The following is a 64,803-nucleotide window of genomic DNA, read 5'->3' on the forward strand; positions in this document are numbered from 1 at the left end:
TATATAAAAATAATAATAATGGAAGAAGACTGCAGAATGACAGAATGGTGTTACAGGAACAAAGCTAGTTCTTACTCAAGCCTTTCCCCATTAAGCAGAGGTAGTTGGGTTCACTTGTGGTCTCTCCAAGACCCTTCTTCACTTCTGTTTCTTCATGTGCAGGCAGAGGTCTAGCTGAAACTTTTTCTCTCCAGTGATAAATACTGGTAGAGATTTGCGCCTGTTTAGCTTGTTGTTGTTGCTATTTCTTAATTATTTAGCCAGGCCTGGGCACTGGAAGAATAAAGTATTTGCCAAAGGAAATAGCGCAGTGAGTGTTTCGGCTTTGACGTTTCTCGTGAGGCAGGGCCGTGGGCCGAGTGCCAGGGCAGCGTCTGCAGCGCAAGGCCGTGTGGCCGCGCGGAGCTGCAGGGCACAGGGCAGGGAGTCAGGGCTGTGGCGACGCTGCCGTGGGAGCATCCGCATGGCTGCGGCCCCCGTGACCACCGGGGCACTGTCAGAATGCTGCAGTGATCGCAGGGTGGTGTGTCCATGGGAATTCCAAACGGGACGATTTCCGCTAGCGAGTGCCTCCGCGCAGTGCGGGGCACGTGGCCTTCTTCAGTAAGCACCTGGTTGGGTGTTTATTGAGCACCTGGGGGAGAGAGCGAGGCGGGTGGTGCGGCGGGGCGCGGGGCTGGCGCGGGCAGCCGCGGGGCCGGCATCGCCTTGCTCTCCCACAGGCCGCTCCGGAGACTTGGGCAGCCCCGGCACCACGGGCAGCCCTCGCCCCAGCCGTTCCCCCCACACACCCTGTTGGCACAAACAGCTGCAGCAGCTCTTCTGTGTCCATCTCTGCAGGTGCTGGCCACGCTGGGGCTCGTTATTGGAAATACAGTTCTTGGTGCTTATGGCAGGGACTTTTTGGAAGACTTTGGATGTATTTTTGTTGACTGAAATCTGCTTTCATCACATATGGGTTCATTTTGGGCTGTCATACCTGGGGCTATCTGGTCCCATGGTGCTGCTTCCAGGACCAGTGTTCAACTGCAGTGCGTTTTGCTTTTGCCACGTGTGTAGTACTGTGCAGGTGCGTATCTGTGTGCAGTTATCCGTGTGTCCTTCCTCTTATTCACCACCCCAGTTAGATGCTAAATGTAGGGGAAAAAATGATCAAGTTGAGTGGAAATTTGGGCTGCCTTTAGTACAAGGTTGGAAGAGAGCTCGTGTAATGGTACGTATGAAAGGGTGAGCAGCTGCGAAGGGCAGAATAACTTCAACGTTGACAGAAGCAATGACTAACAGGAGACTCAAATAGCTCTTACTGTGAATGTTTTGGTAGGTGGTCTTCATAGGCTGGGTCTCTGAAACTCTCTGTTAATGGATGGAAAAGTTGTAGATCAGCCCTCAGTTGTCCAGGTGTGCTTCTGGCTCCGGGTGCTTGTTGGTGACTGAAAATTTCCCAAGAGGATAGAAATTGTAGATGCAGAATGGCCAGCTACAGTTACGTGAAGTTAGGAGCTGTTTTCTATCCGAACGGAGGAATTTTGGATGGGAAATCTGTGCCAGAAAAAGTCAAGTAACTAGATAGGCATTTAATAATCTCCTTTAAGTCTCGGTAGCAGCTGCCCTTGTGCCTATGCGCGCTGCCTGGTTGCCGCGCTGCAGGGGCACCAGCTGCTGCAGACAAGGGACACGTGCGAGGAGTGCAGGGCCTTCGGCCCCTTAGAGGGAGGAGGAGGAGGGAGCCTTCCTCCCCTGAGTGGAGCTTGTCGCTCTGCAGCTCCCAGGGCCGGGAGGAGGTTCCCTTTGTTCTCACCATGGTGGCAGGACCTCCACGCGCTCAGGATCGCTTTTCTGCACACAAGGGTTACTTGGCCATTGAGCCCACCTTGGAGGAAAGGCCCTCAGCCTGGCTCTTGCCTTTGCAGGGTGGTGTGACACTCGTGAGTATGCGTTGGCCCTTGTCCTGTCCTCCCTGCTCCCATCCTCGTAGTCCTTCCTAGAGTGATTTATCTCCAGCAGGTCTGCGGAGGGCAGAGCCAAGTCCACAGAGAGGCTGAGGCTCTCACGGACATGGAGAGCAGGGGTCTGGCCGCGGCGGGGCTGTGCACGGCACGCAGGCAGCACTCCCGCCACGTTGAGTATTCAGGGCGCTGGGAAGGGCTGTGTGTGTTCCGGTAGGGAACCCGCCGTGCAGCGTTACCGCAGGGTCCTCCCGAGGTGCCTGCCGCCGGGCTCGCCACGCTTGGCCGTGCCTGGGTCCCGTGGGCGCACGCCGGGAGCCGGCTCTGCTCGGCGCGCGGGAGCTGGAGCGTGGCAGAGGCACCACCGTCCCCCGCGGGCCGCGCCACCACTGCGGCACGCGGGAACGCTCCCCTCGTCCGGGCTGGTGCCGACGTCAGCGCGGGAAGGATCAAAGCCAGCACTTGTCTCGTCTCGGAATCGAGATTAGGGAATCGGTTACTCTGCCAAGAAATGTGCTAATTGAAACAGCGGTGGTTGAAACAACTGCCTTTCTGGAATGCTGTAGCTCTGATTACACCTTTTAACACTCGCATAGATGTACAGTTAACATCCTCATTAATAATTAATTTGGTGAGTTTTGTCTGAGCGTTATTGTTAGAGACTCAGTTTTGGAGGTGTTTCCTGCTCGCAGAAATTGCTTTGCCTTTCAGTGCTTTCACATGTAAATTCTCTTGACTAGGTGCCTGTAGATGGGCTATAGATGGGCTGTATTACTCTAGATGGGCTGAGAGCTTCTTTATTTCTCTTCTCATCCCAACACAGTGAATAGTGAATTCATAAAATTATGGAAAAGACTTTTTTCTCATATCTGTTCATTATATTAGATTTTACTTTATAATGGCTGGTTGTAAGAAATTGACATTTCATTGTACATCATAGATAAAGATAAAGGTATATGGTTTTGCATATTTAAATTTAACTATATCTGCTCTATTTTCCATAGATACATAAAATACCAACTGTAACAGGACATTTCCCATGTTGGTATATGTGTGCTCCTTGAAGATGCTGAAGTTGCACTTTTTTACATCTCTATCTATCTTCTCACGTATATGTATCTCCTTACCAACCTGGCACAAAATAGGAGCTTTTTTTTTTTTTTTTTTTTTTTTTTTTTGACTAGATATAATGGTGATTTTAAAGGGGTCAGGTATATAGTGTCTTTGCTCTGCAAAAGGCAGTTCAAGTTGGAGAGCTTACAGATAAGAGGATGGTGGCCTCTCACTTTTGAACTGGATTAACATCGCAGGCACGCATAGCTGTGCAGAATCCCGGGCTCGCTCTTGTCGTGTATAACGTTGTCCTTCTCTTTGTCCACTGGTGCTCTGTGTACCTGCAAGCTCCAAAGCGCAGCAGCCGTGCGGCTGGGGATGGTGTCACCGCGGTGGCATCGGGGCGTGCAGACATCACCGGGCGCTTCCCAAAGAGGTCGGTTGCAACCTCCGGAGGTGCTGGGGCTTGGTTAATTTGGCTCTTGATTGCTCACCGGGCTTTCCCCGGGGATGTGAAGGGCTGCTTGCTGGGAGGGAAGCCCTGGCTCAGTAGTTCGATTGTTTCATGTCAGGCTTGCCCATCTGCAGGACAAGCAGGGCTGCAGCGCACTGTGGAGGAGGCCACTTGCCATGGGCTTCGGCGTGTTGTGCTGTGGAGGATGTAGTGTGGGCTTGTGTATTTTGTCCTGTTGCACCCAGGAACGAGCAGCACAGGAGGAAAGGCGAAGGGAAACGGTGCTGAGGTGGTACCCGTCTGCCGCGGGGCTCGGTGGCCCCGTCTGCCGCGGGGCTCGGTGGCTCCGTCCCGCAGGGCACGCTGGCAGCTCACATCCCCAAAAGCTCTCGGCTCCTTCCCGCAGGACATGCTTGCAACTTGCCCTCCCTTTGTGGTGCTGGGGCCTGTGAGCGCAGCCGGGTGGCTGCTGTCTACACAGGCTCCTGGCTCCTGGGGATGAGCGTACGATGGAAACGACTGGAAAAGTACTGTTTCTTCCACTCGTGTTTTCATCTTTCTTCTGGTTCCCATTCAACCTTTCTGATTGAAACTGCCTGCAATAGCGTAGAAGTCCCCCGACAAAACAGCTCTGCACTGGTGCCCGGCCCCTGTGTGCAGATGCAAATAGAGGATGCAGAAGTTGCCCTGCAGCGAGTGATGCTGCAGAGTGATTTCAGAAGCGATTGTGTGTCGGTGCTGTGAGCTGCTCCCCTGCACCAGGTGGGACCTCACAGTTTTTCAGCGCGGTGGGAAATGGCCCTGCCTGTCTGCAGGCGCGGAGCAGCCGGTGCCAGCTCCGGCGCCGCGCGGACCGCGCCCCACGTCGCCTGCAGTGCCCAGGACCTGTCCCGCTCTGGAGCCGGCTGCAGCACGCGCGGCCGCTTGGGCTCCCGGCATTCCTGGCTGTGCCGGGGTGTGTCGGTACAATCCGGAGTGGAGTTCCTATTGCTGAGGCACAGAACTAGGCATTATGAGCATTATTTCCTTCCTAAGGAAGTTGAAGCATGCTGTGTGTCCAGAAGAGAGTTGAGTACCTTGTACTTAGTATTTTATAACTATTGAATGCTTACTGGTCAGAGTGGTGCTTGAACTGGGGGGTCAGGAGCAGCTTCCCTATCCTGGAGCACTGATCGGTCATGTTTGCAAGGGCTGGAGCAGCGGCTGCCGCGGCCTCCTGATCATGGCCCGTGGACGCGGCCCTCTCTGCTGCTCCAGCTTCCTCTTCCCCAGGACCTGCAGAAGCAGCTTTGTTTGGACTGAACTTTTATTGCCAAAATAGTCTCTTTTGTGGCTTGTGCTCGACAGCAAAGCAGTGCTTGGGTGTTCTATTTGTCGTTCTTCTGCGCTGCAAAGTGCCCACAATAATAATCCTATACCTTTTGATGCTTAGAAGTGTAACATTAAGATGTGTAGTATTTTACATACTTCTTGGATTTTGCTGCCTTTAATGTCTACTGCAAAATGGCTCTTTTACAGTAATTTTAAAATGTTATTCTGCCTGGTTGCTTTGCCTAGCCTTCAAGTTCTGCGCGTGATCCTAATTTAAATTTGTGAGGGTCAACCACAAGAAGAGCAACATATGTTGATATTGATGGTAACAAATTTCTCTGCAATTTTGGTTAAGTTTCAAAAATTTGCACAGCAAAGGCAGGAGCAATAATGTGGAATCTTGCAGTGTTGGGTTTATTTAACGTAAACATAAACGTGTGAAATGTTGTGTGTTGCAGGGAGGATGCCAGCCCCGGAGCAGCAGCCCCCCGCGCTGGACGAGGGGCTGTCGCCGCCCGCGCAGGAAGCGGCCGCCGGCCCCGGCAGCGAGGCGGAGGCGACGGCCACCACCATCCTGGCGTCCGTGAAGGAGCAGGTATGCCCGGGCGGCCGCCAGCCAGCGCCGCGCTCCGCAGGACCGCTCCCCTCGCCGCGGCCCTGCCCTGACTGCCCACAGGGAAATAACGTTCCCTCTAAGCGTGTTTCCTAGCCCTAGGATGCTACATTTGGCAGTTATTCAAGTACTGGCGTAGACGAGAAGCAGGTCAGAATCCGAACATAAAGGGTACATTTAGTTGCAATAGGCAGAAGCATCATTATGATAATCTGTATCCGCTGTACCATGTGCATTGAGCTGTTGCTCTAAATCAGACTGCAAATGCAGGTTAAGGGTGTAAAGTCCGGTGTAAAACTTGGGCAGCTCTGAGAAAAAGTAGTTTTTGTCCAGTCTGTATGTTCCATATGGTGTTACAGAAGTACACAGGTAAAGATGTGGTATGAGATGTTTTCTATATTTTTTTAAAGAATGGTGTGAGCTTTGAGTTCAGTTTTAGCTGTAGAAAATACATTGAAAATAATACTGTATTTTAAGTCAATAACATATTTATGCATGTATATTTGTGAACCTATATCTTAGCTATAGTTTCTGTGGAAGGAAAAAATCTGAAATGCGGTTCAGCCTGATTTGGGGTGTTATTTTAAGGAAAAACATTAGTTTTACAAAGAAAATTCCTAACCAGGGTGGTTTTTTTGTTACTGTTTTGTTTGTTTCTTTTAATATAAAAAAGGAAGAGATAAAAGTTGGCTTTCCACTGCCATATCTATAAATAATGATCTGCTGTCTTTTTTTAATATATAGATTGCAACATCTGAATAGGGATTCTTAAGATGGCAATAGCAACCCTAAATGTGTCTCAGGGTTATTAAAGCAGATCTTCCAGTATGAAGGATGTTAATGCTGGAGGCTACTGAGAAGTAGTCTCAGTTAATTGGGTGCCTGTAATTGGAGCCTGGGACAGCAATTGGCCTTGTGCAATCGTAACCTATTACAAATGTTGAAAAGGACTCGTTTGCTTAAAATACACTTGTGTGATTTTAAGTTGGTCTGTTTTATTTTGCAATTAACAGGGAACGTGCTTGTAATCATAGCTCAGATTATGAGCAGTGTTGCAATGAATTGTGCTAGTGTAACTCATAGCAATCACCTGCCAACAATCTTACAGCTGCAGTTGCCTTCCAGAAGTGAGTCTGTGCAGTTCTAGTGCAACACTGAATGCTTAACCAAAAAGACAGTTATGACCACAGTATCTGTACTAGACTGAGGCATGGTACATGTAATAGGAAAAGCATTTGTTAATATTCTCTTTTCTACAAAAGAAATATTTTTCTTCTTTTTCAAAGAAAGACTGCTAAATATATGGACTATTCTGATCAAAGAGGAAAAACAGGTGGTGAAATGGACTAGACTAGAGCTTAGGTGTAATATGCATGGGTGCTTTAGAATGAATGGGAGGGAGAGGGAAGTTCTTGCTTCTGTCTTGCAGATGGTAAAGCAACGTGTTGAGGACCAAGCTGTACCTTTTGAGATCTTTTTTTGCTGCTGATATTGATTGTGGACACTGACACATTCACCACCCTTCCTGTATGGCAAAAAGCCCAGAACAGAATATTTTCCAGTGTGGTTATTTACTTTATTATGCTTGAACAGAGACTAAAATGCTGTTTGCTGTGGCCTAACTTCCTCTTACTCAGGAATCTTTTATCTGCAGCAGGTCTGTGTTTGTGCAATAGAGCTGCCCCACCTTAGCTGGAACTTGAGCACTTTAGCAGCACATACTGCAGCGGAGCCAGGGTGCAGGAGGATCGGCACTGAGCTGGCTGCTCTGCACAAAGCTGTAACTGCCCCAAAAGCACTTGAATTACCACAGCACTTCCGAAACGGGGGATTTAATGCACTGCATGAGTTCAAGCAGCGCCTCCCCCATGGCGCGAGTGAGGGTTGTGCAGGAGCTGCGGCGGGCAGGGCGCTCGGGGACACCCGCCTGGCACCCTGGCCCTTGGCTCGCGAATCGCCCTAAGGCAGCGCCGCGGCCCGGGGCCCTGCTCCGGGAGGGCCCTCCCGGACAACGGATCGGGCAAAAACATCTGCCTGTCCATTTCTGATGTTACAGAACGTCAATGTCTGTCCATTTCTGATGTTACAAAATCATAGCTGCAGAACAAAGCACAACCTGTGGTGAAACCGAGGTTTCTACAACTACATCTGTGCTCTTCTGACAAAGCTTAAGTTTTGTTTCAGCATGAAATTGCATCCCTAATGAGTATTAGTGTAAGCTAGGGCACGCACACACACGTTGGCTCTGCTAAGGCACTTCCATTAGGAATGCATGCAATCCTAAGACAGTTCAACAGTAGTGAAAGTAGCAAAGCCGAAACATATTTGGTCCTTTTTATTTTTTCTTTCTTTTTAATTTTTTTTTCCAGTGGCTATATGGATTATTTTTTTCCTAATCTACCTGTTTCACTTCTAAATACTATGAAGTTTGCATGCTTTTATGGATAGAGGCATCTTAAAAACGCTGAAATTGGTTTTATGTAGAACTAAAGTACTAAAATATGTAACTTTATTTCTCAAAACTGAATCCTGGGAAATAGTTGGGTAAAAGTTTAGCTCTACAGAAAGTCTCTCATTCGCATTTAAAGTAAGCTGAGCATTTGCACACCGTAATAGCATGCTATTACAAATTGGAAAGGCAACATCATAGCCGTAATTTCTTTTGAAATGTTAAAGGCAGCTACTTGCCAAGTGCTTCTCCAGATGAAGGTATAGATTTGTTACTTTACACATGCAAGTCTCATGCCATTGAATTTAAAATGAATTGCTGCTGACTTGGCAGGACCAGATGTGTGACTGGATCACTCGGAATAAACTTCCTGTTTTGCATTTTAGCTTTCCTTTTGGTGATTGGGCTTGGAGAGAGGAAGGTCGTGCTGGGAAAAGCTGGCTCCGGCTTTAAAAGCCAGCTCTAGTGGGTCGTTTTGTCCTCTGTAGCGGTACCGCTTTCCATTGCCTTGCCTTGGTGCACTGAGGAGCATTGGGGGGTTTTCCTGTGGATAGGAAACCTCCAGAGACCTGGGATTGAATGTCTTGCTTGAAGGGTTCACTGTTGTTTAACATTAGAGCAAAGCCTCTTCTTGTTCAGTAATTATAGTGAACCATATATAAGAAGCTCTGAGCTTCACTTTTTTCTCTTGTTTATTGCATGAGTACAAATTTATTTCTCAAGATTTTTTCATAGTTTTCTTTCTACACAAAATTAAGCAAAAATCTTGTGGGTTTTTTTGAAATATGACGTGAGAGAATGTATCTTCTGTATAGCAAAAGATTTGCGTTTGAATTTTTCAAACTTGTAATTACTAAGAATACTAGGGTAGTTTGGGCAGAGTTCTTTAGCAACTCAGATACAGAGGAATTCGATAGGAAGTACTGCGTAATCCGTGTAGATATGTAACTTGAAGAGGGAATCTGAAGGAAGACTCGCCAGGTTGCCGAACTCCTAGTAACTGCGCCAAAGAAAAAGGGACGTGTGGGCTTTGCTTGCAGCCCGTGATCAGTTAGATGGACAGACCTGTGTCTGCTTTCCACAAAGGGTATTCATTCTCTCTCTCTTTTAATTGCTCAGCAAGCAGGGCATGAGTAGGGGGGGGAAAAAAGCCATTGCAAAAATTTTGGTGACTGGAAGGGGCTTTTTATTTAAATTCGCTTGCTGGTGTTATTCCCTAACTTTGCAGTTTACTGTTTCTGTTATTTGCAATCATTTCTGTATTCAGTAAAATCAAGTCTCAGAAGCTCTTGTCTTATTCTAGGACCCCTGTCTCAGATGAAACTGCCAACTCATTTCCTGCATCAAAATTCAGTGTTCTGCTTTATTAATATGAAAGTGTAGAATTTGATTTTTCTTTTCAAAATTTATTGCTAGAGTTCTGTGGAGAAGTCTTGAGAAAGACCCTACCTGGAGCAGTTGGGTATCCTTGAAAAATACCGAAATACTTTTGTACTGCGTGAGTGTTCAGATTGGCTGCCTGCCCGCCGTAGGGCAGCTCAGCTCTGGTTAGCAGCTGGCACCGCCAGGTATGTCCCTTGAGCACCGGTTTAAAACAACCTTAGTTATTGCGGCAGCTTCCAGGGAGCACTGCCCGAGAGAGGTCAGTGCAGGCCTCGAGTGGCTCCTTCCTCGGTGTCTTCCCTATGGGCTGCTACCCACTTTCCTCAGATTTTGATCCCTCGTCTGCTAGAGCAGCACTAAGCTGTTTTACTGGCCTAGTGAGCAATGTAGGCAGAGGCGCATTGAGGGCTTTAGTGGTCTGCCGCTGTTGAATACAGAGGGAGTGAGATCAGCTGCTAATTGTAGTTGGATCATTTCACATCCTGCAATCTGCAGTTCTTTCTACCCTTTCTGATTTTTGCATCTTTTTTATTTTGGGAGATAGTGAGGAACTGAACACACGTAAATGCAGTTGTGGGTGTGAGTAAACTTTGTTTTTCCAAAAAAGAAAAAAAAGATCTTATGGTCAATGAAAAGTTTAGTTTTGTCTTATCAGAGTCTCGTGGAGGATTGTATCATAGGGTATTCAGGTTGGAAAAAGTACAGTATTCAATGTGCGTTTTTAGTAGTCTGCGTCTGAATGCACCCCAGAATTGCAGCCGGCCGGGGGGGATCTGCGCCGCCCAGCGCACGTGTGGAGCCGGCAGCGTGTGGGGAGCAGAGGGCCGGAGTCCTTGCCGTGTGTGGGAGTCGCGAAGCGCCCGGCACGCGGCCGCCGCCTCTGCTGAGCACCGCTGGGCAGCGCGGGCAGCGGCGAGGCGCGCGGCCCTGCGCCGCACGTGAAGGAGGAATAGCCAACTCCAGGGACAATACTCAGCCACCCAAGTGTTCCTGTTGGGCGCGTCACGCGGGTGCTACGGGTACTCGTGCGCGTGGCGCGGAGCCGGTGCCGTTCGGCAGCTGGAGCGGCGTTGTGCAGCCTGCGGCGGTGCAGCCGGAAGCCCCATCCCGTCGCTGCTGGGCCTGACCCAACAAGCACCAGTGCTGGGTCTCCGCGATACTGCGTGGTGCCAGAGCGCGCACGGAGGCGGCAGCTCTGAGCCCTGCTCTGGGATCCAAAGGCCACTCATCCCTGGATGCCGATGCCTGAGCTCTTACTGCATAGACCAAACTGCTGTATTCAAGAAATACCATGTCAAGTTATAAATCAAGGACACAGAAAGAAAAGACTCTTCTTCCGTGATGCTTTCAGTTAAATCTCAATGATCTTTTTCTTCTTTACCTGCCTGAGATCCTCAGATCTAAACTCTGAGGTGGTTTTTGGAACTGGTGGAGCTTTGTTTTCTGGCTACAAAACTTGAATTTGCTCTATGGAGTTCTCGTGGAATGTGGGGAGAGAGACCCTCTCATACTGCTTGCAGTAAGTTTGCTGTGAAATAAGAAAAATACAGCAAATCTTCCACTTTTTTGCTTTTTGTCATGTTACTGCTCTACAAAAAATAGTATTTTCTGCAACTTTTAAACCTCTGTAATATTTTAGGAAAGACTTGCTGACGAGAACAGACTAGATGCTGACAAGCCTGTATTTTATTTTTCGTTCTCCTGTGCTGATTCCCTATTCCTACTGCTATCAATATTTCTTTCATTTTGCTTCCTCTTTCCTCTGGTGCGTATTCCCTTTATTGTTATTCTTAGTTGATTGGCCTTAAGTAGAAGGTTTTCTAGAACGTTTCCACGTGCTCGGAGGGTTTGGTAGCCCCCTTCTTCCAAAGCACACATCAGCAGAGCGTGTCCCAATGAAAACAGTGTCCCCTGGGCAGAATCACCCGGGCGCTGGTGCAGAGGCCTGGCTCGGGCTGCGGGAGGTGGCGCGGGGTGGACGCGCGCTGGTCACGTGCAATAACATTATTCTGCAAAACAGCCTTGTTTTTGTTAATGCCTCTGTCCGTAAGGGAAGGCAAATTAGTAGAGGCTCATGGCTGACATCTCCTTAATTTTGCTTATCTAGTGAAAAAACACCAGTAATAGTTGGAATAACAAATATGCAATTTGAGTCTTGTGTTCGTAGTTTGTAGAAATGACATTGCTATGAGTGATGTCGCTATTTAAATATTGATTTAGAAGCAAGGAATAGGAAAGAGCCTTAACCAGAGGGTAAATCTTATATATCACTACAAGCAAGGAGCATAATACTGTTTATTTTAAAAATGATCACATATATTACATGCTCTCTAATATATTTTACTTGGAGAAAGCCTTGTCATGCCATCACTTGCTTCAAAACTTAAGGAGATTTAGTACATAAACATTTCTTTGAAAATCATGGCACACTTACCACTGGCATATTAATGGCTTGCTGGTGAACCAGCTTTTAGGTGAATATTTCATCTATATTCAGATTTGCAAATGAAAAATAAACTATATATGTTTAATTATTTTGCTAAAGATGCATTTTTAATCCTTTATTTCCAAAGCATAGACAGTCTTAAAGAAGTAGTGACAGGATGCATATGCACCTCTCGATGTAACATGAAGCTATGTCCTGTTATGACTTGCCATCAAATTCCGAAGATTGGATCTTTGCTGTTGTATGCAGTTACGTGCTGTACAAACCCTCTCACACTATCCATGCTTTCTAGTCCATATTTAGGCCCCTAAACTTCATGGTCCAAAGGTTATGGTTCATAAGGCTTTTTGTATCGAGTCTCAGGGCTGAAAGGATTTAGCCCTAGAATCCCATTGAAAAGAGGCTCATTTGGGATGTGTGTCCCAAAACACCTTTTCCATGTGTGACTTGGAGAGCTTCTCCTGCTCTGAAGCTTGTCGGGATGTGCCAGCCTGACAAACAGGGTTGTTTTCTCTCCTGTGGACAGCGGCCGAGTGGCTCCATCAGCCGAGGATCGGGACGGCCGGGCCCATGTTGCTCTGCTGCCCTCCCTGTGGTTTGCGGGGAGAGGAAGGGGCTTTCGCTGTAAGCATGCAGACATTTCAACATAAAAATTCTTTGTGCCTGGAGGACAAGTGTCACGCTTGGGCTTGCAGAATCCAGGTGGCTCTCTGTTTTTTAGGTTCTTTTGATTACCTGAGCCCAAAACAAGCAGTAAGCTATCTTAGGGTTCTAAGATATTACCATGGCAATCTTAAAGTATTGCTTGATATAGAAGCCCAAGATTGGTTTTAGTTCTAAATTAAGAAGAACTCAACATCTATGCTATCATCAAAGAAATATATTATGCTTAATGACCACTTTTTCTACTTGATCCCTGAAGTTGGTGTCCGTGTTTTCTTGTCTTCTGGTCTAAAAAATTATTATAAACTTTTGGACTCCCAGCTATAACTCTGTTGATATCCAGATATTTGACTTGCTGAAGATGAAATGCAGCGACTTCCAAAAAGAGGAGGAGGAGGGAGGGTCGGGAGCGGTGAGGCCTGGGAAGCAGCTCTCCGGCCGGCAGGGCGGGCTCGGCTCCCCAGCCGCACCTGCTGGTGGGTCCGGCCGGCTCCGGGGCAGCCGCTCAGCCGTCCCGCTGGAGAGGCCGGGGGAAACGGCCCCATTGGTGCGGGGCAGCCCCTGTCCGTGGAGCGTCGGTCAAAACCAGCCCCCTTGGTGCGGGGCAGCCCCTGTCCATGGAGCGTCGGTCAAAACCAGCCCCGTTGGTGCAGGGCAGCCCCTGTCCGTGGAGCGTCGGTCAAATCCGGCCCCGTTGGTGCAGGGCAGCCCCTGTCCGTGGAGCGTCGGTCAAATCCGGCCCTGTTGGTGCTGGGTAGCCCCTGTCCGTGGAGCGTCAGTCGAAACCGGTCCCGTTGGTGCGGGACAGCCCCTGTCGTGGAGCGTCGCTCCGGCAGCGCTATGGGGTCCCCAGAGCAGGAGTGGGGGAGAGGGGCCGCAGGCCCCGCAGAGCCGGTGTTGGAGCTGCCGCAAGCAGGGACTGCTTTCAGGGTCCCTAATGAGGATAAAGGGTTGAAGTTTCCTTTCTGTTGAGACTGTAAAAAATAGCATCTGTGAGCTGTGATACATGACTGAGGCATCGTGTCACGGCAAGGCAACTAACTACTGGCTGATACAATTGCACAGTGTATATTCAGGAAATAAAGCTTGTTAGTAGTTTAATTTACTCCTTAAAGCTAAATAGATATTTCTGTGCAACTTTGCGGCAAGTCGTGATCCAGTATTTATCCAATTCTTAAATTGTGTAGTTTATCTAATTTTATATATTATTAAAGAGTTTACTTGTAATGTTCAATGAATATGGAACGCCAATTTGAGAAAAAAATACTATTGCTCTCATAGTTTTTGTTAATGATAGAAAAAGAACCGTAAAGCAGGAGGTCTCTTTTATCCCATGGTGACATAATATGGATTTTAGATTATTCTGTTTATAGAAGATCTTTCTAGAGTTTAATTGCGATCCTTCTTTGTCATTTATTTTTGTGTTTTGCTTTGAGCATTATTTTCTGAAAGCCAACATTTGTAAAATGGGGAAGGGTTGATAACTTTGACCAAGAAATTTAACAAGATTTGAAACCAGAAATGTTGAAGAAGCATATCAGTACCTTCAACCATTTGAAACAATAAATTATAAAATTTTAAATACAGAAGTCACCACATAGTGTAGTTTAGGATTCAGAGTTTTGCAACTGGAAAGGATAGGACACAGTTTTTTCCAGGATACCTCTGATATAGGTGAAAATGAAGACTGACCTTATAGGCTCTTAATTTATCAGGCCATGGCAACAGAAAGAGATACCAAAATCTAAATTGCAGGACAAATAAAAACTGCAGATGCTCGAACACTGGTTTCCTTTTTTTAACAGGTGATAAGGTAGTATTTTCATGAAGCATTGATCTAAAGAACCATTAAATCTTCGCTTTAATCTTCTAATAATTTATTCCAGTGAAGAGGAGTCAAAACAGATACTGATTGCTGCAGAATTAATCCGCACGCATTTTTAACATCAAGAATGCTTTTCTTTTTATTTTGAAATTTCAGGAGCTCCAATTTCAAAGACTTACCAGAGAACTGGAAGTGGAAAGGCAAATTGTGGCTAATCAGCTAGAAAGATGTAGGCTTGGAGCAGAATCACCAAGTATCGCCAGCACAAGGTACAAGTCCTAATGACTCTACTTTCATATATCCCATAAATTAAAGGGCTTTTTAGTGGTGCATATGTTATATATATATATATATATATATATGTATACATATACATATATATACATACACGTTCACATACCTTCACATATGCATGCACATATATATGCATATATATATACACATACATATCAATAGCTGTTCACTTCTCATTAGTATCATAAGTATAAAAAATGTAGATTTGCCATGAAGAGTTATGAATGTGTTAAAAAGGCATCTTAATTATTGATTGCATTTTCAGTATAGTGTTTGTAAAGCTTCACTTTTGCTTTAAGTTTGCTGAAGTTCGTTTTTAAAGATTCATCCAATAAAAATGTGGTAAGGCTTATAAATATTTGTATTAAGTAACATTTCTAATTAAATCAAGTAATCTTGACAGTACTGTTTTTTTCCATATTCATTTTCTAGTTTTATTCAGTTCTTTTGAAGTACTTTATATTGTTAAATTTGTTTCAGGGATTATCTTGTTATATGCTTGTTGTTAGTGTATTTTAAAAATTGTAAAACATACCTAATATATTTAACATACAGCGACAATAACTGTAGTGAATTATTACTTTTTAACTGCAAATAGTACATTGATTATTATAATTATTGATATTTCCTTTGCAAACTTTCAAATACTATATTTGTTTGGGTAGTCATTTGTCTCGGAGGTCTTAAATGCTTTCTTGAATCTGAAAATCTTCATAGTAATATCTTCTCTGATGAAACAGTTGTACCTGCATTTCAGGTTGCAACGAACTCCATGTTGGTGTGTACATATAGGGATACATTTTCACATATAACTTTCACGTACAGAGAAGACTGGAGTTATCCTATAAATAATCTAAAAGTCAGTGCATTTTTTGAAATATGCAATAACAGTTGTATCAAATACTCTTATTTAGCAAGATGTAAAACATAGTTTACAGCATTTGTAAATATGGAGTAATTTCTGGGTTTGGTTGCTTTCTTATGGCTCAATGCCATGTGTATAGAGGAGATGATGAAAGTGTAGAGGAAGAAACCATTCACACTCGAATTAAGTTATTGTGTTACGTATATTAGTATGCGTAAGTTTGGGAGTCTAATTATACTCTTCAAGTACCTGTTTTCGGGGACCATAAGTCTTCTGCACTTCATTAATGAAGTACTTCACAGACTTGAAGTCCGGTTGTATTTGAGATTCTTGCAGCCGCAGCTTCGTGCTGCGCCCTGCGGTTGTTTCTCCAAACGTCCCCGTTGCAGGCAGCGCTCGCGGTGCACGAGCCCCGTGGCGGCACACCGGGCAGCCTGGACCTGCACGCCGTGCTTGGCTAGCGCTCCAACCCGTGTCATTCAACGTGCACGCGCTTCTGCGGGGTGGGCGAGAGGCTGCAAAAGCCGTGTTGGAGCACGAGGCACCTCCGCTTCCTTGCGGTGCTGCTGTGAGAGCCGAGCAAGGCAGAACAGCAGCTGAGGTGCAGAGCGTCAGAGCAGCCACAAAGACTGTGGCTGTCAGCAGAACTTGCAGCCATAGAAATGGGTACTGTCCCAAAGCAGCTGATGGAAGCATTCTGGTGGGACTGACAGGAACCCGGTGCGATGGCACCGAGGCGCAGGGCGGGCTGGGAACTCGGTGCTGGGCAAGGCTGGCAGCCTGGGTGAGGAATCGCAGAGACACTGGGTGCTCGGGAAGCAGGAAGGTGGGTGTTTCCTAGCCAGGTACAGTATCTGTCTGTCCTGAGAGGATCTAGAGTAAAAAAGGAAAAAAAAAAAAAAAGTGTCATAGAAGTATGAGATGTAAAAACCTTTAAAACCTTTTTATTTTTCCCCTTTGCCCAGGTTTTCTCTTCCCTAGGAGATAAGCATTGCTTTGTATCAAAGCCAGTGCTTTGATCTCCCCATGCTTGCAGGTTAAACAGCAGGGCTTCAAGTGCGCCGATAAAATATGTGGGAGCTCAGACGCTGTTTAGAGGTCCAGCTCAAGCTGTTGTTGCCCTCAGGGTTGTGGTATTGCTTCTAATTTACCTGCTCACAAAACAGATCTGCAAATCAGCGTCAGGTCAGGGTAGTGCTGCTCGTAATGATGGGTAGCGAGCCAGAGCACAGGTACCGCCGGAGCCAGGTACCACAGGTATCTCCTGTGCACAGGTACCACTGGAGCATGGGCACAACCTGTGCACGAGTACCACTGGAGCATGGGCACAGCCTGTGCATGGGTACCGTCTGTGCTTGGGTGCCTGTGTGGCAACAGCAGCCATCTCAGTTGTGAGAGCTTTGGCTTCGGGCTGGCTTAGAGAGCTGTTTGAGCTGGAGTATAAAACCAACAACAGACAGAGCTTTAACCTCACTCTGTGCTCCATGCCGGCAAGGCCGCGCGTCGGCAAGTGGCTGCGCTGGGGGTGGTGGCACCGCTGCCGAGAGGATGAGGATCCGCAGCATCAGCCCGCGGCACAGCTTAACCCATAGCACAGCTCAGCCCGCGGCACTGCCTGTGGCACTGCCTGTGGCACCAGTCAGCCCAGTCCTGCCCCTGCAGCAACCGCAGCTGCTGCAGCGCTGCTCGTGGTTGTGCTGGCCGCGTAAGAGAGGACACCTTGGTCTGCTGCCCATCATTGTTGGGAAAGTAACACTCCTTGCGTTGTTTTGTTCTTCTAAGTCTGGAAAAATTAATTAGCACAGTGCCTGGTTTGACCACGGGGTCTTTAGCATTTTTGTTGCATGAAATGAACTCCTCCAAAGCATTCTTTTGTAGTTAACTATCCTGTAAACCCTTCTTGCCGTTTTCCTTATGGTTAGCAGATACAAGATGATTTATTTCAAAGAAGAACCATTTAGAATTAACCACTTTACTTACTAACAGATATTTCTGCATTGTCCTCCATATAGTGACAGAGGAGGAAAAAATCCTCCTGATGCAGCAGGACAAGAACTGGCCATTAGGGATTGTACTTTTGGTTTAGGTTTGCTCTTCTGTCGCTTATCTGTTTTACAGCCAAACTGTAAAAGCAGAATGCCAGAGTAGGTGATAGTTCTGCTCCCCTACGAGGAGCAACGAAGGATGAGGACAGCAGCGAATCTGAGGCATGGAGTACAGTGGGTGAGAGAAGAAAGCAGTAGGTGAGAGGTAGCTCAGGGTTCCTGTATGTCTTTAGTTTATCTGGAGATTACTTTCCTGTTGAAATTATTTCCTCTTATATTTTTTTTATAAATGGGAAATCCGCTCAGCCCTTCTGAGATCTTTAATGATGTCCCATCCACTTTCAAACCTCTTAAGAGTCTGGAATGACTGAGGATAATGTCAGCGCTGTGCATAATGAAGTGCTTTACATGTATTATACACTGCAAGGTCGTTGATGGCTGGGAAGAGCAGGTGAGACTCCAGCTTTATTGGCTCGCTCCCTGTTCCCTGTCGTGCACACATTGTCCTGGGCAGAGCCCGCAGGAGGTTCGGCCTCCTGCCCGTGGCTGCTCACCGTGAAGGGGCAGCTGGGGGCCGCGGTTCTGGGCGAGCGGTGGGAGAGCAGCCTGGCCACTCGGAGCCGCGTGCTCTGACCCGCTGGCGGGTCCGTGCTTGCACCGCCAGCCCTTCCTGGCTCTGGGCCTGTCGGAGCGCCACACAGGGGAGCCGGCCAGCCCCGTCCCTTAATTCACTTGTGAAAGGCTGCACTCGGACGCTGCTCCCCAGCCCTTCAGCAAGGGGTGGCACAATGCAGTGCGGGGCACAATGGGCATGGAAAGAGTGCGGGTGCTGCTGGCAGTGCAGTCAATAGCTGGAAAACGTTTTGACACTTCAAGCGCTGTCTGGTGAGCAGGCGCCCACGGTCGAGCAGGCCCTCGAAAGGCCGCGCTCAATCAGTCGGCACGGGCCGGCTTCATTCGGGTGCCAGGAGGGAAAGCGCAGCTACCACAGTAACAGCGAGAGGCCAGCAGCTCCTGCCCGCTGCGATTAAACACGTGCACCCCTCACCTATAGGTGACTTATGCTCTACTGCACGCAAAGTATTTTCTTTAATCTGAAAGTATTCATTTAATTTGAGTAACACTGTGACAATACCAAGTCTTCTGGGCTTTATGAAACTAAATGTATTTTATAGCCACCAGAATAGTGGGGGGTTTTGCTTTATGTAATAGATTATATTTTAATTAGTACTGAGAAAAGAAGATTACGCGCAGTTTCTGCAGTAGTGAAAATAGGCTAGAGGGATTCAGTAAAATATTAACCTGTAATTGAGCACTGCTGTCTTTCTGTGGATGAACCGCGTATTGCCCTTCAGGTTGCAGTCGGTGCAGGCAGAGGCAGGGGCTTTGCTCGCAGAGCCGCGCCTGGGCCGGGCACGTCGGTGCCTTGTGCCGCCCCGCGGGGCCGAGCGTGCCGGACCCAAGGCTCAGCGCCAGCGCGGCCTCCCTGCGCCCGGCGAGCCGCTCGGCTTCCCTCCTACCACACGTCAAATAACTCGGCCCTTTAAATGCCGTACTGGGAATTTCTTATGTGTATTGTCATATATGATATCAGCAAACGTTCACGGCTGATTAAGATGCCCATAAAAATTACCTTTATAATCACTATGTGCTTTCCGGAGAGAGGGAAAAAATTGTGGTAATTTAAAATGTTCATTGAGCTAGTATTCATATTGAAATTTCAAAACATGAGAAAAACCCCAGACAACTATTATAAATGTAAAATGTAAATACAAAAAGATATAATTAATTATCTTTGTTGCAGAGAAAAATGCACAATAAAAGCAGGGGTAAAATGTATCTCAGTGCTTAGTAAAATATGAATAATTTTAGATCAATGTGTCCTATTTGGTCATAACAGAGCTGTTGGAAGTACATTTTTTGGCACCTAAATAAGTGTTTATTTACTCAATAAATTTGGAGGGAATAATGATTGGATTATTCGTGGCTAGCTAGGGAGGTACTTGCCGTCTTGGATGAAGCAACTAGTGCTCAGGTTCCCTGACCGTGGCTGGTACTAACAATCATTGCCGGCGAAGAAACCGCCTCTGTTGCAGGGAGAGAGAAGGGCCCTTTGTGAGGGGCTGCTCCGTGCTGCGATTGTTGTAGGCTTTATGGTTTTATTTAGAGCGCTTTAAATCCTCTTTAATCTAACCATAGATTTCCTATTCTCTGCATTATAAAAATAATAGATAAATATCTGGGGGTTATTGTATTGCATTAAATATCTGTGTTTATTTTATTGCATTTTAGAATGTAATTTTATCTTTTGACCTTGGTTACAGAACTTAACAGTGGATTGTGCTGGTTTTGTTTGTCCTTTGTTCCAAAAATCATCAATGTCACTGTGTCTTCTCCTCTCTCTGTGCCATTTGGTTATACTATACACTTTCATATGCTCTTATTTTAGAGTTATCTTAACTCCATTCTTCTTAGTAAATTAATTCCTTCCTTCTTATCTCCATTTCTGCTGTTTCCCTGGTAGGAAGGACAACCAGAGAAGGGCTGTTGGTTTACATAACAGCATCAGCAGTTTTTTGGGTATTTTTTCATGTTCTCTCACAGCATGGTATTTATTGGCTTCTTTTGGCTGTACAGAAGTTTCCATTGGCATGTTTCCTTCCATGTTTGTTCAGTTTCTTTCCCACAGGGAAAATTAGACTTTTTTTCAGGTTTGGAAGCAGTCCTGTGTGAACAGCAGTAAGAGTGATGCTTCTGGGCACTTAGATTAGTGGTTGAAGTGGACATAGAGCTTATGGTGTATTAGCTCTAACTAATATTCCATTCCTTGCCTGTAACCACTTCCAGTTTTGTCATAACACCTTCCATTCAATCTTCTCCTTAATTATTATCAAGTCATTAATAGTTAATGTCATCTACAGATGTCAATACTCTGTATGAAGGTAGTTAAACTACTCATTCCAGTAGGAGTCCTGAGAATATTCTACAGATATCTTTTGTCACTTAAAGAATATAAAGTAAAGCTATTTTCTGATCTTACAGAAATATTTTTATCTTTGAGAAAAAAATATTTTCTTAATTTGACGTGACTAGTCAGTTATCTAAGCGACTCTTTGTCGTAGTCTTTGTCAGAAACCTTTGAAAATTTAATAAAAGATTATAGGCTTGCTGTTCTTTTTTCTCTTTTCAGACATTCACAAAATTTTGGTAGTTTACAGGCAGGTTGGTCTTTTTCTAAGCATATCTTAGTTTGCTTCTATCATGGAACATTATGGCAGATATTTCTGGGTTTAAGTAGTTTCAGTTAATAAAATTAATAACAAAAATTCGTAGCAAACCAAAATTGAAAAATGAAAATCTAGATATCCAATATATCCACTGTTGTCTGCTATATACTTAAAGGAAGCACTGGAACAATAATTGCATATTGTACTAGTAGCAACTCAATCAAGAAATTTAAAAATAAAATATTAACTTTTTTTGCATGCCTACATTGAAAATAAGTGAAATTTGCCAAGTTTCGTGTTATAACTAAGTTGTTAGTGTGTTTTAGTTTGTTTTTTGTTTCTGTGGACTGTTTGGATTTTTGTCAGAGCTTTTAAATGCCTTTGGAATTGAAGAGATGAGTGGTTTTTTATGCAGTTTGGTTGCAGATGTTCACTGCCGATAAATCCGAAGCGAGCAGTGTGTTGATGTTGACTTCAGGTGCGTATGGAAACGCTCGCTCTGTTGTGCAGCGGGAACAGGGCCTCTTGCGGGGCGTGTGAGGCGGGTGATAGCCCAAGGCGGCCAGCGCCCGGCGCGGGGAGCAGGGTCCGGCACGTGGCAAGGCTCCCGTGCTGGCTCCACAGCGGCGCCCTTCTCAGCACGCGGCGCCCTGCTCGGCACGCAGCGCGGATCAGAGACGGGTTCCGCGGGCGCAACCCCTGCCGCCTTTGGGAATGGGCTCCCGGGGGAGCGCGCGCCGCGGCGGTTGCTGTGCGGCCCAGCTACCGCCCTTAAGGAGCCACTGGGGTGCATCCAATCAGCATGATGTGCAGTCATCTTCAGCTCTTCTGATAGCTGCCTTGAAGTCAAGGTAAAATATTTGTGAAAAATTGTTCATTTCTATCAATAAAAAACATCAAAAATGTGAAACCCCAATATGCCAATGTTGGTTTTTGCCAGTTACTGTGATGTGGCAGTGCATGGAGATGAATATATGCCACTTCATTGCAAAATCCCCCTGTGTTAAGAATTTACAGCTGCACAAATCTTGAAGCCTTCATAGTGCATAAGATTATGAATGTCCTCTGGGTGGTGATATTTAAAATGAAAGATAAGGTCAGTTGAAACAATATATTCAAAAAGTTTTGACTGACAACTCTGCTGAAGCAACAAACATGGATCCCCATGAAGAAACCATTTGCTGACTAGCAGGGTATGTGTCTTTCGGTGGTGAAAGCATGTGAAGTACTTAAATTCTCAGAAATCTTGTGTATTTTGCTTTTTACAGCTTTCCACCATTTTCAAATAACTTTCAAATATATTGAAATATATTTAATAAAATAATTAGATGCTTCATTTTTTCCCACCGTTGCTCTTTTTTATGACAACAGTGGTGTATGCAAATGGTCAAAATAAATATAAATGGAAATTGCTAATTTTCTTTCATGGAATGTTGTTTAAGTTGTAAGACAATAGACTTAATTGCCTGTTACATGCCATGTTTTGTCTCCAAGGCCATGGGTAGCACCTAGGCTCACCCTGCAGTGCCGAAGCCGCAGGTCAAACTGTGAGAGTTGTTTCCAAAGAGGACAGTGCTTGAAAGCTTTCTGTTTATGTCCACACTGGTGACCAGTTCAATCACGCCACTGACACACCCATGTTTGAAATAAAGCTGTAGGAGCTGGCAAAAACGTGTAAAACGGGGCCAACGTGGCAGATGCGGAGAACGGGGAAGCGAGCGACCAAGGGCAAGGTTGTGCCCAGGTAAACAGGAGACCCTGCGTCTGCTCTGCTGCCTTTGCCTTCCTTGGCCGTGTCCGATCTTCGGCCTACGCTTCCCGTCCTGCTCTTTAGTAAGTAGCTACTAGCCAGGAACGATACCTACCTCTTCTTCACTCCAAAACCCCACACGGTGTAACGAACAGTTGTGAGAGAGGGGACTCGTTCCTGCGTGTCCGCCCTACCAATGGAATTCTTTCTCAAGGACAGAGACAGGCCAAAATCAAATGTTTTTAGGTGTGCTGTACAACATATATAGGCTCTCTAGCATACACCTGAATATCAGGAAGAGGTGGCAAGACTAGTTAAATTAATGACTGCAGAGCTGCTCACTGGTAGGGCGGTATTTGCTTTCTAAGGACAGAATGGAATAAAATGCATTACACATGCTTGTCAGAGCTGGAAAATTGGTAACGTCAAAAAGTAAGGTAACAAAAACTACATGATTAAGTCATTAGGTAGTAGACACTGCATTTTTTTTTCAGAAAATAATTTATTAAGAATTAAGTTAGATAAGTTTCTTAACTGGCTTTTTTAAGGAGCAGTTTTCTACTTCTGGCCTGTAGTCAGGACAACTTTTATTTTTCATTAATCATGTAGGTATAAAGAGTCTCACTTAGATATGTCTAGTAGATACATTTTTATGTGTGTGTGTGTATATAAAGTATATACAATATATATTAAAATGTGTACTATTTATATATATTAAAATGTGTACTATTTATATATATTATATGTATTTTAATCTTGTAGATGCAACAATACAGTATTTCTATATGCTTAGCACTTGTTTTTAGCTAGCACCAGTGAATGATGTCATCTCAATATATGAAACGGTTCCTTAAAAATCAAGGGAAGAAAGGGGAGGTTCAGCCTTATGATCTGACGTGTGGGTAGCAGTGTGACTCTCAAACCTGTAGGTGTCAAATAGATAACTTCATATTTCTTAATTTCAGCAGAGTATTAATGGCTATGCTTATAGTGATGATTAAGAATTTATTGTGTCTTGATGGGCTTATTCAGTAAAGAGCAAAGATCACACACAGGAAAGTGTACATGTACATTGGCTATCTTTCAAAACTCAGCTTTGGATAAATAAAATCTGTTCAGCTGTATGCAATCTCTATGGTCTACAGTACCAATTTTGGTAGAATTTTTCTCTTGAATTTTTGACAACCGAAGTGGTTTAAAGGTTGTAATAAGAAAAGTACAAGGTTCATCTTGCTAGCCCAAATGTACTTGTCACGTAGTTCTGGACCCCGCAATGTGCTAAGAAAGCAAGGGCTCTGAGGCGAAGGCGGCGCCGGGCGGCTGAGGGGCTGCACGGGGCCTGTGTCTGCTCGGCGTGGGCGCCCGCGCTGCGGCGGCGGCTCGTGGGCCGCTCCCGGACCTGGGCGCTGTCCGAGGCGACCTCGGTGCCACCCCGTGCCGGAGCAGCCCTTCATCGTGCGCCGGAGCGGCCCCGTGCCGGAGCGGCCCGTCGCCTGTGCGGTCCGCCGCGCCGCGCTGTGGCCCTCTTGCAGCGCTCTCCCTCACGGAGTGAGTGGTGCCGCATGCACAGGGCCGCTCCCAGGCGTGAAGCGCTGCCGCCTGTTCTTTACCCCGCGTGCCAGAGCCTGGTCTTATGCTCTTTGTACAATTTTCCATGCTTTGGTTTAAAAGGAACTCATACCGAGCTATTTAGTCACAAAAATGAACCTAAACCTTCTTTATTTTTCTCTCTTTCAGCAGCTCCACTGAGAAATCATTTCCCTGGAGATCATCAGGTATGTTCTGTGTGTGTCTTCTACCATCTTAGTGCCTTTGCTCCCCAAAGTTTCCTTTTTATTTTTTTTTTCTTGTCATATATTGCTTGTTTTGAACTAAGCTGATCATTGGTCGTGTTACTTAGTGGTCCTAAGTATCTTTTTCAAGTATCTTTTCCAAGCTATAGCATTATTGTGCTATTTCTCAGATACAGAGATGCGTGTATTCGCTCTTGAAGAAGTACATTTTGCCTTAAGTACAGGTGATCACAGGTGCTTTACTGCCTGGACTGCACCTTATTGTGCCCTTGAATTTTTATGAGAGATGAGATGGTAGCAGGAGTCTTCCTGTATATTAGGTCACCTTTACAACTCATTCAAAAATAACATTTCAGTCTTTCCCTTGGCTGGTAAAGGTCAGGAAAAAAGTACTGTATGTTTTAATCCTGCAGACTATTCTTCTTTTTACAGATACTCTTAGTTAAACTGAAATAACCTTCATTTTTTGAGAATTTTCCCCAAAGTATTTTTTCCATTTTTGTATCTCAGCATAACTTGAACTTTCTTTCCAAAACGAAAGATTAGTCTGCAGTACATTCACATCTTTCTTCTCTTGAATATATTAGGTGGAAGTGGATAGGATTGCTTATTAACAGCAATATAGGCCAAAAGGGACCGTTAAAATAATCTAATCTGACCTTCAAATTTCCCAGATCAGAGCATTTAGCTAATGAGGGTTTTGCATCAATTACGACATTCAGTGCTTGAAGAGTCAATCTTCGAACAGCTGGTGGTCTGTTTAGCGTGATGAAGTGGATGTGCAGAAATCAACATCTCCAGAACACACAGCAGGACCCGAAATGGGACCTTGATTCCCTGCTTGCTGATTTTGCATTTTATTGTGTTACTCAAATTCAATTGTGCGCTCTTGAAAGAATATCAGGTTAAGCCAAACTGCTCTGATGCAATAAAAATGCAAATATAATTTTAGGTTTCTTGTTAAGAGTTTATTAACTTAGTTCTGTTTTGTGATGAAAGCATTTAATTATGTGGAGAGCCCATGCAGTGTTCACAGCTATTCCGCCTCTGCAGCCCGTCTTAGTCATGTGTTTATTCACTAGAGCATGTTTGGAATTACGGCAATTCCAGACCCTTTGGATTCCACCTGCAAGTTGCTGTTATGTTCCACCTTAATTTATGATAGCTCAATTAATTTTGGATAGGTGTATTGTTCTTTCTTAAAACTTATGGCCCATCTCAAACCAGAAAATATTTTCACTATAGGTATAAAAAAAGGGAGAGAATTTCCTATTTAATTAGCATGAAGTTTTTTCAGTAGTAGTTCACTATGCTTCCGTGATTGCGTATTCATTTACTGCATTTCTTACAATAGAAAATTTCTTTTGAAACAACAGTCTTCTGGTACTAGAATTACTACTGAAGAACTTACAATACCAGAAGCAAGGGATCATTGCCTAGACCAAAGCTAAACCTGAATAAAGGTCTGCTTTTCCCAGACCCAGGGCTGAGGGTTAAGGCCAAAATACTCCTATAAGCAGCTGTCTTCCTTAAAAATCACTTCAAAGAAGATATCTTTTGTTCATACTGTTCCATATAGTGAAAACAAGGCAATCTTAGATGACATCTAGGTCTTTTTTTAAAAGACAGGGTTTCTTGTGTAAACTGGCAAAAAAAAAAAAAAAAAAAAAAAAAAAAAAAAGAATGGATTCAGCAGTCCCAGGCTGTAGAAGAATTTCTTGGAAAGGGCCCTGGAGGTGCCAGGCTCCAGCAGCCCTTTGCTCCCTGGAAGAGAGGCAGCTTCCAACCTGGACCCAGCTTCCAAGTAGGATAGGATTGTTCAGGACTGCCATGGGAGGGGAGATGTTCTGATAAATGAGGGGCTGCTCTGTTTTCTTCTGCTGCTGTTCACTTACAGCTCCAGAGGACTTGCTGAGTGCTGAGAAACTTATCTACTCCTTTCCCTGGAATATTTCTCAGACTGCCTACCCTCCTTTTTCCTTCCTGTTTTCTTTCATTTAGGTTAAATTCTTAAATGTAGTATATGATAACTGGAGATAGCACTGGGTTCAGTGCTATCATGGTTTCACCTCAGCTGAGTCATTAGTCCTTTTTCTTTTTTTAAATCCAAGTTTTTCAACAACCTGATTGCCTTTGTGTTTAAATTTTGCTAATCATTCTGCTGCTGTTTCTGTTTTTTTTTTTTTAATTACTCTATTTAAATAAAAGTCAAGCTTGTTTTTTTCAAGTAATTCAGAAATCAGTTTGGTTCATTCTTTCATTTTGAAAGCTCTTTTTCTTCTCAAAGTATTTTGCTTGGTTCTGTAATGTACCAGGGACTGTCCACAGCGGGAAGAGAGATCTTTTGACAGATCTCAATCCTTATTTTAGTGATTTCATCTCATCCAGTTTAATTCCGTCTTGTCCTGCATCTTTATTCTATTTCCTCCTTAGTTTTTTTGCTGCAGCAAAAAGCTTTGTCAGTTGTTTCCTTTTTTCCTCCTTGACTTTCCTTGAGCTCCTTTTTCTTCCTTTCATCTATCCATTGCTTCTCATCTTTTACTTCAGGTCTCTCCTGCCACTTTTTTTTCTTTTTCCTTAGAAGTCTTCTGTACCCATCACCCTAGGAGGAGAAACTTAAGTTTCTGCAAAATGGTAGGACTTGAGAAAGTGAGAAAGGAACAAAGCCAGGAAGCCTAGGAATGCAGTTCTTTTTTTGGAAGAACAGGTTGCAAAAATATTGGTTTTCTTTAAAAAAAAAATAGTATTTCTATTTAAATAGTGTTTGCATCACTATAAATCCAGAAATCCTCACATCTCTGTATGTGTCCAAAGTAAGGCTCACCTAGAGTAATTGCTCAAAAGCGGGTATGTTTGAAAAGATTTTGATTAGAGTTTACATTGATAGACATTTAATCTTTAAATTTGGATAGTGATTTTAATGGGTTGGTAGGTTTTTTTTCTGCTTATTTACTTTTCAGGTTGATTTAAAGAATGTCAGTGGATGATGGTTTACCATCTATTAGCTGAAATATGTTGAGGTTAAAGATAAATGAAAACACTCCCTAAAATCATCTTTTTTTTTCCTGTGTGCAAATAGTGGTTTGTATGAAAAAAACATCAGCGGATGGTGTGATAAGATGCAAGTGCTTAATGCATTAATTGAACTATACAGAATTTACTACTGAAATATAACATGATGTTATTTTGCAGATGCTCATAAATAGAATATTAGATCAGCAGCGATTTATAAAAGACTATTATTTTATTCAGGACATTCTTCTCACGATTAATAGTAGCACAGAGAGATAGGGAAACAAAAAGTCGTTTTGTTGAGCACTCTTGCCTTTGTTAGTGAGTCTAAACAATCTTATTTTTTTAGCAGAGTGAAAGCATTTGCTTGGTGGCAAATGCGTGACCGACCCAAGGTTTTGCTTAGGAACATTTGTGTGGCACTCTACAAATGACTTTGATTCTCCCTGTGTGTTTCTCCTGAAATTGTCTGTCACTTTGAATTTGAGCTAGTGTTATATAATTCCTAATACACAAACTAACAAGATACTGCATTATTTTAACCAAAAAATCTGATAATTAAAATATAATTGTTGAAGTTGACCAGAGAGTAGTTTAAATGTCCAATCCTCAAAACTCTTTTATTGAAAAAAAATGTTTCAATACCCACTGACGTCTCATGTGCTGTGCAGGTTGGTGTTATAAGATCCGGGAAGGTCAGCTATTTTAGTGTGGGTCTATGAATCATTTCTAGGGGCTCTCTGGATGAAATTAATGATGAAATTAATTCATTTCTTATCAAGCCCTATTTTAATTTGGTGTTAATAACTTTTATTATACTTAATTAATTACCATCAAATTACTGCATGGTTTTGACCTATGAAAGTACTATCGTCAAATAATTTTGCTAACTCTCTATAAGAGATTGTGATTTTTATTTTGTTTAATCTGGTATTTGAATGGTATTCAATCAGTTCTTGTAATGGCACTTACTGAGTAACGTTTTAGGTACAGATGTTGCATTATATTGCAATTATTTGACATTATGGTACAGTCACTGAGACACCAGTGTTATGTGTACAGCTTTGCGTTATTAAAGGTGAGGGTAGTTCTTTTGGCTTGATTAGTCCAAATCCTCAGGACTTCCGAGTTGTCTCTTGCAGGATAGCAGCCCCGTGCCACGTGCTGTAGGTGACCCTGCGTGTGCAGGGGGCTGGACTAGGTGAAGTCTGGAGGTGCCTTCCAACCTTGGGCATTCTGTGATTCCATGATACTGCATGGGGGCTGTGGCGAGGCCCCTGCGGCAGCTGCTCTGCTTTCCTGGTGCGTTGGGCTCGGTCCGTGTCCGCATGAGCAGGGCTTCACGAGCTGTTGCTCCTTGCACAGCACGTGTGTCCCGTGTCCCCCGGCCTGTGCCGCCGCTGGCACAGAGCCCACGCTCCGCCACCCAATAGGTTTTATTAATATTTTGCATTTTATAATTGTTTCTATTGATGATACACAAGTGTGGATAAAATTCAACCTGACGTTTTAATTATGAAGCTCTATAGAAATAACAGTAGCATTACTATTATCCATTAAAAAAGCTTTTTCTGAGTACTCCAGTAGATCTACTTTTCAGAGCAGAAGCACCATGCACGTTTTCTTTGTAATCAGCTACATTTTTCATCCCAATAGCTTGGAAAGCACATTTAAAACCTGAGAACTGCAGAGCTTCTTGAGAAGCGCAGACAGTGAGATCCTCCCTCATTAAGCCCAGAGCAAGTTCCATTTGGTTAGTGTGGTGGCTGGTACCAGTCAACCAGCAATCTCTGTTTATAGAGGTATCATGTTGTGGAAGCTCTTCATTAGAGCACATGTGACAAAATAATTATTATTGAATTTACAGGAGGCTTGCCTGAGTACGTTGGGTTTACCCGGTTGATTTATTCTTTCAGATGCTCCAGGCAGCAGTGCAAACAAACCCCGCGTGTCAGAGAGCACTCATACCAATGCCTACCACGTCCGGACAGAGCCGGAGCAGGGGAGCCTTTACTCTCCAGAACAGACGTCTCTCCATGAAAGTGAGGGTCTGTTGTGTGCTCTTTAAATACTAGAATGTTTATATATTGTTTCTCTAACAATGCAGTGCAACTACGAATGCAGTAAATGCATATATGAAACTTTGTTTGCATAAAGGTATGTAATGCATTTATTCCTATGTTGGCTTCATACCTACAGGGTCTGTAGGTAACTCAAGAAGTTCAACACAAATGAATTCTTATTCTGACAGCGGGTACCAGGAAGTAAGCAGTTTCCATAACAGCCAAAACCTGAGCAAATCAGAAAATAGACAGCAATATTCCCTCATTGGAACAGCTAACAACCACTTGGTGAGAAGTTCGCAAGCTGAAGGACAGGCTTTAGTTCAGGTATGCTCAAAACAGTACTCTTGTATCTACTCTGTAACAAAGTTTTAAAGACAATAGATACGTAGTTGGAGCTGCACTTCCTGTAGGCTGGAATTAATACCATTCAGTTATATTGTTTGAATTAACATCTTCAGTGCTTAAAAAGTGTAAATGTCTGGCAAATAGACTTGTTCTCTAATTCATATGATCTGATTCCTTTACTGCATGTGAAATTAAGTACAACTTCTGGGGACTCTTGACTACAGAGTATGCTGCTAACATACTGCAAGGTAGCATCACCCCATGAAAATTGCTTCTGTGTGATATTGGATAAAATATCTTACATTTTAGTCGATATGAAAACATGTGCGTAAAGAAGGGAGGTGTTTGTGCTCCTGTATCTTCTAATACTTGTGTTTTTCCCTTTTTTCATTAAACAGATTGATATTAAGATAGTAATCAAAAAGCACTATTAGCTATAACAGAGCTCTCTGCAGCACTGTTCCTGAATTTCCAGTGGGCTAGTTTATTTTAAAGAAAGCATAACTACATTAACCTGCAAAACCAAATTAAGAGTGACGAATGAAGGGTCTTTTAATGCTAAATTGCTGATTTGCATATTAGGAAGTTCTGATTAGAAAAAAAAAAAGATGATTTGGAATGTGAAGAATAGGAAAACTTAAAGAATGAATGATGTTTAGGGTAAATTTACTCTTCAGCTCCTTTCATATATTGTTAAGCTTTACACATGTCCCGTTGACATTTTTTCTCTGACACTTGTGATGGAGGAGCGATATCTGGCCTATCAGGTAAATCTGAGTTTTGTTTTTGCTTGCACGCAGCCGTCAGCGAGCGTCGCTCCCAACCGCACCATGAGACGCGTGAGCTCGGTGCCCTCGCGGGCGCAGTCTCCCTCCTACGCGGTGGGCACGGGCGTCTCGCCGTCACGCGGCTCACTGCGCGCCTCCCTGGGCAGTGCCTACGGCTCTCCGCCACTCGCTGAGCCCAGGGCCCTTCCTGCGAGCACCTACTCGTCCACGACGCTGCCGGCGCCGCGCGCCGCCTCCCCGTACGCCGCACAGAGAGCTGCCTCCCCGCCGGCCACGCGGCGCCTCGCCCGCCAGGCGTCGAACCCCAACGGTGCCGCCGCCCACTACCTGGCCTCGGCCCGCGTTGGCTCCCCTCTGGCCCTCGCCGATATGCAAGCCCGAGTAGCCTCTCCCTCTCAAACCCAGCTGGAATCTTCTTCCCCAAAACGCTCCGGCATGACGGCGGTCCCACAGCACTTGGGAACAACGTTGCAAAGGACAATTCATGATATGGAACCGTATGGACAGCAGTACGAGATATACGAGAGGATGGTCCCGCCGCGTCCAGACAGCCTTACAGGTTAGTAAAAAGGTAAAGACACAGCTTAAAGCTTAGTCCAACTGACCCAGGGCAGAAAGCCAATAATGCAGTCGTAGTTGTGTGTTGGAAGCTCTGTGGCATTAGGACACAGCTCTGGTGGATTCTGCAAATCATTTGTAAATGCTGCTGTCAAGCTGTGTGTGTCAATGACACTGCACGCTCACAGGGAACACCAGTAGCCATCAGGAAGTCCTCTGCTGAGATATTTAAGTTAAATGAGGCCAAAAGAAGTCAAAACTTAAGAGAGACAGATGAAGTAAAAGTATTTGCAGTTGTAGGTAATTAAAGATGCTACACTGAAGCACCAAAGGAAAAGGCATGCCAGGTTTCATAGCGTGATTTCACAAAAGTTTTTAAAAAGTTAGTGTGGCTAGACTCTACTCTGAGGGAGGATATAGAAAGTAAAAACTGACCATTCAGAAAGGTAGTGTGCAAATGAGAAGGAAGGAAAAGGATATAAAATTTCAAGTTCAGTGAAGAGTGACAGAATGGGTTTAAGATGCAATTTGGAAAAGCAAACGTATGTCTGTTCCCAGTGCAGATGTTCAGTCTAGTAGCCTTCTTTAGTGGGGCGGCATCAAAGGATATGTCCTCAATTGCTGCCAAATGCATCAGCAAAACAATCAGTAGCAATAATAAGAACCAGAAGCTGTTCATCCACAGGTGCAAGAGCTGAGCTATTAACTTTATGTTCAGTATCTTACCTGCAACCTTTTGGTACTAGTGCATTTCTCAGTTGACAAAAGCTTGTGTTTTGAGGAGAGTTCCAGATCCATCTGGGAAACTCTAGACCAGTTAGCTCAACATTTGTAACTGACAGATTTGTAGAAACTGAAGGAGAGCAGAATCATTGAAGGCAGAGATAAATACAATACTTAGGGAACGTTCGGTCAGCATGTTCTTAGGTAAACATAAGTCATCCCGCACAAATCTGTTGCAGTCCTTTAAAGGAAGATTGATACGATCTACTTAGAGTTCAGGAGAGTATTTCATTAAGACCCATCACAAAAACTTCTTTGAAGAAGTTGAGCTGCCGTGGATAAGATGCTAGTTGGAAGATAGGCAATATAGGGAAAAATGAATGGAAAGTTTTTTTTTAAAGTGAGGGCATGTCACCAGCTGAGTCTGCAGGGCCATGTTGGCACCTGTGCTGATCAGTGTATTCATAAATGAGAGTAATGAACAGCGAGAAGACGGTATTTATTGACAACAAGAAATAATTTGATTTTATATGTGTGTATTTTATATAAATTTATGCCAGTCTGTATGTTGCTTTTAATGTGATATTGCGAAGTATGTGAGGTAGAGGAAAACTGCCATCCAATTCCAAAAGAGAAAAGGCAAAAAGAGAATTTTATGCCGTTGCACCAGAACAAAATATACTATGGGCTATTTAAACATTTATAATGGCCTTTCTTCACCTCCTTAAACCCCTGCTGCCGTGGTTAGACTACGTCCTGATCGCCCTGCTAGAATGGAGTGGGTGCTGCAACTGATCCGTCAGCAAACGCCCCACCACCACTTGGGCTCACCGCGATCCCAGGGAATGTTAGGCTGCACTCAGCAAGGTGTGGGTCCCGGTGTGGCCTCAGCTGGAAAAGAGGGAGAAGACGTAATAGGCAATGGGGCGGCTTTTGCTGTTCAGGGCGACTTCAGTAATCTACAAGGATTTAGTTAATGCATTTGAATTTCAACAGCCAGTAAAGTTAGTGGATGACTGAACTTCAGAACTTCAGTGTTGATGAAGGTATTGAAGTAGCTGTGATTCCAAAGGTGCTACATCTTTTGTAAAACGCATTTATGTTAACTTCATGTTCAGTTTTCTTCAAACTGTCTTGTTACCTGTGGTTTTAATAGGCCATTCAACCACATCCTTACTGGTACTAAGGAATGAGTTGCCCTGGATTGGATCCTGCTCTCAGTAGAAGCTCTAAATTTAATTCATCACTTGCAGAACCTTGTTAATCACCCTACCAGTTGATATCTTCTGTATAAAATGTCTGTGTTTCTCCTCAAAATGAACTGAATGTTCTGTATCAGGCTCTTGCTTCCTTCTGCTGAGGAACCCTCAAACTGGGAAAGGAAGAGCTTCAACTTTTTGGTGTTACCAACACAGGACAATTTTAAGGACTATTGTAGCTTGTAACTAGAGTATTTTCTCTTGCATGAAGTAGGAAACTGGAACAAGTTGCCCATCTCTTTTGGCTTACTTACAGTTTAGACTGTATTTTGTCAAGATTGCATTAGTGTTTAGAATTATCAGATCACATATCAGATTTCAGTAATAATTGTATTAATCAGCTTTCAAAAATTATGTTTAGTCCTGGTGACTTCTTGCAATATTGTTATATAAAATTGTTTATAATATGTTTAGATTTAAAAAAAAAAACAGTAATATACAAACACAAACTTGTAAAATGTACATTTATTTTCTGATTTATATTCAAGCTTTCAAAATTTGATGAGACAGGAAATCTTTAAGAAATTTATTCTTTCAAACTGAAGGAATTTAGTAGTTTAACAAGGTGGAAGGAAATTGGCCCTGGGCTGTAATGACTGTGTTTAGATGTAAAGGGATTTGCTCTTTAAGAAGAACTTAGCTGCTGTGCGTTGCTTCATTTGGCTGCTGATGTCTGCGTATATGGTAGACAGGTTCCTTCAAATTGCAGTTGGCTTCAGTAATAATTCTCCATCCAGAAAATGTGAGCCCATCTTGCAGCATCCCTGTATGTAGGTAAGTATTAACAGTCCTTTCTATCACTGTAGAGAATTTGAGAAACAGAGGAGCAGAGGCACTGGTGGAACTGAGAGACCTCCTCACCTCTCTCAATTAGACCCTGTAAGTTTATATTTGCATTAAGAATGCAAAGACATCCCTGCCTTATGCTGCTCATTAATCACAGAAAACCAGCTCCAAGCCTCATCGGAGAGGTCCAGCCTTCAATTTCTGCTGTGTGGGTGCTGCTTGATGTTTGGCAAGGCCGGACAGCTGCTGTTAGTCCTCCAGGGCAGCCCACATGGTGGGTTCAGTCGCCTGGTTGGAGCAAACTGCCCGTCATGCTGCAGCTCAAACGTGCACGGTGCAGCCCGCCTGCTCTGTGCCCATCGGCCGCCTGCCCGGTGCCAGAGACGTTGCTGCTTTGGTTGTGGGTGACACTCGCAGGCCGTGCCGGATGTTCCCAGGCGTGCCTACGCACGCCCACCACGGTGCAGCGTCGTGGGACGTCTGTGTTCCCAGCAGCCGGGCTGGCCTGGGGCCTGGAGCCCTGGCTGGCCACGAGGGGCAGGTCTTGTGGGCCGTAGAGTTGGGTCCATCCCCCCAGACCTTGCCCAGACACCCCGGGTCCTGGAGGGCCGATGATCCGGTCCAGCCCCTGCTTGGACCAAGGCTGGCACCAGTGCTGGTACAGCTGAGCACTGACCACCTCCAAGGCTGGAGCCCTCCTGATGGTCGGGCCGTCTGTGACCTTCCTCACGAAGAGACGTTCTGGGCAGTTAACCTCAACTTTGCTCATTGCTGTTTGTGGCTGCTGGCCTGTTGCCCACCTGCCGCTACCAAGAACTCTTGGCTCTTCCGCTCTGTGCCAAGGTTGCTGGCAGCGCCTCAGGTTGTGCCCGTCCCTCAGCTGGGTTTCAGCCGGGTTCAGGTGGTAGCGCGTCGGTGCTGCTGGGCGAGCTGCGCGTGCAGCCTCGCCTTGCCGTTGCTGGCCTGCTGCAGGCTGCTGCTGATACACAGAAACTCGGAATAGGGCTGAGCTGGAAAACTAAAAAACTGCCAGGTTGTAGATAGCGCATAGCCAAAGAAATGTAGTTTAGTCAGTTAATCATCTAATAATGCAAGAAGTTCAAGAAAGAAATGTTTGACCATAGTTTAATACTATTGTCTGTTAATATATTTGTCTGTATTTAATTTCTTCTGAAAGTTTTGTGATACAGCTAACACTTTCTCATGGCTAAAACAAGACAGATTTGCATATGATTGCTTTCCCATTTCAAAGGGGTATTGGCCGGGTTCGTATTCACCTCCTCCTGCTTTCAGGCCTGCGCAGCTCGTACGCCAGTCAACACAGCCAGCTGGGACAAGAGCTGCGGTCCGCCGTGTCTCCCGACTTGCACATCACGCCTATCTACGAGGGCAGGACGTACTACAGCCCGGTGTACCGCAGTCCCAATCACGGCACCGTCGAGCTGCACCAGGGCTCCCAGGCGGCCCTGTACCGAACGGGCTCAGGTGGGTGACGCGCTGCCCTCGGAGCCGTGCCGAGGGGTCCGTGGCTCCTCCGGAGCACCCAGCACAACGCGGGGTATGGAGAGCTGGCTTCAGGGCAGAAAGCAGAGGGTGCACACCAAGGGAAATGCAAGACAGGTTGGAAGCAACTAGAAAGCTGTTGTGGTGCTTGCAGAGAGTGCTCGGTGCTGCAGATCGGTGACAACCGAGCACCAGAATGTTTTCCTTTTGACACGGTGCACTCATGTGGCCTGAGGAAAGACCTTCTTGTGACACATACACTATTACACACTCTTGCATGATTTGTGCATCATTCTGTCACTGAGTTTGTTCATTTCTTGTCTGTGCAGTAAAACGATAGTTTGCACACTTACATCTTTGGCAGTGTAATTTGTGCTTTTTAGTGTAGTGAAGACTATTTTTGTAGTGAAACTGCAGTATTTCTGTACTTAATATGTCTGATATGAATTTTACCAACAAATTATGAACTGTTTAAACAAAAAGTTAACATTAGAAGTGAATTTCTGTAAAGAAAAATGTAAAATATACTTTGCAATGCAGTCTTTTTTTAAGGCAGATCGCTAAAGTTGTGTAGTGGAGTAATTTCTAAAAATTGTCTAAATATTAGAGTGATTTAACTAACCAACTCCCCAGAAATATTTACAGGGATGTATCCAATTCTTAAATCTTCTGAATCTTTTTTTACCTAATTGCAGTACTGAGAGTGCTAGGTATTGAAGGAGACAAGGGATTTTGCAATTATCCTCTACTGTCTGCTACAGCTTAAAGCAGACAAATTATGTTTGTCAGGATGTGATAATGAGGAAAGTTAACTAGAAATGTAAATTCTCTGTTTTCTCATTTACTTAACATCAGTTACCTTAGAAAGACAAACTACCACATCAGCTCTATCAAGACAGAGGAGTTGCATTTGAATTTCTGGAGTCCCAAATTTAATACTTTGAAAGCATTTTTAGTCCTGGTTCTTCCTATTCTTAGCTTTGTTCAGAAAAAAAAAGTGCAAATAGTTGGTAAAAGGAAAGTATAGTATCAGTTATAGTATTTTTAATAGTATAATAATAATATAGTATTATTAAATTATTTTTCCCCCTTCAGTACTGCAAATTGAAATTGCTGTTGATGACTGAATTTTGTTAAACGCTTTGGAGCCTGGTTTCTAAAACACAATTTAGAGTATGATTTCTGTTTAAAGACACAAGATGCATTTTGTGCTTCAGATGCTCAAGCAAACCAGGGTTTCAGTCCGTTTCCACCAAAATCTTCTGCCGCTGGTGGTGTTTTCCGGAGACGTTTCCTGCGGGTGTTTCAGAGGAAGGAGTAGCCGCTCCCTTGTGCCCCTTTGGCCGTGCCGCTCCCCACTTGCCAGAGTTCTTTTGGTAGCTCTCTTTGACTAAGTATTACTTTGTCTCTTCGATAGACATTCAGTACCTTTTTTTTTAATGCTGATTTTATGGCAGGAGTTGGGAACCTGCAGAGATCGTCCAGTCAGCGCAGCACGCTCACCTACCAAAGAAATAACTACGCGCTGAGCACAGCGGCCACCTACGCAGAGCCCTACAGGTCGGTGCCTTTCCGGCTCTCGGAGCCCATGTACAGCCGGCTGCAGCACGCAGCGCCCGCCGACGATGGCACCACGCGCTCCCCCTCCATAGACAGCATCCAGAAGGACCCCAGGCAAGTCTGCAGCCATATGAGTGTGCACAACAGGGACCCTGAATAAATGGGGGGGCCTCTGGGGGTGTGCGGTTCAGCTCTGCAGGGTTTAAGCATGACTAATTTGGATTTAAAGGTCCTGTTGAATGGCTAAAGTAATACATTTCTGCTTTGCTGTGGTAAGGATGAACAGCTTGTATGTTTTAAGAGCTGTTATGCTTTTCTTCCATATTTATTTTAATTTGGAAGTTATTACAAGGAGTATTGGTAAATTTGATGTCAACAGCACGCATTATAGTCAGTCTTTCTGAGTAATTCTTCAGAGGCATTTGTAATCCTGTATGTAGTAAGCTTCTTTTCGTGGGAGTGAGAAAATGTCCTGTTTTCAAAATTAGAAAGTGTGTGCTTAATTTATTTGAATGAATTTTTCATGAACAGTGTAAGTCTTAAAACATATAAATGCACCAAAGGCAAAGCAAAAGCTAATGCACACTTATTTTGAAACATTTCCTTTAGTTTGACAGTCTAAGTCCACGTCTACCACATGAACATGTGACAAATGTAATATTGTCATTACAATTAAGGGACAGTCTTTTCACTAAGACTTACACCTGTTTTACAAAAACACAAATGTATATGTATAATAGACATGATTTAGTTACTTTTGAGGTTTGCCCTATCTTTCAGTCTTGAAAATAATAGCAGTGATTTTCTTTAGATATATTCTTTTTCTTATTAATGAATATTAATATATTTCTTATTTTAATAGATACAGAGAGACGGGATTAATCCCATTTAATTCCTCTGTTGGTTCATCTCAGTGAGATTGATAGTCCTGCCTCTGCTACTTGCCCTTTGCATGTTGCTGCCAATTTGTTCTGGCTCACAAAAAACTGCATGAAGGTTGCTCACTGATTGCAGGGTGCACAGAACTGTTAAGAAATCCCGACTTGCTGTCTGTCGGCGGTGACTTCCTGATGTTGTGGTTTCATGAGGAAGCAGTTTTCTTTGGTCCTTTCCAGTTTCTGGTTCTCCTGTCTCGCCGTGTTCCGAGCCCAGGACAGCATCACTCTGTCGCAAGGCTGCAGAGCATTCCGAGAATCTTTATTGCTGGAGAGGCCGTTGTGCCCAGGATCTTGCTGCTCTCAGCAGGGAGACATAAGCCCCTACATGGCTCTGGTGCAGAGCAGGCTCCTCAGTAACGTCCCCTTTCCAGTGGCCTTGAGGGGAGCCTTGGGGACCCAGCTGGCCTGGCCATTGCTGCCCTTCGAACACCCCCAGACCCCATTGCTCTTGAAACTCCAGGCAAGTTCAGAGCAGCTGTTCCAAGAACAGGAAATCTAATACACTATGATTTTTTTCTACTTCCCTTCCGAGAAGAAGCTGGTCCAACAAATATTAGTGGATACATTTCTAACCCAGTTGGGTATGAATGCGACCCTGATGTGCTTAATGCCTTTTCCAAATTTGTCTGCATAAATAAAATGGCTTGTTAAGTAAAGCACATCTGATGAAACTGGAATTATGTTTGCAATCCCTGAGTAACTCAGATTATGCAAACTATGTGGATCTGTTCCTAATGAAGACATCCATAGCTTTCTTTCAAGTATAATTGACTGCAGATGAGGAAGAGCATTGAGTATGGAGGGCAATATACTTTACGCGTGATGCACCTGAGCAGTGTTGTTAAATGTATAGAGCTTAGGAAAAAACACATTTGGTACTCTGTGTTGAAGTGCTGGGGGATGTTTATGGGCTGCAGGGTTTCAGTTGGTGTAATTTTAGTGTGTACATTTGCTTGTATGGCCAACATAACCAACTGAGGCATGTAGGATATAAAGCACTCTTTCCCAATGAGAAGAATAAGATGGGAGTGACTCATTACTGCTCTGACATACCTGTTTTTCCTCCTAGCCCTGGTCCTCCAGAACAAAAGCAAAATTGATGAAAAGCACTTAAGGCGCTGTTGTAATTCTGCCTGGTAAATGAATGCATGTTTCTAGCTAATGCCTGTGCTTGCCTTCCCGCTGAAGGGAGTTTGCGTGGCGAGACCCAGAGCTGCCCGAGGTCATTCACATGCTGCAGCACCAGTTCCCCTCGGTGCAGGCCAACGCTGCCGCCTACCTGCAGCACCTCTGCTTCGGGGACAACAAGGTGAAGACGGAGGTAGGCACCGCTGCTGCCCCACCGGGGCAGCTGCCCGCCCGGCTCAGGGAACAGCCGCACCTTTGGCCTGGGTTTTCATCTTTTCGTTGTAGCACAGTCTCCTGGACCCTTTCATGTGTCTGGTTGTACTGGATACACGTTAATGTTGTCATATGTAGGTGTGTGTAAATATATGCACATATATATAATATACATCTTCATATGTGCATGAAGATCTTCTCACAGACCCTCGTAAGGCTCTGTGTAGCAGATGCAGGTTATGTGAAGCTCTTTGACATTTGGGTGGTGCAGTCTAGCAGAACTGTGGAAGTGTGGGTGAACTGAAGTCTCTGTGTGCAGTGTGGTGGTGGCTGCAGTCTAAGAGAAGCAATCATTCTTGGAGAAGTGACAGTTCTTGAAGGTTTCCTCTATTTTTGACGAAGATATTTTAACGCCTTATAGGGAGTAAGTGAATTGTCAAGTAAAAAAAAGAAATCACAATCCTGGAAATACACAGAGGACAGTATTAATTTCAGTTCATTATAGGGGAGAGGTGCATCTGAGTGAAAACGCAGCTTCTTGTTAAAATATCATCTAGCACTTGTCTAAATTTGAAGAGCTGCTTCTTCCACAGAGCAGCTGTAAGCTATTGATAGGAAGAAGTTTGCTTTCCCACTCATATCCCATGCGTGTTTTAGCTATTATTTTCATGGTGAACACAAATATAATTTATATTAATGAAATACTGATAGCAGTGCTGTAAGAATGTTGCTCACCCAGCCAAACAACCCCCACTTGCTGAAGGGAGACCTTGCGCTTCCCCTTTGATCCCTTCAGCCGCTTCCCTGGCTCCGTGGCCGGGCGCTTGTCCCCAAACCGGCCCATGCGGAGCCTGCAGCTGCCAGCGGTGCTGCGGCTGCTCAGCCGGCTGCCCACCCGGCTGCCCCGCTGCGCACAGGAGAGCCGCGATCCACGAGCAGCGGGGAGCTGACTGGGACGCAGCGCAGCCGCTCCGACCACCTTTGGGGATTGGGGCTGCCCAGCTCTTTGATCCTCTGGCCATATTGTGATGGCGCCTTTAGGAATTCCTGGGATATTATTTATCTGCATGTGCTCTGAAATATTGTGCTTTTGGCAGTAGTTCTTCCAGGTTTCCTTATTGTAGGATTTTTGTAAATTATGAAATTATTTAAATATATATATTATATATATATATAAAATATATAATATTATATTTGAATATATGTATATAATATTATATATATATCAGTTCAGGCAGAAGGTATTCTAGATATAATACATCAGATATTAAGCTCTTAAAACTTATCTAGCAAAAATAATGGCATGGGATTTAGAAGATTAGATACATCACATTAACCTGAGAGGAAGATGCACATGTAGCTACCTTCCTGCTTAGGATTCCGTGGAATTTTGAAAAGAAAAGATTCACATAGTGATACCATTATTTTTCTTGTCTGGAATTAATCAGATTTTAGAATTTTTGGTAATGTTAGGACAGAAAGAAGGCAGTTGTCCTGTTTGCTGGGAGAGGATGTTTCAGTACTGTTGGAAAAGCAAAGCAAAGATCCCCCTGTTCCCTGGTGAGCCAACATCCAGCCCTTAATGAAGAAGCTGCCCTTGAGTTACAGTGGTGGATGGGCAATAGCGTGTCTGGAGACGGGTGCCCTGTGGAGACGGGTGCTCTCTGGAGCCGAGCGCCCTTGGTGTCGAGAGGGAGGCCGCAGTTCCTGACCAGTGACCTCCCTTTAGTCAGACCCACTGCTTGGGATAGGGAGGGATCATAATGGCTCTATTGCCAAGATCATTAAAGCTCTATTTGAATACTCCTTTAATGTTGTATTTTTATTCATTTTTTAGATATATTACCTTATTGCTGTGGTAAAGAGCAGATTAATTTCTTAGACTATTAAGGGTATTACAAGCCTAGCAGAGTGCTTGCATTGCTAGAACCTGGAGGAAGCATGAGAAACTGCTTACCTGTGAGAAACCCATCTTTGCCATTTAAATTGCCTTCAAAATTACATAGAAAGAATAAATTACATTGGGAAGTGAAGAATATCTACCTAAATCTGCTTTTCCTTAAATAGTGTGTAAAATAGGTGTAATGTCTGATGTGCTGTTGTGTTGACATATAAGAGGGAGATTTAACTGAAAACTATGAATAGTCATTTCTGGCTTCACTTAATAATGTAGAAATAAGAATTATTTGTCTTAAGAAGGAATAAACATCCTGCCATGTGTGCTTTCAATATAGTCTGTTTCAAATAAATACTATGTTTCAAATAAATTTTCATAGTACAAGCAGCTTCCTAGCTGCAGGAATCCTTCCATGTAGTAGCTGTCAGTCTACTAAATGCCCCCAGAAAAGGCTCCAGCATTTGGTTGCAATCATAGCACTGGCTGTGAATGATAGAGCAGCGCTGCGCTTTGTACACATGTGCTTGGTGACAATGTAGGTGTGTGAACACACCAAATTTCTGTTTGTTAGTAACTGAGGTAATTTGAAATGTAAAACCTCATGTAAATTATTAAATGCAATATAATCCAGCAGTAGTAAAACTGTGTTTTTTAATAATAAGTTTAAGATTTTCTTTTGAAAAATCTACTCATTTAAATAGAAGTCTAAAAAATTTCCAAGTCCCTAGCCTTTCACTTTATTTCTATTATTCTCTCTACTGGCTGATTTGACAGGTTAAAAGCATGTATACACTTGATAGAAACCTTATTTTCCTTATTTTATGGGTATATGAAGATACCGGTCAGTTTGGTCCCCAGTACCAGTTTCCAAGAGTGTAAAAGAGATTTTGCTTTTCAAAACATCAGCTCTCCCATCTGCTCAGTAGCTCTCCCTAGGTCTCAGTGTTGTTTTCACTTTGTTACGCTTCCTGTTATGCTCAGTAAAAGACAGTGAACTTCTTCAGCTAAAAAAAACATAAAAACTTTAGGTGTTGTTTGAGTTAATAGTGTTCTGACTTGCTAAACAAGTTATTGTACAGGGTGGAATAGGAAAGGAACATCCAAAAATGGTATGAAGTTTTCCAAAATAGTAAAGGATTTTTCCCTACAGCCATAAATTACACCTTCACTTATAGTCTCTTAGCTTATCTACAGTGAAGATAAAGGCCTGCTATCATTCTCTATAGAAAGGGGCCTGTGAAATCTGTAGAGTGCTATGTGTGAGTGCATAGGAGCTGATGTTGCCGTGGGTCTGTGTTGCAGGTGTGTCGGCTGGGAGGAATCAAGCACCTGGTGGACCTGCTGGATCACAGGGTGCTGGAGGTGCAGAAGAATGCATGCGGGGCGCTCAGGAACCTCGTCTACGGGAAGTCTACCGACGAGAACAAGGTCGCCATGAAGAACGTCGGGGGGATACCTGCCCTTTTGCGACTGCTGAGAAAAACTATGGATGCAGAAATAAAAGAGCTCGTAACAGGTACGTTTTGTAGAGAAAAGAAGTGGTGCAGAATTGTAATATAATTTTTCTGTTCTGGACAAAATTTTGAAACAGCTGATGAGTGAGTGGAATTGGAGCATACTGTCTGGAAGTTTATGTGTGCATTAATTTTTTGAAGTACAAATTATTTATTTTGATTACTGGCATTTAAGATATTGGCATATAAATATAGATTCACTAGAATAGGTGAAACAGAGTAATTACACTTGGGATAAATTTTGGTCTAGCATGACTCCATCATGCAGCCCCAGTATTGCTTGGATCAGTATTGCTTTATAGGCTCTTAGCATCAGTCTTGTTATTGATTTAAAAAAAAACAAAAATCTTCTAGCAAGTTTTAAATAAAGTCTTGCAGAATTCAAAGATGAACTCAGACTATTGGATGTATATCGTAAGGCAGAGGCAGACAGCTTCAGGAATTCAAATTACAGAGGCCCCTGTATTTCCAGCCTCTGCCTGACTGCACGCACCTCGCATCTCTTGATCATAAGATAGTCTGTAGCCCGTGGACCTACTTGGGCCTTGGTGCAGACTGAAAGGGCAGAGATAATCAATGATTTCCAGTTACACCATATGAAGGAGCTCCATTTTCATGGAAACCAGTTGGTTTTGTTAGTTTTAGATATGTTCTGACACAGCTACTTGTCTCTCTCTTACCATGGGAGGGTTGTGTCTATGTAGGTCAGGGTCTAGAAAAATATGAGAGAAGAGAAAAAAGCAAGTTTTCACTCTTTCAGAAAAGTTTCAAGTTTTGATAGCTTTCTCATTCAGTTTAGTTTCATATTTTCTTTTAAATCTGTTTAATATCAAGCTATTGTGCATGAACTGACAATAAAATATCTTAATAGCTTTTCTAAACAAAGAAATACCTTGGCATGGGATGTGTACCTTAGCCTAGTCACTTTGCAAGTACATTAAGTAGAGAAAATTCTGTACAGAATATATGCAGAGCATATCACTTTAAATTCACATGGAGGCCTTTTCTCCCTAAATGTTTTCCACATAAGCTAATGTTAAGATAACTTGTGCTATCTCTACATCTTGGTTTTCTGTACTAGCATCCAGTTATTTCCTTAAGAATAGTTATGTAAATGGAATATTTAAAAGTAGAATTGCACATTAGCTGCTTTGTCTGCTCTACAAAATTCATGTTTGATGTGTCTGGATTACTTGGGCTTTTAAAATGTAAGGGATAGTTCCACAGATAAAGCCAAATTCTTTTTTTTTTCCTTATAGACTATACAGTTACTATTTATTAATAAAAAGCGCACTGTTATCTTTCAATAAATACACAGCATCTGATCTGTAAGCAAAAATAATTTTCAAATAAATAGGTAATCCATTTGACTTATAATGAAGGGGACTACTTCAGAAAAAGTCTCCCTGATTTTTAACACACAGATATTGCACGATCCTTTTTTATACCAAGTACAGCAAAATGGTAAGTTTTGACCTAATTCTATTCTACTTAAGTCAGTGAAATTGACTTCTGTTAGAACAGAGTCGGACAAATGCTGAACACTGTAGGCAAACCCACAGCACCTTTCTGGCAGAGATTTTTAAACCCCTTCTATAAATACCAAGATAAAGAAAGAAGTGGAGAAGATAGAATTATTTATTGATTTAAAAGATTCTACCTGGAGCAGAATTAAAACTAACAATGCCCCCCCTCCATCCCCAGTTTTATTGTACATTCCAAATATAAGATAACCTTATAAAAGAAAAATTAATATAAATGTGCATCACTGGAAACACTGTGTGCCTGATTTCTAGTTTAAAATTAACATTGTTCATCAGTATTTCAGCTTATCCATAATTTTTCATATCATATGGAATATCTAATATATATTAATGAGGCAAATATACATTTTCTTTTCCTGAGGAAAGGGCTTCTTCCTTAGTAAATAAATTATATCTTCCTCATTAACAGCATCAATTAGTGGATATCCGTTGCGTTTTAAAGAAAACAGGTATATCTAGCATCACTGCATGTGAAATCTCCATCTAGTTTACTTTAAAATGCAAAATTACTTTATCAAGTAAAATAGGAATAGCAAACTTCTTGCCATCTACATAGATGTTTTTCGCATGAATAGATTTATATAAGATTTATGAAGACAGAGATGATTTAGTCAAAAGCAAGCTTTTAGCCTCGCCAACGACTTGGGAACGTGCCCTGAATAACTAACTGTCAGAGTTTTGGAAAGCCGGTGAGTTGCAGGGCTGGGCAGGTCTGCCTGGGCACATCCATGCTTTTCAGCAGCCTGAAACCAGCCTGTGCTTTCGAGGAGCTTGTGTCTCGCAGGGCTCGTGCAGCTCTGTGGGGTGCCAGGTCGGGATATGCGCGTTCCTAGCACGGGGGCACTGCTCATAGCTGAGTCTGCTACGAGGAGACCTGGGCAAACAGCCCTGTGGTGTGTTCAGTTCTGCGCAGTGCTGGTGCGCGTCAAGAGCGCATGTCTTGCAGTGAAAGTGGGTCAGAAGCTACCTCCATAGAGGTGTTTTTTTGGTTTCACTCAGATCTTCACCAGCAGAGATGAGTCATAAACTGTTCCCAGTACAGAGCCAAAGCTCTGACCCAGCCTTTCCAGTCAGGTAGCAATGCTGTCACAGGCCAGGACTTTTAGGAAAACAACTAAAACTGAACCTTCTCTTTCCTAAGTAAGTTACATCTGTCACAGCAAAATTGTTCTTAATTTGAGCAATTCCAGTTAGCAAACTATTGATTTTTGTGTTTTTTTAATTTTATATAATTTATATATATTTTTTTTTTTATATATATATATATATATATATATTTATATATATATATATTATCATATATCATTTTCTGCATTCCATGTACCTGACAACATAAAGGCAGGAAAAAGGTCAGTGGAATTTCATACTTATCGACTTCACTATTAGTTTTCAGCTGATGCTGCCTTTTGTAGAGTCAATAAATTACAGCCCTACATTTATGCTATTATAATTCCAGTCTTTTCCCTACCTTATTATAAGAGATAAAGCCTACTGCATTTATTAATCTGCAAGTGATTCAGTGGAGTTTTAAATATATTTTTTTAATTATAGAGCAGGCCATCAGCTTGAATGTTTGAATATGTTGCTCTTGAGTGATTTTATGTGCACTATGCACAGCAAGGAGCATATAAAAACAGACTGTTATTTTTTGGTGTGTTGAAAGAACAGCTCTTCATAAATAATTCCTCTCCAGTTGAGAGTACCTTACAGAAGATTTTGAGAAATCCATTGCTTTGGGGGCTTCTGTGACCTGTCTGCTGGCATTGGAATTTGATAAAAACAATTGACATCACTAAATGCAACAACATTGAGTTTTGTTTTTAAAAATAAGGTTTCCAAATCACCCATTTTTACCAGCTGTCAAGTTCTGGGTGTCTCTATTTCTGCTCCATTCCAGTTTGTGGGAATTTCACGTGCTTTGTAAATGCCTTTTAAATTAGGGATGAGCATGGTCAGTTGTAATCAAATTTACAATACTAAGTTTTACTTGAAGAACTTGACTCACATCTTAGAGACAGATCTAGGACCTTTAGGATGAAAAGCTGACTGAACCTGCAGGAGGAAGCCGTTCTTCTGGACTGTTTGATGCACTGTTTTATATGCTGGTGTCTTTAGCCTGGTTGATCTCTGCTCTTCTTAGGCACCCATACGTAAAGACAGCTTCACAAAGAAATCTTACAGGCAATCCTGTTTTCTTTGTTGCTAGACCAGAGTTTACATTGAATCATGAAGGTTATTTGGCTTTACCTGGCGATGTTCAAGGATGGGACCTGCATCATTTATGAGTTTTTGTCTCGGTGCCACAACTTTCGATCTAGCAAATTAGAAATATGGATGAGGTGCAAGTCATGGTGTTGTGCTTGGAGGGCTATGCTGCCTGTCTGCAGGGCTGCACCCACTTGCATCAGCTGCCACTGGCTCGTCCTGTCCTTGGTTGCATATTCTGTCTAATTACCAGGCCCTAGGACAGCTCGAAGACTCTAGGTGGATCCTGATCATCTGCTTTCTGCCAGCATCATAGAGTCATGCAACCACTGTGGTTGGAAAAGACCTTCAAGATCAGTGCCGGGGAGCTGGCAGATGAGTCGTGGTGCAGGGCCTTGCGAGGCGGTTGTGTCCTTGCAAGTCTATTTGGAAGGACCTTGGGTTATCCCATGTCTAGTGTCAAATTTGTGATGTTATTTTAATTCTAAAGAGTTACCTCAGAACAGAATTGGAAAGAGGAGAGTGGTCTTAAAATACATCAGTGAGTGACTTGTGCTGCCTCTGTGAGAGGACTCGCCTGCCCCGGCTAGGACTCCATGTAGAACCTAAAATCTGCTAAAGAAAGGAAAGATCTACTACATGAACCTATACATTTTCCTTTAGTTATCTTTTGTTAAAGCTATTTAGATCTTTTTATTGATTTTGTTGGTGCCTGATCTTGTAGAAGGTGTGTCTCAAAGCCTTTTAATTATAGCTCTGAATAACGTATTGAGCATTTTTATTGTACTTTCTTCATCCTCTACCTCCTTTAATTTTTCTTCTATCCTTATTCAGCCAGTTTAGAGAAAAACATATTCTGGTTCATCAATATTGTTTGCGTAGCTTGATATGAGTGCTGTATTTTATCCTGAGGCACGAGGGTGGGTGGGAAGGCCCAAGCGGTGGCGCCTGCCCTCCCTGTGCCGAGCAGCCTGCGCCGGATCCCTCTCTGCGCCGGATCCCTCTCTGGGCTGGACCAGCACTGCGGGCCCTCTCCGGTGGGCGCCTGGGCTCGGAGCGGCGCAGCCTGCGGTGCCGCTGCCGCTTTGTGTTTCGGGCAGGAGGTTCAGGAACACGCAGATGCCTCTCTCTGAATGAGGAAGAGCGAGGCGTCCCTCCTTCAATGACACACGAAGCCATGGGCGACCCTGGGGCCGCTCGCATGTTGCTGGTGCAGTCCCTCGGTACGGCTCCTTGCTGCCTTTCCCATTTGGAAGGCAGCTCCCCAAACGGCAGCCGCCTTTGCGCGCAGGTGGGCGGCAGTGGGAGGCGGACGGGGACGGCTCGGGGTGAGCTCAGCAGATCGGGTAAGCTCTTTGCTCCCGCGTTACGTAACGACACGATTTAATATCTAATAGCACTCCGAGTCTTGATGCAGAATTTATTCTCTTATGTAACTTGCTTTAACAACAAATGGGGAGGCGAGTTTAGTCGGGATTAATTTCTAGAATGAGTCACAAACAGTATGAATTTGGGTCTCAGAAGTGGGATACCATTGGCCAAAGAAGCGTTTGGATTTCTCACCATTAAGTTTCCGTGAAGGATTTCTCTTTAGTGAGAGCATACAGTCGCAGGAGATATCTAGGGTATGAAATTGCATGGGTATTGAAATAGCTGTATGTAATCAAGCTCTTAAACATAAGGAAATAAGTAAACCTTAGCTTGTTTTGAGCGTGCTGATGTGATGCAGTTCAAACTTGGAAGCCCCGAGCAAATTATGAAGATCTCTCCAATTTTTCATAGTGTTCTTCCAGCTCATCATAGAGACTTCTTTTCCCTTTTTCCTGGTTTATTTATCAGTGGCCCATCTTTCTGGAAGTCTTCTTTTACAGGAACTGGAGAGAAAGGTCATAAAGACTTCTTTCCATGTCTCTCAAAGTGTCTGTATGATAGTATTAAAGTTTAGCCTCAGTTATCACTCACATTTTGACATGTGAAGTATCCTCTGCAGTAGATTTCTCATCTGTAGTTCTTCAGGACTGTGGGACTGTGAAGGACATGGTCTGCTTTTATAAATTAATGCAGTATCTTGCAATATGTTGAAGCATTGGAATGAAATGTGCAGTTTTCACAGAAGAAATGTTCTGCAAAATAGGTGTTCGAAAAGGTAACCAGACCATGGGCACAAGAAGAAATTTTGGAGAAAAGATTGAGCAAAAATCACCTGCGAGCATGCACAGAAAATGGAACAATGGCAGAGCTGTCTAAGGACGGGAGAGTTGCTGAGCCCATGGGGACGGTTCCTCTTGGACATGGAGTGGGACACGGGAGTTGTCGGCTCCGGCAGAGCAGGTGCCAGGCGACGAAGCTGCCTCTGCCTGATGGGAGTGACGGCCTCCGGGAGCCTCCGTCCCGCTCCCCTTTCCCAGAGTCCAAACTCCGGGAGCTGTGGTTTGACAACCAGGAGAGCAACTCAGGATTAGCCACAGGTTTCCATCCGCATGTGTTGGGAACAGGAACTCTGGGAAGACCAGGATGAGTATGATCATCTGGACAGATGAGGAGTATTGAGGGCGCAGGCAGGCTTGGAAACGTGCACACATTTGTACCAAGATGGGCTGCACGCCCAGGACACAGTTGGGCAGGGAGGGCTGTGGGGCTGGGGGCTGCCGTATCGCGCAGCCATTTCTGTGGGGTGTTCAGCACTTTGCACGTGTGCTCTGCAGCAGGACCTGCATTCGCCCATGCATTGGAGCAGTGGAGCCGCCAGGCAGAAAACTAAGATCTCACTCTAAGGTTGTCAGTATGAGCCTCCTGTGTTCAGATATCTAAGAAAAGCATAGACGTTAGGCATGAGTAGCAGAGGTTTCAGGAGCATGGAAGGGTGTTCTGCAAACTGAGACGAGTCTGAGCACTTGTAGGGAATATCCGTCCGGTCTCCTGTGGCTTCCCCTTGCTGTCCAGGAGCAGAACGAGCCGCTGTTCAAGCAAGGGAGGAAGGAAATTCCCCTGTCAACCAGTACGTGTTTCTGTTGGATAGTTTTCCTTGAGGAAGAGAGGAGCTTATTTGCTCACTAATATGCAGGCTTCCCTTCTCAGTGTGGGAGGAAGCAGCTGTTGATCTGCTGCTGTGTTTGTTCTCATTATTATTGCACCTCTTTCATTGAAGGCTTTGCGCCTCAGCCAGGCAGCCCGGCTGAGAGCTGTTGAATAAACTGCAACCTGGAGTTTACAAAATAGGATTTCAAGTCTGTAAAGTGAATCTTCCGATGGCAGCTCTGCTGGCCGTGCATTGATCAGTGCTGTGTTGTGTGAAGGGCTGTGCTGGCGTCCTCAGGGGCTGTGTTTCCTGGCTGGGCACGGCTAGCTCTGTGTGTGCCGGGCTGCCAGCACTGTGGGTGCTGGTGGCACGGCCGCGACGCTCCCTCCTTCCGCAGGCGTCCTCTGGAACCTGTCCTCCTGCGACGCTGTGAAGATGACCATCATCAGGGACGCGCTGTCCACACTGACCAGCACCGTCATCGTGCCCCACTCCGGCTGGAACAGCTCCTCCTTTGACGACGACCATAAAATGAAGTTCCAGACGTCGCTGGTTCTGCGCAACACCACCGGATGCCTCAGGTAACAGGCTGTCACAGAGGCCCCGATTTGCAGGGGAACCGGGCTATTCAGCAGCTGCTTCTTATTGGACAACTTTAAAACAAAATCACTGTTAAAGCCTGTAACAGTTAGTTCTTCCACACAGGCAAGTTTCACTATATTAAAAGAAAGCGAGAAATACCAAGTTACACACTGGAAGATGTTAACTATTATGGCATTAACTTACTGTGGTTTGTACGAATACAGAACACCACAGGATCATGAAAATTGCTTGGACAAAGACCTGAGCATTTGGTGATTCTTTATTGCTGTATATATTTTTAAAAGCTATGTATGTATATGTAGGTATATCAGCAGTGAAATGTTTGGCTATTTCTTTCATGAATTTAACAAACAGCAAAAACATAAAAAAGTATTCTTCAAAATAATAAAATGCAAAATTAGAAAAATCAAAAAAGAAAATTCAAGGACACAGAACAGTTTATGAACAATTTCTGTGTATTTGTAGGTTTGCTTATTTTAATTCACTAGATTTCGAATTGTGGTCCATTAAATGTCAGAGTGTGTTCACTGTGCTTAGATACATGGAACAGAATGGCTTTTTACTCGCTGGTGGCATTTCTAAACACCAGAGCGTTTCCCTAAGTGGCTCCTCTGTTCTGCTTGCGGGGCTGTTTCTCGCCTGGGCTTGGGTGCAGGCAGGAGCTCTGCAGGCCCCATGCATCCCGTCCCCGCTGCCTCCCCTTGTTCTTCCACACACTGCAGCCTTTTCCTGCCCCGCAAGTGCCTGCATTTGTCCGTGTGTCTGTCTGTGTAGCACTCTTGCCAGCATTAGCGACCACCGAGCAGACCACTGAACTTACTGGGTGATACAGGAGGCCACAAAGGGTGTCTGTAACACGGACAAGCCCAGGGCGCTCTTATGCAGACTGGAGAGTTGTGTCAGGCCTGCTGAAAGAGCTTGCAGTGGGAAGGGCAGCAGGGAGAGCTTTGTGCTCACAGTTGGCTTTGTCAGTGGGACACTTCTGGCTCGAAGTTAGTGGCAATTAGAGTCTCTTCTGTGAAGAGTGTGGTGGGTGGGAGACGGTTGTTGCTCCGAGTCCAAGTGCGTTTTCTTCTAACTGCTCAAGTCAAACAGCTGTGTGAGAGACTTCTGCAGACACCTGGTACGTATGTGCACTGCTGAGCGCACTGTGCAGTCGTTTACATTCCCACTCCTTTTGATCCTCAGGAACCTGAGCTCTGCAGGTGAAGAAGCCCGGAAGCAAATGAGGTCCTGCGAAGGGCTGGTTGATTCACTGCTCTATGTGATCCATACATGTGTGAACACGTCAGATTATGACAGCAAGGTGCGTGCACACTCTACGTGATTTCTCGCACCAAGCTATATGTCCAATAAGATCTTTGGGGGATTGCATAGTGTAATTTAGGGCTGCCATGTGCTTAGCTTGACTGGTTCTCTCCCAGCCTGAAGTTACTCATGTGCAGTCAAATTCTGTTGCACAATTCAAATTAACTGGTTCTGTGCACAACATTTTGGCAGTTTTGAAGTATTAATTCCTTGATAAAATAATAATGAAAAGCACTCATGCTATTTTTGTATTCTAAATACCAGAAATATTCACTACAGCAGAGATTACATTTAGCAATATTTTCATATCTGGGGTTATCAGCAGAAGCATTTCCATTTTCCTAAAGAAGCTGAAGTAGCAGTGCCCAAGGCCCAGAATTAGAAATTGGTGCTTGTACCCCAAATACAAGATTTCTCTCTGCTTAATTTGTTTGGTTTGCAGCATCACTATGTGACAAAGCAGCTAATTCCAAACATCCTTTTTCTTTGCCTCCAGACAGTGGAAAACTGCGTGTGTACCCTGAGAAACCTCTCCTACCGCTTGGAGCTGGAGGTGCCTCAGGCGCGTCTGCTGGGCATCAGCGAGCTGGATGACTTGTTGGGAAAGGAGTCACCCAGCAAAGACTCAGAGCCCAGTTGCTGGGGGAAAAAGAAGAAGAAGAAAAAAAAAGCTTCACAGGAGGATCAGGTTTGACTTTTTTTTTTTTTTTTTTTTTCCCCAGCTATATCAGCTGTAGTTTAGCCAAAACAAAAGCATATGGCTTAGACAAAAACAAAACAAAAATAGAAGGTTTCTGTACTCACAAGTATGTGTTCCTTTCACAGTGGGATGGAGTTGGCCCTATACCAGGATTTTCCAAGTCTCCTAAAGGGGTGGAAATGCTGTGGCACCCGTCTGTAGTAAAACCCTACCTGACGCTGCTGGCAGAAAGCTCCAACCCAGCGACTCTGGAGGGCTCCGCGGGATCCCTGCAGAATCTCTCTGCAGGCAACTGGAAGGTAGCGCTGCAAAAGCTCCTCAACGCGGGGCGTCTTGCTTCCCGTCACCCCTCCTGTGCTTGTCACTTTACTTGATTGCTTTTAAACAGATACTGGGATGCGTTCAGGAGGAAACATAGTAATTTTCTCTTCTGCATAAACTCGTTTCTCTCCAGCATGTGTCACTACTACTTACGCGTTGCAAAAATAGTGCTTCCTTGGTGCAAGGCAAAAGCAAAGAAGATAGGCAAGACGGCACTGTGGAAACTGGCCTTGGCATTGGTGAAATCTTTCTTGCAGTGCACATTAAAAAGAATCCCGCTGTCAGTTTAGATGGGAAGGTGCTGCTGAAGCAAGATCAGTCCAAATACAAATATATAATATGCAATGTTATGTCATCTTTAAGGTTTTAGCCTATTAGCTCACTTAAAAAAAAAAATTGTTCTGTATTAGGAATAAGCCAAGAACAGGAAAGAACCAACCTTCCATGATAATAGAAAAGATATGTGTTTAACTTAGTGTCCTTTCTTTGGAAAATGCCCTCCCTAAAATAGAACAAGAATGGGAGATGGTATCAGCTGGGCCGTTGTAGCAGGTCTGCAGGTGACCATAGCTTTATTGCAGTTTGCAGCATACATTCGAGCTGCTGTGAGGAAGGAAAAGGGACTGCCAATCCTCGTGGAGCTGCTGAGAATGGATAACGATAGAGTCGTTTCTTCGGTGGCCACTGCCCTAAGGAACATGGCACTGGATGTTCGTAACAAGGAGCTTATTGGTAAGTAGAGAGCTGTGCTGCAGCAAGCAGGGTTACTGGCACTTCAGGCCTTATACTGAACAAACACCAGGAGGAGAGTCTACCAAGAGAAACAGCATAAATGATTTTACTATTCCATGTCCCTTGTGTCACAAAAATTAATCTTTTTGACAGCAGTAGCTTTTCAGAGTAATGTTGTCTTTTGGTTTGCCTTGAGCCATCTTGCATAGCAATCTCTTTACAGCAGAGTGAAGCCACCTCAGCTAAACTCAACCAGACAGGAAACCATTGATACAAAATGTGATAGAAAACGCAACTCTGCTTCCTTGGAGCAAAGTGGTAACCTGCCTAGAGGGCTTCCAGGTTCCTTGCTGCTGTAAGGGGATATGACAGCTCTGCTGTGCGCCAGTAAATGTTTTATTTAACTGTGCTAGATAGTGAGAGGGGGAGGAAACCCTTCCTAGTAGAGAACAGCGTAGAGCAGTATAAACAGTATATGCATGTCTTTGCTGAATTGTTGAATTATCAAAAGAGAATAATCAACAGTGGTGCTCGCTAGAGAAAAACAAACTTACTGTTTTCCTTTCATGTATTTTAATATTATTGTCTAGTCTGTTTCAAAAAATAGATGTTTGTCCTTCCTTGCTCAAGAATCTCCAGCTCTTTTACAACCAGTGGTCAACATGCCCCAACCTCAGCCAAGCCTGATGCAGCCTGAATGAATCTTACTAACATGTGTCATGGAATAGGGAAGTTTGATTTTGTTAAAGGATGTTCTGTTTCAAACTCCTGTGATAAATATATAAAACAGTTTGTGCAGATAAGAATATAGCTCTCAAAAACACAAATATAAAGTTGATTTATTCCTGAGGCTTTTCAGAGCATACTTTAGTGCAAAGCATGTGCGGTGTCAGCGGTTGTGCCCTGCGACAACCGAGCACACAGGTAGCCCCCAGGTGACACTTTCTTTTCAGGACGTATCTTCCTTTCCTGGCAGGAGCTGGGAGGTGGGGAAGGCACCTCTCTCCCGCTCCCCACCAGAGCCGAGAGGGTTTTGCTTTGCAGATCCCCTGCAAAACCCCCTTTGCACAAAAGGCTTTGAGTTGAGGTTTGAATCCTGAGCTCCCCTGAGGTTTGAATCCTGAGCTCCCCTGTGCCAGTAAGCAATCTGAGGTGACTTCAGCACAGTTGGTGTGAGCCGGGATAATTGGGCTTGGTGGTCTGAACTTGGAAGAAAATGAAGTTATTTCAGAGTAGAGGGCAGGGACTCTATAATGTAATAATAATAATGTATATATAATTCTATAATATAAGAGTAACAAAAAAAATTGGTATGTGCAAACATCTGTTGATGATCTTGCTCAAAGAGGGGCAGTGACAGAGCCCCAGTGTATTCACAGTACGAGTGGCCATTTTCCAGTAGGAATAAAAAAGTTCCTCTTGTTTGCAGAAGATTTCCTCGGGCACCTAATGCAAATAGATGGTTAACAGCTTTTTGTGAAGCTTACTCATTATTCACTGTTACATAAAATACATGTCCTCACAAAATCAGTTAATAATCACACCATTATCAACACAGCCTAAACATAATAAAAATATTTACCTTAACTTCAGTTAATTTCCTCTGTTTGCATTACGATTATTCCTGTGCATCAGTCAGTAATTAAAATCTGACAGAAATGAGATCTGATCTCTTGTGGGTGACAAACAAGGTGAGCAGAATGGCTGAATTAAAAACCTCCAAACTACTGTAAGGATTTCTTTAACCTTTCCACATTAACCCAGGAATATGCTTCACCCTTTCAATCATTAGAAATAATGTAATGTTCTCCCTCCAAATAATTTTGATTTCCAAACGATCCTGCTGTAATACACACATGCAATTCATTTCTCACATTTTTTTTTAAGAGAGAAGAAAAAGAATTTATTTGAAAAATGGATATCTAATCTTGTTTGCCTCTGTGTAAAATGTGACTCCTTGGAAGTGTTCCTATGTTCCCTGTTACTGCTTTTGGATACAACTTTGTGATGAGTGCTAGAACTGCACGCCTTAAATACGAAGATGTATTTTTCTTTGTTGTTAAAGGTAAATATGCCATGCGGGATCTGGTGAATCGACTTCCCGGAGGCAACGGGCCCAGTGTGCTGTCCGATGAGACCGTAGCTGCAATCTGTTGTGCCCTGCATGAGGTCACGAGCAAGAACATGGAAAACGCCAAAGCCCTCGCCGACACCGGCGGGATAGAAAAGCTGGTGAACATAACCAAGGGAAGAGGTGACAGGCAAGTAGGCAGCAAGCCTCATCAGCACTAAACGGGTTATCTGTTCGGTTTCAGAGGTTTTAGGAGTATGGGAAATGTCTTTTTGGGTGGAAAAAAATATGTTTTTGCAGTCCGCCTCTATTGGTCAGGAGCTACCAAACCTGGAGTTTATCGTTAATAAAATGCTTGGAGCTTTTAAAAGTCAGCATAGCTGAGCACCTTTGCGGGGGTCTATCACAACCACTCCTAGAGAGCCTAGGCATGCCCAGTAGGTAGGTTGTGGACATTTCTCTCTCCAGAGGGATTTTCTGGAACAGATGTGCTGAAGAAGCACTGACAGGGAGATGTGGCGCTCGCAGCGTCACTGTGCCCACGCCGCACGGCCTGGCAAACAGTGCTGCACCGGGTCTTTGCAGAGCTGCACCAGGTCCGTGCAGAGCTCTGGATGTGTGCAGACCTGCACCAGGTCCCTGCAGAGCTCTTGCTCCGTGCAGACTTGTGCTGGGTCCGTGCAGCCCTGCAGGGACACTCGGAACTGAGAGCAGAGCCTCAAGTGAGGGGACACTCATTTGAAAAAGGTGAATTTGGATAAAATGCTCCCTTTTTTAAGTAGGGTGAATACTTTGCAATCCTGTAATATTCTTTGCATCCTTAGGTCTTCACTGAAAGTGGTCAAGGCAGCTGCCCAGGTACTGAATACGTTATGGCAATACCGAGACCTCCGTAGCATTTATAAAAAGGTAAATTACAAAATTGTCATCCTCATGAAAACAGTTGCAAATACCTTTTATTTATTTTAATGATTTATTTCCGTGTTCTTTCTTCATGTGGCTCCATAGGATGGATGGAATCAGAGTCATTTCATTACACCAGTGTCCACACTAGAGCGAGAGAGATTCAAATCGCATCCTTCTTTATCGACAACGAACCAACAGATGTCCCCTGTCATACAGTCAGGTCAGTCAAAGACTGCAGAGTTTTACCTAAGAGCCTCTTCCTTTGGGGTCCCTGGCATGGCTCTTTTTGGACTCTGATCCTCTCTGTTTAGTCACTCCTCTGCCTAAAACCTGCTTTCTCCCCACTGGATTTAAACGTATGAATAAGACTGTGTTTCGTGTACAGTGCGTTACCTTCACTGATACTTCTGGCAGGCTTCAAATCCCACTGGATTCATGGGTGTCTCAACATTAGCATTTATTTTGGATAAGAAGCAATTTAAGGCCTGTCTCCTCATTTACTCAGTGCAAATCAAAATGCAGATAGTCTTGGAATGTGTGAATCTGTTTCACGTGAGGCGAAGGCAGCTGCTGTGTGTGCAGAGCCCTGGTGTCCTTGCCTAGGGGCGAGGGGCAGCCCGACCTTGGGGGCAGGGAGATGAGTCTTCAGCAGCAAGATGCTCCGGACGCCCAGTGTGGAGGCCAGGCCTGGTGTGCAGTGTGGAGGCCAGGCCTTGGTGACGAGCAGCCTCTGCTGTGCGCACGGTGGCCTCACAGCACGTGTGTGCACAGGCAGCTACAGACTTTGCAGTCTAGTAATGTGGTAGTGTGATACTTACTAGCCAAAATAGGCTAGTAAGTCAAACACACAAACCGGCTTTTCTGTTCTGCACCTGGTTTTTACCTGTTCTGCACGACCTCATTGTGCTGCTCTTAGTTCCACCCTCAGTGTTGAGGATTCTCAGAGATTTCCCTTACCAAAAACCTTTGTCATTCTCACAGAATGTGGTACTGGAAATAGCTTTTGCTTTTACACCCAGTGCCAAATTGTGCACATGGGCATCACCTCTGCAGACTTCAGTCTTGGACCACTTGAGCTATGTATGTAGAGGCAGACCTAACAAAATCTCACCAAAATAAGCAAGAGTGTTGAAGCCAAGAGCTTCAACAGGGGAAGCTTGGCAGTTTGGGGCGAGGAAGGTGTCCCGGGCACGGCGGCCGCTCCATGCGGCGCCGATGAGCGGCAGAGGAAAAGGCATGTGGGCTTTAGTGGCTGCTCTTTGTCAGGCACTGGATAGCTGTCGGTGTTAGCTGCCCATAAGAACAACTGTGGCATGTGACGTAAGGAGCAGGGCTAATAGAAGACATATTATTGATTAACAACTGAAGCAAAATTTCTAGAAATTATTTTTTCTCCTGTGTTAAGCAGTTTGTCTAAGCTAATGAAACAGTTGAGTTCTTGGTGAAAATTTACTGGTGAAAATTTCCTACAATTAGAACGGATTTATATGTTCACAGCAAGGATAAAACCTAAGTAATCCACTGCAGTGATTGTACAGGGGCTACCAGCCCCCTAGAGCACCAGCTCCCCAGGGCTCCCTTGCAAACCACAAACACAGCACCCGTGTGCGCAGCTCCGCTCAGCCACGTAGCGACAGATCTTCAAACTGTGTTTAAGGATAACCTGCGTAACATCATAAATGCCAGCAGGACTATTGTATTCTAATTACACACAAGTGAGCATTTACATTTTTGTTGGAATGCTAAATAAGGTTCTCAGGACGTCATGTACAAACCGAAATGGGTAAGGTCTCAGCTATAAGTTGTGGATGTGACTTGCCATAAAAATATGAAATGATAATTTGATGGTTTCTTGTTTGCTGGCTTTGGTCTCTGAGGTTCTTTATCTTGGTAGAAGTATATGCTGGTTTTATGCATTACATGAGTGTGGCCATCTCTATCATTTGCTAATCTTTGGAGACAGAGTGGAGCGGAGAGGAAAAAGAGGTTAGGTTTGACAATTTTATAGGCTTTTATTGTCTATACTGATTATCTTTCTTCTTTCCTCAGTTGGCAGCACATCCTCCTCACCGGCTTTATTAGGAATTAGAGAGCCCCGCTCGGAATATGATAGAACGCAACCTTCTATGCAGTACTACAGTAACCAAGGTGACGTCATTACACATAAAGACATATATACTGGTAAGATACCAATTTGGAATATCTAAATATTTCTCAGATGTGGAATTAATGCAGTCACAACATGGACAGTTGCATTAGCAGCTTGTTACTGTTGCTTAATGTGGGATGTGATGTAAGGAGCAGGGCTAAGAGGAGATGGCATCATTGATTAACAGTTGAAGCAAACTTTCTAGAAATTAATTTTTTCCTCCTGTGTTAAGCAGGGTTTGTCTAAGCTAACAAAAGAGTTGGATTGCCTTGGCAGGCTTGTTACTGTTGCTTAATGTTTTCCATTTTTGTTCATATTCACTGCACCTGGAACAGAGCAGGGTATTCATCTGTCTTCATTGTGTTATTTTCTTTAAAATTGCACACATTACCAGAATAGGAAGAGATTTGTTTGCATATTAGGAGATAAGAGGTATTTGGAAAATGTAATCATATTTAACACTGTTACAGAAAGTCATTTTATTATCCTGTTACTCATAAACACTACAAAAGAAAGTACCAAGACTTCATGCTTGTTTTCACCTTTCCTCCATTACAGTTGACCTAAGTCATGAGATGACAGAGAACAAGAAGCAAATTGCTTGTTGCAGCAACACCTCCAAAACCCCCTCCCAGCTTCAATTTTAACTGTTGCTGAGGGACTGAATTTTCTTGGTGTATTTAAAGACCAAGTTCATGCTACTGATTATTAACGGTGATATATGATTGCAAGGGAATCTAACAGCCCTTACAGCCATGAGTGCTATGTTAAAACCCTAGTACTTTCAAGGAAAGGTGTGATACCTTATTTATAAAGCAACTTTTATGTATGTTTTGGTTTTGTGTATTTTGTATTACACTTCTAAAATACTGCATTAGCTTGGAAAGAAAGATTGCATGAGAAGCTGTGTAAGGCAGATAAATGTGACCGAATATAATGGCAAAGGCTTCCATGGGTTTAGCTTTTAGGACTCCGTTTTTGGCTCCCCGATGCGTTTGAGAGTTTTCATGGACTAATTCTTCCTGTAAAGTTGTTAGACGAGGGGTGAAGGTCTGTGCGTGGAGCCCGTCCGGCTGCGCGGTACCGCGGAGGCCCCGGGCACCGGCTGAGGACACAGGGGCAGGGCCGGCCACGCTGCCAGCAGCACCCAGGGCACAGCCGGGGTGCTGACACTGTCACCTGCATGACCAAACTGTTCTGCTGAGACACCTACCTGCTTGGGTGCCTGTCACTTCAACGGGTAAAGGCAAAAAGAGTGGTAAAAAAACAATAAAGTTGATGCCATAAACATTTTCTCACAGGTTCCAGCAAAGCTTCACCAATTTACATCAGTTCTTATTCCTCACCAGCAAGAGAACAAAACAGACGACTACAGGTGACTTTGAAATTTTATTTTTATTTTCAATTGATACTGATACAAGATTCAGCATGGGCTATTTCAGTGGAATTTAAGGGAGTTTAGTCTATGTTGTAATATCAGAGCTTATTACAGCGTTTATCTGTAACAGTTAATGTTACTGAGGATTACTGTTCTTAGAAGGACATTAGCAACTGCTGGTCTATGGACTGTGTGTTTTCTTCTTATAGAATCATAGAATGCTCAGGGTTGGAGGGGACATCCAGAAGTCATCCAGTCCAACCCCCTGCACACGCAGGGGAGTTACAGTGACTATTTTAGTGTATTCATGACTATATCTAAAACCAATCTGGTGAAGTACTCACATTCCGTACTATGTATGCCTTAAAAATACTACTTCTAGACAGTTCCCAGGTTCCCAGTGAACGCTGCAGGTGTCATGCAGGGGGCTTAGGGGTGTTTCTTATTTGAACATGGGGTACGTTTCACAGAGGATGACGCCTCTGCTCCTGACGTTGCCAGTGCAGCTGCATTTGCACACATTATACATCACAGTTCCACAAAAGGTGAGTTTTGAGAAACAAGTCTTTTCTTTGCTAATTATTTTTAATAATTATTTTCCCCACCTTTTTGCAACAGCATCAGCAATTGTACTACAGTCAGGAGGATACCAACAGAAAAAACTATGATGCATACAGGTTATATTTGCAATCCCCACATAGCTACGAAGACCCGTATTTCGATGACCGAGTTCACTTTCCTGCTGCTTCAGATTACACAACACAATATGGACTGAAATCAACCACAAATTACGTAGACTTTTACTCCACCAGACGATCTTCTTATAGAGCAGAACAGTACCCAGGTTCACCTGACTCCTGGGTGTAGCATTAAAGAATAATAATAATAAAAAAGGTTTATTTCTCATCTTGCTTGAGAAGAAGTGGAATGGCCTCATTTGCTGTTTTGGTGATGAAATGTGAAAGTGAAGTAAAAGAAGGAACAAAGGAGTATTTTTTTTTTAAATAAGGAATTATGAGGAAGGTGTAAGAAAAACTGGAAGGGATGGGGGTTTTGCTCTGTTTAGATGTTAGGCATTAATTACTAGTAGCTCCTGTAGTCTGGTGAGGGTGTGGGCGATGTGATGAAAGGTTTGAGAATTGACTAAAATGAATTTTGAAAGTGTGTAGGTCAGAGCAAATTAAAGCTGATTTTTTTAATGTGAATAAAAGTCTTGTTCTGATAGTTTGTACAGAAAAAAATAAAATGGATGCCCTGGTTTTATTGCTATTACTAAATGTCAAGATTGTATGCTATTACGTCTTGTAAATTTATTTTGTTGGTGTAAATATGGAAATGCCACATTGGTTAAAAGTGCCATCATTTGTAATGCAGTGTGTCATTTTAAAACACATACGAAACATCGTACAAAAATAAAATCCAAGGAAGTGTTATAAACTAAAAAAAAACACTTTTTAAAATTAATAGTGTAATTCTAAAGCACAAAGTCCAATCCAGTATATCTATACATTTCCCATTCCCTGCCTCTTTCATAAGAAACTCCACTGCCATTTTCTATGCACATGGAAGAACAATAAATATGGAAGTCTCATCCATGGAAAACTGTTCCCTGTTTTTTTTTTTTTTTTTTTTCCTTTCTCTCTCAATGTGTGATATTCAGAAACAAATACAATGAATGTGAAGTTAAATTGCATGAGCTAAGCAGCCTAAGTCTGTCAAAACCATTTGGGCCATTTCCCCAACTTTCTACAGTTTGTGTGGGCTGGCATACCAAAGTGTGAATTTATGCACTTTTTTTTCCCCTTTTTTTCTTTTTTTGTTTCTGACACAGGCAATCCAAAGTATTTCACAACACTACTCTGCTGCCTTCTCACCATTCCTCCAGCCCCTTGCTGCCCTGCAAGGAAAGCCAAGAGCATCTTGCTTTCATAGAAATTCATCTCCATTTCGACTGAAGAATATCTTGTTTAGATCTATTTACAGTCCAAATTCTTGATTTTAAATAACAAAGCTGTATGCTTTCCTCTTGTTTTAGGGTCTGTTACCTTTGTACTGCTGTAAGCATAAATGTTGTTCCCCATCCTAGCGCATCAATGAAACGTGGCCAGTGAGCAGAGCTGCTGCGCCATTTCGCCAGCCGGCCAAGGCCTTTTCCTTCCTTGGTTGGGCTGCTGCTGCCCCCACTATAAAAGGGAAATAAAATGAAGGGCCAACAGCCCCAAAAGGTGGTGAATCAGGTGGCAGCTTTGTCCACAGCCCTGTGCTTCCCTTGGGTGGCAGTGTGACTGCAGGTGTGTTCTGAGGGCAGAGTGGTCTGGTGTCGTGCAGACGGTGCCTTTGCAAAAAGACTTCATTTTTCCTTCTAACGCAGTGTTTCCGTAGTGTTTCCATTTACTGCACTCTGACTTTCCTGTGAGAACAATTTCTGTGCTGACAGCGCATCACGGTTCTGGCTGCCTTCGGCGTCAGCTGCAGGCTGGTATCTGCACAGACGAATGTAGATCCATGTTGGTCATACGCCTCTTGCCTCCTGAAGATGGTAAGCTCTTCAGCTGTTATCACATACACTTCATTGTCCCAGGAAAATTAAATTAATTTCAGGTAACAAAATGGCATACTGTGTCTCTGAAATGGCCATAATGTTTTATCATTATTTTCTTCTCTGAATTTGTTAATATCTCTCAAAAACAAACACCCACACAAAAAAGAACGAAGAAAGGAGAAGCAGGCATTTGAAAGTAATGAACAGCTGTATCACAGAATGTATGTATCATGGAATGAATCTTGCTTTTCACCTGAGGCTGTTCATAAAGACCAAAAGCAGTGAGATCTGGGACAGCCCCACAACCTGGATCTTCTGTACTGTAGCATACATATTTCGTTATGGTTTTTTTTTTTTTTTTTAAATTAGGCTTGTTTATTTATGTATTTTACATGTTGTTATGCCCTGGTGCTATATTGATTAAACTGATCTGTACAGTATGTTTGCTGGTTAATTCCCTTTACGTGCATTTTCAAACTGAATGGGCTGAAGCAGGGACCAAAGAGCATATGCTGCAGGTGCGCAGGTCCTCCTGCATGGAGAACGGCCGCGCTGCAGCCCGTGCAGAGCGCGGCCGCGGGCAGGCGCTGGCAGCCCCGCGTGCCGGCTCGCGGGCTGCAACACAAGTGCGACACATCAGGAACCAAAACGCATTAACCGCGACAGGATACCTAAATGGAGCACCCAAGAACGGGCAATCGGAAACAGACTGCACTGGAACAACCTCTGTTTCAGAACTCCTGGGGACACAGCATTTTTAAGAAGATCCAAAGCATTCCCGGAAGGACACTGGAACTTTGAGGGCTGCACATGTTGCTTATAAGGTGATTTTTTTTCTTTTTTTTTTTTTTTTTTTTTGGAATTATTTTAGTTTTCCAGAAACAAGTCTCCAGTTGGCATATAAAGTTTTATGTTACTAATTTTTAGTTTTGTTTGCATGCACAGTTCTGTTATTGCATTCATGGAACACAATTATGCAGCAGCCTAGAAAAAATGCACACATTTACATATGCTCAATTAACTAGTGAAGGAGTTTTAGGTTCTTTTGATGAGTTGACAATGTCACTTATTGAGCCTTATACTGTATGGATAGTCAGTTTAGTTTCATTTCTAACAACATTTTGTTTGCTTAGTCACTGTACTTCCTAATGAAATAGTCATATCCTTGTTAAAAATTTGTTGATGGCTTTTGAAAACAGTGCATGGAAAAATCTGTTTGAGTTTTATTTTTTGGCTGCTTTTTTGTATGTCTTGGCCTTTATTTGTACCAAAGGACATGTCAAATGGTATGCAAAAGTGTGTGTTCTCCCTTACAGCATCAATATTCTGCTCAGCTCATTCCATAATAATTTCCTGTATCATTACAGAATCATAATGGAATTTGCTTGCGCTCCCAAGGCAGGCAGGAGGGAGGTTTGTATTTATTTGAGATTTTGTGATGGCATTTTCAGTGTGTACCCTTTTTGGAGCCTGGGAAAAACAGTGTGGGCTAATAACAGATGAGAAGCTATTCGCAAGCTTCGCAGCACTATCACTGCAGAACAGACCAAGATCTCCCTTGCAAGCAACAAAGCGATTTAATATTTTAATTAGCTCAAATATTTGTAGCAAGGAGGCTCCTGCTATGCTTATCACTCTATGTCATTAACTACCATGAAAGAAATAGCACATTATGACCTACAGTGGCAGCATGTTGGGGTTCTACAGCCATTCTATCACAGCAGCAATAGTCTTTAGTTCTGGGTGAATTTATTCTGGGGGAATTTAACAATCCATCCAGGCTGAAATGTGTTCCTACATCAGAATGCCCAGTGGGCATTTAAAATAAATTGATTCTTCAATGAGGCAAATGAGGCTATATTATTATTAAGTATATCTGGGCAAATTTAAACTTTGGAGATTAGAGAAGTAAAAAAGCTGTATTTTTATGAGATAACTTATTAACTGTTCTTAATTTAAATCTCACAGCTGGTGATCATGAAAATGCTTTATTCTAAATTATTTCTACCTCACTAGTGTCCCTGAAGTGATCTGCTTATGGATCTTTTTCCATAAATACTCTATAAAATAAAATAGATTTCTTTCTACAAAACAGTTTAAGGCATTTGTTACAGAGTGAATGCATTGTTGTTTTGAGCACAGTCCTTAGTAACCTCTGTTTTTTAACATTTAGGCTGATAGTGGCAGCTCTAACTCGGCACCAGGTAGTCCTCTGTACTTCAAGAAGACGGCAGGAATTACAGGTGGCCAACAGACACAGGCAGGTGTTCTGCTGTTAAGGCACACACGGCCAAAAGCAACTGTGAGATTCCCACTCCTCAAGCTCTTGAGCTTCTCAAGAGTCATCCAGACAGATTCCATCTCAGAGGCAGCCTCTGAACTGCTGGATATACAAGGGCAGTATCATACAGCTTTCAATAAAGTTTCATTGCAAAGGATCCCAAGCCAGTGTGATTAAACAGCAAGATAAAGGAAAACAAGATTCACCTTTCAAAAGGCTGAAGCTGTGTACAAATATGGAAAAGAAGAACATTCAGAATCTTTGGTAGGTTAAATGGTAGCTTAAAAGTCTGCCAAATAAAAGGAAAGAGCTTAAACAGCAATTTACAAAATGACTTTAAAAACTTACTACTTTGTCAAGCACTGAAAAGACAGTAAGCCTGACACCAAGGTCTGGGAAAGGAGGGAAAAGAAGGAACAATTCCTAGCACCAACACCCAGAATCTTGTTGGGAACAAAAGCTGACACCTCTGGCCGCCGCCATGGGCAGGGCCTGCAGCAGCCATGGGGCGCAGGGCCAGCGGCGGCCATCATGTGTGGGGCCTGCAGCTGCCGCCATGGGCAGGGCCTGTGGCTGCCATGGTGCACGGGGCCTGTGGCCGCCACCATGGCCAGGGCCTGTGGCTGCCATGGTGCAC

General features: G+C 43.7%; 1 protein-coding gene across 2 annotated transcripts; it reads left to right on the forward strand.

Annotated features, from left to right (window-relative positions):
* Positions 1–5,209: 5,209 nt before the first annotated feature.
* On the forward strand, positions 5,210–60,688 carry PKP4 (plakophilin 4). Of its 2 annotated transcripts, none has more exons than XM_026038156.1 (21): positions 5,210–5,359; positions 14,300–14,412; positions 24,065–24,099; positions 29,046–29,177; positions 29,329–29,519; positions 30,341–30,887; positions 34,948–35,139; positions 36,615–36,835; positions 38,848–38,976; positions 42,196–42,409; positions 49,573–49,756; positions 50,967–51,084; positions 51,583–51,774; positions 51,912–52,085; positions 52,689–52,839; positions 54,905–55,100; positions 55,735–55,819; positions 55,919–56,036; positions 57,866–57,997; positions 59,267–59,340; positions 59,962–60,688. In XM_026038156.1, the coding sequence occupies exons 1-21, from the start codon at positions 5,228–5,230 to the stop codon at positions 60,208–60,210; spliced, it is 3,579 nt and encodes a 1,192-aa protein (XP_025893941.1). In that variant the 5' UTR covers positions 5,210–5,227; the 3' UTR covers positions 60,211–60,688. The 2 variants fall into 2 exon arrangements, with proteins under 2 accessions (XP_025893941.1, XP_025893943.1); XM_026038158.1 differs by having other exon boundaries at positions 5,228–5,359; positions 29,046–29,171.
* Positions 60,689–64,803: the final 4,115 nt, after the last annotated feature.

This window comes from Nothoprocta perdicaria, unplaced genomic scaffold (assembly GCF_003342845.1).
Source record: "Nothoprocta perdicaria isolate Ctin4 unplaced genomic scaffold, notPer1 scaffold_203, whole genome shotgun sequence".
Lineage (NCBI taxonomy): Eukaryota > Metazoa > Chordata > Aves > Tinamiformes > Tinamidae > Nothoprocta > Nothoprocta perdicaria.

What these genes read in the sequence shown, in the direction of transcription:
- PKP4 (XM_026038156.1), top strand. Translation starts at nt 5,228, where the DNA reads ATGCCAGCCCCGGAGCAGCAGCCCCCCGCGCTGGACGAGGGGCTGTCG. An exon ending in CCTGTACCGAACGGGCTCAG is followed by an intron (nt 35,140 to 36,614) that starts GTGGGTGACGCG and finishes ATTTTATGGCAG; the next exon opens with GAGTTGGGAACCTGCAGAGA. An exon ending in TCCGTAGCATTTATAAAAAG is followed by an intron (nt 55,820 to 55,918) that starts GTAAATTACAAA and finishes GTGGCTCCATAG; the next exon opens with GATGGATGGAATCAGAGTCA.